General features: G+C 32.6%; 2 protein-coding genes across 2 annotated transcripts; one reads left to right on the top strand and one right to left on the bottom strand.

Annotated features, from left to right (window-relative positions):
- Window positions 1-14,117: 14,117 nt before the first annotated feature.
- On the bottom strand, window positions 14,118-30,547 carry LOC129234482 (PAT complex subunit Asterix-like). Its single transcript, XM_054868483.1, has 4 exons — window positions 30,358-30,547; window positions 22,217-22,325; window positions 19,564-19,661; window positions 14,118-14,435 (listed from the first exon to the last, which is right to left on the bottom strand). The coding sequence occupies exons 1-4, from the start codon at window positions 30,414-30,416 to the stop codon at window positions 14,363-14,365; spliced, it is 339 nt and encodes a 112-aa protein (XP_054724458.1). The 5' UTR covers window positions 30,417-30,547; the 3' UTR covers window positions 14,118-14,362.
- A 209-nt stretch (window positions 30,548-30,756) lies between these two features.
- On the top strand, window positions 30,757-62,452 carry LOC129234481 (ubiquitin-conjugating enzyme E2 T-like). The gene is made up of 7 exons (XM_054868482.1): window positions 30,757-30,858; window positions 35,582-35,690; window positions 40,955-41,024; window positions 47,526-47,631; window positions 57,511-57,609; window positions 61,809-61,898; window positions 62,268-62,452. The coding sequence occupies exons 2-7, from the start codon at window positions 35,585-35,587 to the stop codon at window positions 62,391-62,393; spliced, it is 597 nt and encodes a 198-aa protein (XP_054724457.1). The 5' UTR covers window positions 30,757-30,858; window positions 35,582-35,584; the 3' UTR covers window positions 62,394-62,452.
- Window positions 62,453-72,089: the final 9,637 nt, after the last annotated feature.

Raw genomic sequence — 72,089 nt, 5'->3', positions numbered from 1 at the left:
GTGACAAAAATAAATGTGAGTACATGGACAGCATGACAAATATAGTTCTTCAAAACACTAGTAAATTTTTCAAAAAAAGGTTGACCTTTGTTATATCATTAATATTGTTCCGTATTGACATGTTTAAACAATGAAAACAAAAATCCCTGCATGAGTTGAAAACTCTTTGTAAAAGCTCAATCGCAATTTGAAATAAATGTCTCAATTGTGAATTTTTCGAATTCAAGGAAAACTAATTTTGTCATTAATTAATCAATGCTTCAAGTGCTGCTCACTTAAATACCCTTCAACATGCTGGAAATATTTAACTTCTCCTCCATTGAGCTTTGACGAAGTGACACGTCATTCACACGACTTATAATCCTCTGCAATTTATCTGGATAAAACTCTTGGATCTTAGATGAAATACAACCTAAGCTTCCCTAAATAGTAGTCTTCCATCTTTGGAATGCATTTGTCATAATTAGTGTCACGTGGACAAAAAAGGACGTTCGCAGAATTGGATTAATCTTGAGCGAGCGTAAATAGCTACCGTTTTAAGCATAATGTAAATGTACCATTTTTTTTATTAAATTAATGGCACAGCGTTCTTTTTCTCCTTCTTCGCTGTTTGTTTAATTTAAAGTTAATATGCTTTCGAATTTATTTATTGTTTTTGCGCAATCGAATCAGATAAGTAACTACTTTCGTCCAAAAAGATTTTCTGCTGCCAAAAGAAGCGAGGCATGTTTATTTTGCATGTTGATTCATTTGCTGTGTTTAGGGACCATTCATAATTTACGCAAAGCAGATCTATTTAATCAGCATTTGGCTCAATTTGTTTTAATTTAAAGATCAAAATTCCGTTGAATTATTTAATTGCCAAATTTTCCATTAAAGTGCAATTTCAACAAGAAGTTCCTTCTAGAACTAAACTAGGTTAACTTTTCATGTACCAGCATTGATTTACTAACAGCCGGAAAAATATATGGCTCAGTATACAAATTATTCCAAAGAAATTCAAACGTGACTGCTGCCGAAATTCTATTTATTTCATTTGCAAACAATCATAACTCATGTGCTTGAACTATCTAAACTTGATGCAAGATGTTGCGACCGTAGTACTATATTTAATATTGCCCCCCCCCCCCTAATGTTAACACTATCCTTCTCAATATGATTCTTTGCATAATTCATACATGCGAATAGACTATTAATCAGAACAGTATTGAAAATCAATTTTATAAACTAGCTCACAGCTTCCAATGCTACTTCTTCCACAGCCTTCTGCTGTCTTTACCAAGGACGGATACAAGGGAGGGGCGATCCCCCCTCCTATGAACTGTTTCCGAATTGAAATCCTAAAAACGAAAGTATGGGCCATCTTTGATATGACGTTAAGGAAAGGAATCGGGTTCGAATATCCCTTCCGGAAACGTTTGGAACTGAAGCTTCAAAAAGGCAATTTTAGACGATCTTTGATGATGTTAGAAGATGTTTGGAGGCCTTACCCCAGGCATTTTTCAAAATTTAAGTCTTTAATATGCAGATTGCAGACATCTCAGGTAGTTTTAGAGGAAGGAATGAGTTCAATGCCCTTTTATCCCCTCTGGTAATTTTTGGAAACTGAAGTTCCAATAGCTCAATTTTAGACAATTTTCCACGATAGGGGGAGGGGGGTTGAAACATTCCCCCGGAAATATTACAAAGTTGAATTTCTGAAGCGCAACTTTAAAACACCGCTATCAATGAAAAAACAAAAACAATAGATTCGAGGAGCTCCTTGGCCAAATCTCTATGTATAATTTAGTTGTTTTAAATAAAATTGATGTGCCCCCCCCCCCAGTAGATGTTAGTCAGATACGTAGTAAGAGATCAGGTTAAAAAAAAAACAATTGCCCCTTCCTTGAAAAATTTCTGGATCCGTCCTTGGTCTTAACTGTTTTTTTTTTTTTTTTTTTTTTTTCAGAGCAGTATCATCTTGGGACTAGCATTAACGAAAAGATAATGCTTCCTTATCTCTTTAAATGCAAAATGCTTTTATCTTAAAACATTAATAGTAGAATTCTAATCTAAATCACAAAAAGTTTCTTCTGTTCTTAAAATATTACCCGCTTGAAACAAAATCGAAGTAAAGATATTTTAAATCTTAAAAACTTGCTAGAATTTGATTATTTGTGCAATTAAATCGAAAAGAAAAAAACACTATCTCCGAAATTCTCTCAAAATTTTTCTAAAAATTTATCGCAAGAAATATTTAAACAACGTTTTGATTAGATTAAAGATTCCATTTTATCTGTGAATTAGTTTAATATACCAAAAATCTCTGAAAATAACTGTTTCATTTTCAACACATGGCCAAAAATTTTATATGAGAATCATAATATAGATTTATACTGAATGTCAGAGGAGAGAGAAATCACAGTGGTGTACAATTAAAACAAGAAACATTTCTAAATATTCTTACAACTTCTTTTGACGAAGTTACCAGTACCACAAACGGTTGACAGATAACAAAACATTGAATAATAGATGCCTTTTCTTTTAATATTTTGAACAATAAGTGCTGTTTTCTACATTTCTGCTACTCTTTAAACCCTTAAATAATGTTTTATAAAATAAAAATAAAAAATTGAAAATGGAACTTAGGCTTTTATTTATTACTTCAATCATAAAAAAAAAAGACTTTTAAAAAACATATTTCAGTTTCAATAGCTTACGACTAAAAACCTTTTGGCAACACTGGTCTTATTAACTGTCACCAGTCTAGACTACACTCCCAGGAATTCCCAAAGTAGTGCTGTGGCACCCTGGGGTGCCACCAGGTGAGGCGAGAGAAGTGCCGCGAAATGTCCACAGTATCAATATACATGATGTAACAGAGAAAGGATAGGGCAGTGGTTCCCAACTTTTTTGCATATCGACCCTTCTTTGACAACAAAATAACCTGCGACCCCATATGTGCACCCGTGTAAATATTACATTGTGCATGTTTTGCATCATAACTCAAGGTGCTTGAGACATTTTTCGTCATGTAAAAAGCAATGCCAGGGGTGATAGTGGACTCAAGTAAAATTTTCTGAAGACAGTGTGAAATGTTCTGAAATTATAAGGAAGCTCGACCCCCCCCCCCCCCACCTCCACGTAAAAACTTTTTAAATATGCATAAAAAAATCATCGAAATCATTATTAAAAATCATTTTAAAAGTTTTTTTTTTCTTTAAATAATTTTTCAGTTTTGGAATGTGTTGTCAGCTCAAAGTTTTCGGAAACGGCAACTTTAAAATTTTCGAATCACAAACACCCCTGAGCAACGCATGTAACACACAATGACAGCAGAAACCAGTAATAAAATATAGTTACTATGATTTTTGACAAATACAGTGAAGCACCGTTTATACGTTTTTAAAGGGACTGTATGAAAAAAGCGTAAATGAAAAAACGTATAATAGGTATACGTTAATGTGTATTAGACTTTGCAGGGACCAATTTAAAAAACGTATAATTGATAAAAACATATAAAATAAACGTATGAACGGTGCTTCATTGTATTTCAGCTTTCAAAATTCCTGCACTCAATCATTTATTTCGCACTAGCTGTACTCGAACGGCTCTGCTCGTGCTATAAAGTTAAATAAAAAGCTCTCAGAGCAAATGTCAACTTCCTTTTTCACTCTGAAATAAAAAGAAAGATTGTATTTCGCTATTTAAAATGTGCGCAAACTATTTTGCCTAAGCTCCAAGCATATTCCATAAAATCCCCTGATATAACGACGATAACTGTCCGTCAAAACTCGCTCTTTCAAAGAAAATAACATCTAATTTAAATACTCTTACAATCATTCAAAATCACCGTAGAAAAGCTTTTAAAGTTAAATAATATGAAAATAACTTGTAACTCTGGAATCCAAAAGAAACTGCCACAATAAAAAAAAAAGCGAAGAAATAAAAAAATATCACTAAACTTAAATTTATCGTCTTAAAATATTAGTAATAAACAAAACGATTTTTTTTTTAAATTAAACAGAAAATTTGTACATACAAAAAAAAAGATGATAATATTTAATTCGAGGGAATGAATTTCATTAGACACGCAGCAAAAATCTCGTTACGCGCTATCTACCAACCGCTAAGGGTGTAGATTTTGACAAACGTAACACACTGGGCAATGTGTCCACATTAAGAAATTTTCTTTGCTGAATCAGAATCGAGTAAAAACCCAAATCCCAGTATCGAGTATCCCAACCCAAAGAATAAAAAAAATATTGAAATACTTAGTAGGGGAAGGTAGTGTACTTTGGGCACTCTTTTTTCAATGATAAATTTTAACATGTTAACGCAATGTAAAAGAAATGGTTTTTGACTCTACAAGTTCTCCTGCTTGTTAGCTTTCTATTTATTTCTGAAATTTTGACGCATTTTGGTTAGGTGATTTTTGGTGAATTTTTTTCAAAAAAGTGATTTTCTGAACAAGGTACAATCAAGGGTTGTACCTTGTGCAACAAACCAGTCAATCACATTTTGTGATTTTATCTCATATTGCAGCTAATAAAAAGTGATCCCATCAAAAGTAGTGTTGAATTGGGTCTCACCACGCCTTTGGACCAAAAGTTGGGGTAATACTTTTATAACATCTGCAACTCTGACTCTACAAACGTCTTCAATGGAATACCATATAAGAACCTTTTTTTTCCTTTCGTAAAAATTTCAGTCGTTTGGTCATTGTGGTTAGCTTCAAGCATCCTTTTATTTGATCTTTTCTTGTCACATCTAAGCCTTTTTTTCGCTACTTATACTTTTTATTTCTTCTTCAAACTGCATTTTCTGGCTTGTGAAGCTTTCATCAAATCATTTTTTCAAGTGCATCAGTAAGAATTTTTGATTTTTCCAATCTTTCTAGTCTCTTTTCCCACTTGTACCGCACGATTGTACCTAGGACATCCATTTACTCACCTGGCAATAATAACATCACATTTTATTTTCCACTAGCCGCCTGCGGCGACCAGCTGGTCCGCCTTTTTGCGCCAGAGTTGCCGCCTTCGGCGGCTGCTTAGACAATTTAGCAACGGTATTAATCAATGTTTTTCTCTTTTTTCTCAATATTATCATTCGCCTTTTTACACCGATGTTGCCGCCTTCGGCGGCTGCTTAAACAAATTTCGTGGCGATATCAATCAATCTATATCTATGTATATCATTAGTAGTTTGAATAAAATATTTTCTAGATCTATCTCGAGTTCCGTCGTTTGGAATATTTTTAAAGGAGGGGGAGACACAAACGACGTACTCTTCATGCAAATTTTGTCGAAAAATAACAAAGAGCACTTTCACTTTTATGTGAAAGCATTGTTTTTTCAAAGTCATGGTGTGTGGGGGGGGGCACTGACACCCCGTTGAAATTCCTTAAATGACGGGCATGCCTCTTTCTTGCTGTCCATCTGCTATATCGAATATATTTGTCTATCTATCAATCTTTTTTTATTTATATAAGTATTAATTCGAAAACAAAAGCATTTTTTGTCCTCTCAACCTCTATCTATCTCTGTATCTACCTAACCTAACCGCCAATTCGTAACAGAAACGAAGATCATGCAAAAAATCGCGGGCTTTATTTATTTAATCAAAGTAGCCCTCAAAAATAAAGGCACGATGTTCCCCGTAGTGTTCAAAAAGTAGCTCTTGCAAAAAAAAAAAAAAAAAAGGTGAAGAGAAGGCAAACGATTTCAGTTGGATCACGTGATGAGGTAAGCTCGGAATCAGCCGGCAAGCGAACAGCTCGCGTTGTGTTCTGCCATTAAAAAAATTGTAAAAATAAAACTATTGCGTATTTTTCAAAACTTTTTTCTTCTGAAGGGGACGGAATGTTCTTACTATTACCGACTAAAATTTTAGAATTGAGGGTTCAATACTTGTCGCAGGATGGGTTTCGAAAAAACTAAACCCAGAAAAAAACTGTAAAATAAAAGTTTTTTCAAAAATCTATAAAAAATACAAAAATTGCTCTATCTTCAAAATTTTTTCATTCATCATATTTAAAATTTTAATTTCCTACACAAAAAATATTCGTCTGGCGCGATTGGTTCGGGATCTGTGAGGTCAAAAGTACTAAAAAGTGCTAAAAATAACATAAAACATTAAATAACTTTTTTTCTAATTAAAATATCAAAAATCGAAGCCCGAGGTGCACATTTTCAGCAAAAACTGCACCTGTGTACCAAATTTCATCTTTCTAGGCCTTACCGTTTTCCCAGGATGCGCGCCACAAACATCTTGTTTTATTATATGTATAGAAGATGATACAAGGGAGCCCCTTATTCATTTTCAGCCATAAAGAAGTTGTGAGATTTTTGTCCAAAAACAAAAAGATAGATTTTGCTTCAAAAACTTAGTATGGTTATTCTGAATTCTCATTTTGAACTTGAATTTCAGGGATGTAAATTAATGTAAAAGAAGATGTGAACAAGTTTTTGTATGCTTAACACGTGCAGATTGTAGCAACGAAGAAAAAAAAATTCCCTGAAAAATGTACAGGGTTCGTACTTAATTTCAGAAATAAAATGAAGGAGTTTTGGAGGAGTTTTGAAGGAGTAAAATGAGATTTTGAAGGAGTACTAATGGGCTGTCCTTAAATGATGTTGCTCTTTTTTTCAACATATTTGACACCCTTGCTCCTTTGTCAAAGTCACTTCTCCTCACTCCTCCTCTTGTCACATGTCATTTTTTTACAAACATACTGTTACAATAACTATGTGATGTCACCATCTCTCCTCCCCGAGCCAAATTTCATGAACCCATCTCCCCCTCAAGGCGTGACATCACTTGTGGATGACCCTTTTTACAATATCATAACTGCGATAAACTAAACAATTGTTTTCTAACACAATCACTTAATATAGTTCATCTACTTATGCATTTTTAAACATTTAAATAATAATTAGACAACCTGACTTTTGCTGCTGAGAGTGGTAGAGGGAAGAGCAATCTTAAAACTTGAAAAAATAGCCAAGCGCCATTTAAGCAAGTTTTATACTTCACTTATGGAATGTATGAATCATCTAATAATATTTTCACCTTCAATTTTTCTGGCTTCAATTTTTTAAATCACATCTTAATGAAAAAAATAAATATTACTACATTAAAAACGCCTTTGAGACAAATTTCAGTTTTCGATAAAAGTACTTTTACTGTCACAGAGAAAGATTCTGTACTCTTGAACTAAAAAAGAAGGAGTTTTGAAGGAGTTAAAACCAAAATGAAGGAGTTTGAAGGGCCCTTCTAAAAAATTTCGAAAATGAAGGAGTATTGGAGGAGTTTTGAAGGAGCGTACGAACCCTGATGTATCTATTAGGCCTATATTAATGGAAAATTCCTCACCTCCAGTGGCGTACTGGGCCGCCGGGATACCGGGAAAATTCCCGATGCGCCGGTGCCATACTCTTTTCTTTTTTTTAAGGACTTTGTACTGGATATTGCGGCGCCAGAATAAGACGACTTGACATCATAAAACTACGTAATAGGATTTTTTAAAATCAAAGTAACCCCCATTTATTGGTTTATTCAAAAACATTAATGTAAAATGTTTTTCTCGTTCCCATCCAAATCTACTTCCTTCACCCAAAAAAAAAAAAAAAAATGGTGTCGGAATTTTCCCCTCTTTTTTCAAAATAAAAGTGATATACTTCATAGGATTTTTTTTTTTAACTATCAATTCACGAATCGTCAAAACAACAATAAGTAAACATTCAGCGCCGACTTGAATTCAATTGAAACTAATAAACCTTTAGATTAAAATTTTTGGGTAATTCCCGTGGTTCCAATATTTTTTAGAATCAAGGCGCCTACATCACATTTTGGATATCTAACCCTCCTACGGCGCCCTTCTCTTTATAACTCAGTAGCAAAGTAAATGTTTTAGTCCGGGGAGGGGGGATGGGCTGAGGTCGAAACTTTTTTAATTTCATGTTGATATCGCTTCCAGCGAAGCAAAAGAAAAGCAAAAACTTCGGTTTCACTATAGTTTACGGGCGGGGAGTGCGGCTGCAGCCTTACACACACACACACACACACGTATAGTTCCTTCCCTATATTTGCCATTAATGTAAATAATCATAACTAACAGGAAAAAAATGAACAAATTTGGTAAACAGCATTGCATAGTCCTTTAGTGTTATTCATGATTCAGGAGCTCTGCGGAATATTACAACAGTTTCATATTTCGTTAATTATTGTGAAGTAATTAAAAATTTCGTGGCGCCGGCGCTGTGCTCCCATGAAGACTTGATTTACCCCCCCCCCCCTAAACAGTTTGGGAATCAAAATTACAGGTCTAATACTTGTGTTATAGAAGATACTATATATACAGCGCCGATCCGAGTTTAGCATGCGACTGTGTAGGGCGCCGAGCACGAGGGGGGGGGGAGTGCCAAAGAAGGGCGAATTGAAATTTTTTAAATGTTCTTGAAACAATTTTTTTTTCGAAGCTTGTTCGCATTGCACTTCCCTTCCCCCCAAAAAAAATCTGGAAATATTTAAATATGCTTCATATTCTGAATTCAGGAACCGTACGTGATTAAAATGTGCTTTGTTTGAGGATTGTATTGAGTGGCTTAAGTTGGTGGTGCTACCAGAATTTTCTTCTGAGCAGGATTTTTTTATCATACAGTCATCCGTTAAGCATTGATAGTAATAAGAGGGTTGTCGATCGCCTCGGGCCCCAAGATATGAAGGGCTTGCTGAATTTTATTTCATTTTTTTCTTTAAATATGATTCTTTTTTTTTAACCAACACAATTGATTTACTTTCTTACTATTATGACAGACATAAATTTCAAACTACATGTTCAACTTTGTAAAAATTAATATAAATATTAGGTATTTTTCCATTATACGCTCCTTATTCTGTTAGAGTCTGGGAGGGTTGGGGCGCCAGAAAATATTCGCCCTGGGCGCCGTCATCTCTTAAGACGGTCCATCACCATGCATTGTTACCATTGTATAAAAATGTCCAAGAATGCCTGAGCACAAATCCACTACCGCATCTTTAAAGTTTCTCATTAGAGTCGCAAACGCTTGCATTTCAAACAAATAAAAATTATCAGGCTGGTAATTTAAAATTTCCTCATTGAAAAACCAAAGCACTCAAATGGTTTGAGTGTAAAAAAGGAAAACTAAGGGAGCGTTTTCAACACCACCGTCATCAAAGATGGCCTAAAATTACGAACGTACTTAGGATTTAAATTTTAAAAAGCTTCCAGAAGAGCGCCCCCACTCAAACATTCGAGAAATGCCCCCACTCCATCATTGAAGATCGCCTAAAATTTCGGTTTTAGGACTTGAATTTCTAAAAGTTCCAGAGGTTCCCGACCCTCCCTTCCCTCTAATACACCAATGGTGGTCGTCCTTTGGATTTCTGATTTTTTTTGAGACTTCTGAAGCTTTCTGAGAGGAGCCTCCGAACTGCCTAATATCATCGTCAGACATAATCTACAATTCTTTTCTGGAATTTCAATTTTGGAAAATTTCCGAAGGAGAGCCTTTAAACGTCGTCGCCTGCTAACAGTTCCAATGATCGTCTAAAAGCTGCGGTGAGCTAATCTCGAAAATTTTCTTGGGGAACGATCCTCTCCCTCGCTCCAACATAATTAACGATTGTCTTAAATTTTGTTTTAAGGATTTGAATTTCAAAACGTTTCAGGGTAGAGCTTCCTCTCCCTAACATCATTGAAAGTCAACTAAAATTGCGTTTTTAGAGCTTCCAATTCGGACAAAAATGCCCGTCCTCTTAACGTTACCAAAGACGGCCTACAATCGTGTTTTTAAGATTTCAATGTCAAAACATTGCCGGCCCTTCTAATGTTACCAAAGATAGACTACAGATACGTTTTTACGAAAAATACGTGTTACGTTTAAAAAATCCCGAGGGCGGGCCCCCGAAACTCTCCTCCCATAACATCACCGCAGATAGACTAACTGCGTTTTTACAGATACAATTTCGGGGAAGAGCTCAATCCCCTCTTTCTAAAAAAATCACATATAATCAACAATTGCGTTTTTAAAGTTTCAATTTCGAAATATGGTCGTGGAGCATCAACGAACATCTTCAGCCCGTAACATTACCAAAGCTAATCTAGAATGCACTTTTAAAACCCCAAATTAGAAAATTTTCCGGGGTGGACCCTCGAATATCTCCTTTCCATAATACAACTAAAATCGTCTAAAACTGTGTTTCAAGAGCCAAAGTTTCGAAAAAAATTCCCGGGGAGAGCCTCAGAACCCCCTTTTTTTTTAATTTTAACGTTTCAATCCCGAAAATGGACGAGGGAGCCCCGCCTTTCCTCTTCTCCTCCTAACATGACCAAAAATCGTTTAAAATGCATTTTGAAAACTACAAAATCATAAAAGTTCCGGGGAACAAGCCCTCGCACCCCACACCTATTTTTGAATGAATATTATTCTCATGATTAGGTTCATATTGTCAATATTTAGATGTAGTAATGACCAGACTCTTAAACCAGAAGCTGAAGACATTCTCTTTCCCTTAATTTTAAATACGTTTGAAACAATTAATGGGCCACCAATTTCATAGGGGGGGAGGCTTTTTACTGTCGTTAACCCCTGAAAAAAGTAGCAACAGTAACAGTCCCACATTTAATAACATCTAAAACAGCGTTTCATGTCATCAATTTAAAGAAAAACTTTGTGGGAAAGCTTCCCCCTCCCACGTCCACGAGAATCCTGTCACAAATTTAGAGAACTTCGTCTAAAGTTTAATTTTTAGATGTTCGAACTTTTGATTTCGAAAAATTGGCGGAGAGGAGTAACCCGATCTCCATTTTTTCATTTTCAGGTTTTATCAAAGATAGCCAAAAGTCTGGAATTACGTTTTTAAGACTTCAATATCAAAAAATTTTCGGGGACAACCCCTCAAACGCCCCGTTTTCCCTTATTAAAGATCGTCTAAAATTTCGTATTTAAGACCTCAATTTTGAAAAAAATTCCCAGGGAAAGTCCCCAAAACCCATGTTTTCACCTGAAGTTATCAAAGATGACAGACGAAGGCGTATTTAGGATTTCAATTTTGAATAATTTCAGTGAGTGTGTCCCCGACTCTATCCCTCCCCAAAATTATTAAAAAATAGTCATTCTTTTATTTTTTTAGGACTCGAACTTCTAAATATTTTCATAGGAGAATGCCCAATCTTCATCCTTGAAGTCAACAAAGATAGTCTACAGTTACGTTAGGGCTTTAATTTAAAAAAAATCCGGAGGAAAAGATCGGAACAATTCACCTCCCCACATCATTAATTTCGTTTTTAGAACCTAGTATTCAAAAACACTCCGATGGAGAACCTCCGACCTCAGCATTGCTACAAAATTCTTAAAAACAGTCTGAGTTTTCGTTTTTAGGACTGCAATATCGGAAAACTTCCGAGGAGTTTTTCCGAACCCCAACCCTCCTAACTTCACCTACGATGGCTTACTATATTGCGCATTTGAGACTTATTTCGAAAAATTTCCATGAAGAGTCCCAAATCTCATTCCTTCTACGTTCACTAACGTTATCTAAGATTTTCCCGCAATCGCGTTTTGGACTTCAGTTTCGAAAAACTTCGGGTTGAGCATACCCTCTCCCCCACAAATACCCAGAATACCCCTTTTTCTAATATCACCCAAGGAAGATAAAAAAGAAAAGAAATCTCTCATTTCGACGAACTGGAGGGAGCGCAAAAGCTTCAGTCCTCATAAAGGGCTGAGGATTATATACTCCTCTAATAGGAAGTTCGTCAAGTTTAATTTGTTAGTTGAGCTTGGCGGATGGGGGGGGGGGGGGGTTACGAAAATAGGAGAAGGCGCCGGTCAAGTGTTTTTTCCCGGCACACATTATCGACCCAGTACGCCACTGCTCACCTCCATGACAGACCTTATAAATGTCATTATTTCTGAGGTGAAAATAAATGATGGAGAGGAAATGCATCAATAATAGGCATTCTACCAAAATTATCATTTGACAGTATATCCTCAAATTTACTAAATACTATTTTTTAACATACATTTGAAACTACTAATTAATCTGTATTTTAACTAAGAGAGCTTAATATTATATTCCGACTAATCATTAAAACAGCTGATTGTTTGCATAACTAACAAAATGACTACTTTGATATTAAATTGGCTTCAATTTTTAAACATTAAAAAGTTTTTCTTTTTTTTCTATGAACATGGCATTTTTATTTTATTCTATTTTTTTAATTTATGAGTAATATAATTGGATTTTAGCTGGGCCATTGTTTATAGGAACTTCTAGTAGGTAACACTTTCATGTAAGAATGAAAAAAAAAGAAAACAAAAGTTTTCGAAATTGAAAAGTATTTGCTTTCAAAAGTTGCGTTTTCTGGAGAATAACCCTTAAGGGCCACAGCAACATCGATTTTACCCACCGAAGAGGCTTATTATTCACATCCAAACTTACGACTGTGGTGCTGGACTGTTGTCTGTTACTAGTGACCTTACCCTAATTATAATTTTCTTATGGGAAAAATATAATTTTCATGTGAAAAGTGATCAAAAACTAAGTGTACCTCTTAACCTCTCCTTAGTTACCCACTGATTAAACACGAATATTTCTTTAGGGAGGAAAAGGAGATTTCTATATTTCTACCTTCTTAACTCATCTCTACAGTAGAGATACAGGGTTTTACCAAACACATTTGTTGAGAAATTTTTATGAGGAACAAAAGTCATCATTTGGAATAGTTTTGAAAGGGGTTTTAAACCTATAAATCTCCCCCTTTCAGACTGCCCTGTGGATAAACATTGTGGGCTGCTAGCTTAAAATTGCCCAAAATGGGTGCTGTGGCACCCTGAGGATGGCAAAGTGAGGCAAAGATTGCTGCAAAGTGCCCACGGTATCAATATATGCTAACCGTAAAAGACCAAAAACGTCGACTTTCATCTCGAAAATATTCACTCTTTTCCCGTTGTCTTTGGCAACTGAATCTTTATAAAAAAACAGTTATCATCAACATTTACCAGATTTCGGGTTTTCCCAATAACATTCGCACATAATAGAGATGAACTCGAGTACCGTGAGAAAATTCTAATCCTTCCTTGTGTGCCTTAATTTGCAAAAGTTATGGAAAGCCTAGATTAACAAGTTATCTATGGTAAAAAACATAATGGTAAATGCACACAGTATATAGTTCAAAACTTGAATAAAAATGAAGAATTTTAGCTATTTTCTCAAACCTTTAGGTAAGAAAGTAGGCCTCAAACCTTTCCTAACTTTGATTTTCTTTTACTCTATACTAATTATTTCCTTAAACACTAACATTGGAATTTTATATTATATCACTTGCCCTTGGTTGTCGTAACACTTGTATTTCAGTACACAAAATAGGGCGGTATAAACCCCAGCCAAAGAATTAGATCTACTTATTATAGTTTGTGTTGAGTAGCACTCAACACAACCACGTAAGTCTGTTGCTATATTTACATTTTTTTTTTTTTTCAGTGTTGGAAAAGTTTTCCACATCTAGGCAAACTGCCAGATTCTATGTGCATGACGATCATCCTAAATGTATTTTGAGAGAGAAAGAAGGTTGAACACAATATAAAAAATATACAGAGAGAATGTAGATTCTCTGAAAGAGATCTACTTTTCAGGCAAAAGATAAGATTATATCCACACCTCAAACATGTTACTTGATGTTGTTATTACTGTTAAAGTTTTTCTTTAAGTCCTTTTTTACTTGTAAGATCACTGATAAATCAATTATTTATCAAAATGATGTTTCACTTTATTGAGAGAAATAAAAAGTGAAATGGCACAATTTTTGCCCTTTTTTTTAAAAAAAATCACGCATTATTTTAATAACTAATATCAACCCCACACAGTGCAGTTAATATTCAATTGCATAAACAGCAATCCTTTAACAAACTTTAATTGCACAAATGTGTAATTAAACATTGTTATAATTTATTTCATTACAAAAGGATTTTTGTTCAACTATAATATGATAATTGTTGAACAGAAATGAATTCTAAATGAGAGTCTTTGCCAAACTTTTAAATTTATTCTACAACCTTCAACAGCAAATTGAAATTTAGCACAAATTCAAATAGCCATAAATTTCATTAACCTCAAAGAAAACAAATCAATAACTTTTATTAAAATTTAGAGTATCACATTTTTTTTTTCAACAAAGACATCTTGAAATCATGATTTTACAAAATGTTGCATTTTATTTAATAACATACAATGTCAGAGAAATAATTATTCCTTTTATCAGTTTTATAGTAATGAGACATTTGACAATATTTCATTCCTTGAATTAAATAAACATTATGAAAATTAAGAATAAGGTGTTTGCATTTGAGGTCCTGTGTTATGATGTTCCAGGTAACGTCATTGGCTGAGGATTCTGCAAGTATGACATTACTACTGCTGATATGGACAGCCTGTAAAAATTTAAGTCACAATGAATTTTTGAGGCTAGATTAAACATGCTAATGTATATTATTCATAAACTTCTTCAAATTATTAAAAACTTGGTGGAGAAATCCATTTTTTCTAACTTTTATCTATTTCTTTTTAAATATATTTTTGTTAATCCAAGTATCAGAATAAATGTAAAACCATTTTGAAATTCTCAATAATCAAAAGAAAATACACATAAAATTTAAATTAAAAAAGTTTTTGTTGCAGGCACAATGAAGCTAAGTAAAATGAGAGATAAAAAGGCACATTAAAGCAGTGTTTTGTGGTTTAATGAAGTTTTTTGTTTTATGTGGTTTTATCTTTTACAGTGAAGTTAGTAAAATAATAATAGACCAAAACAAAATAAAGGATAGCAAACAAAACAAAATAAAGGATGGCCATTAATTGTTTTAGAAAATCACAAAAGCATTTGGAAATGAAATTTACAAAGGAACTAAATAATTAACTTATAAATAACTAACTGAACTTTATTTTATCTATTCATGTTCTTCACATTTTTTAAATAAAGATTTATTAACCACAACCGGGGTTGATATAAAAACATTTTTTTTTTGAAAAAAAAACAACAAAAAACTGTTTTTTTTTTTTTGGTTTAAACCAGTTTTTTTTCTTAAACTGGGTTTATTTGGTTTTTTATTACTATTTGCAAAAAAAAAAAAAAAAATTATTTTAGAAAAAGCATGAAAATTTTATAAATTAATTGTTAAGGAAAATGTTATATATTCATATTTGCACCTCATTTCTTTGTAATTAATTAAATGAAAAAAAAAATTCCTAGCATATTTTGCATTACTTTCATTAGTTTGCAGCTAAAGAAAACATCCAATTTTGCTTTGTTTTTGGAAACTTAGGCTTCTAAGCATCGTGTCTACCTCCATCTTGTAAATGACCAAAAACGGCGCTCTCCTTTCACAAGTTACTAAAAAAACTTTCCGATAAAAAAAAAACGATTTTCCCGATCCATTCTCCCATCCTTAGGCTTGTGATTCCAAAGCAGTAAACCGTCTTGTCCCCCTTTTGTGCATAATTCTTGTTCACAAGAGAAAATTTTTTCTTGGGAACTATTGAGGGCCAAAAATGGCGACTGTGGAAGTTTTTATGGGTCGCCACTTTTTTATTGCCAGCGTCATTTTACCTCAAAAATTTAAATTTTTTTCTGGAAACATCAATAAAAACGAAGATCAGATCTCATGGCACAAAATTCTTTGGGAAAAATATTGAATTTTTTTGGGGGGGAGGGGGGGATTGGAAAATTCACCGACTTTTCCGACATTTTTAACTATATCATTTTCCCTGACAATTCCAAGTTTTCCCGGAGCGTATGAACCCTGCAGCTCATATTTCTGGGTTTTCCTCTTTATATGCAACAAGACACTGAAAAAGTTCCAAATCATTTCTTGGTGCTCACACAGGTAGGGGTACTGCAAACCAAGCTCTCAGGTATTCCTTCACAATAGAGATCTTATTAATACCTTCCCTTTCTTCTATTTCAAGTTTGAACTGGTTTCAAAACATCCACAACTTGAAGCTATACAGAATCTTCAACATACGTCTGGCATGATGAATTGCTCTTGGGACATGGAAGAGTACGCCACAAGAATTAGTTCCCCCCAGGAAAATGACAGCAAGCTCCAACATCTCCCTATAATCTTCTCTTGCTTGTGGCATCAGAAGTTAGTTTTGTGCAAATTCCATTACTGATTGAAATCTTACCCAAACAACATAATATATTTAGCAGTGTTAATTTGAGTTCGTGAATCAATGCGACTGAAGACAAGAAGTATAATTAACAACAATTAGTTTATTAAAACATAAATGGCTTCAATGAAAGTAAATTAAAAAAATTATGACGATATTGAAACTACCTTATCGATCTGTTTAATAAAGTTCGTTTAAATCCAAAATGACCCAACTTTTGTTCATGAATGAACAAAGTCTTCAATGGGTAACTAACATCCTTCTTAAAAAGCAAAAAGGCAAACAGCCAAAGCTCGCGGAACAAACAGCAAGTTGGCTTGCCTGAACCCAAGACAATGCATCGAGGCTGTGTAAGAAGTGAGCTATCAACTGATAACAGCCACGCTTATATCCACGAATCACATTAGCATACCAACGCTACCTAATCAGTGAACCTCAGTGGTCAAGCCCGAAGCGTGTGCAAGCACCATCATTTGTTCTAGGAAAATCGACGTCAGGTGTTTTCCCGAAGTATGTGTTTTCCCATCATGGGCAACGCCCACCACACGTGCCGTTTGCTTTTCCAAGATTACTCATGTAATCAAATCTAGTGTTCGTTAAGGAACAATAACATAATACAAATAAAATCTAAAGGTTACATTATATGAGAAAATAATGATAATATATCTTTACTTAGGTAGACATCCTATGTCTATCAAATAGTTACCAACACCTGAGCGTTTCTTACTCCAGGTTCAAAATTAGAATGATCCATTGTTGACTATGACTGCTAAAATCACTTGAAAAGCAGCACTGTAGATCCACTGGACGTGAATGGACCCATGCATTGTATGAATACCGCAGAAATCATCATTTCCTGAGTGTGGTGTTGGCAAGCAAAATACAGAAGTTGCTGACCCAGCTTTTGTTCCAAATTCCAACATGTTCCAATTTTAGAACCTTTGAAAAGAGGGCAGATGACCTTAAACAAAAAACATCATTTGTAATAGGTTGTTTGTTATTATTTTGGAATAGATAGGATTAGTGAGACAATGCCTCTAACTATTTGGTGCTTTCTAGCGGATTCTACCTATTACAAATGATGTTTTGCTTCAAGGTCATCTGCCTTCTTTTCATGGTCAAGCTTTACCAGTATTACTGGCATGTCGTACCTCATATGAGTTCAGTAAGCTCCCATTTGTCTAACAGTTCTCCAAGGGCATTTGCCATAGGGCTAATGCCTTTGGAAACTGGCTAACATAACGCAACTCTTCAAGAAAGGGTCTAAAGGTAGAGCTGGGAATTATAGACCTGTAAGTCTAACTTCAGTGGTTTGTAATATTTTCGAAATTTTGATCAAAATTAAGATGATGAATTTCTTAGACTAATAGTCTGTTGACTAGTTTGCAGCAAGGAAACCCCATATGGGGGAGGTAATAGGGGGCTCAACCCCTCCCCCTTTGAAATCAGAACTTCCTTGCTTTTAGTACTTTTTTCTTTGCAAAAGTGTAAAAACATTTCTTCTCCAGCAAATAATGAATAAGTTATTAAAAATGTCAAATTGTAATAACTCTAAATCTGTACTGAAATAGGTTTATATGGGGAGAATATCCTGCTAAACCATAGGGAAAATATGAGCACCCCCCCCCTTAATATTTTGCATATGGGCACCCTTGGTTTGCAGTATGGGTTAAGGAAAGGTGAATCGTGTGCTACTAATTTATTGCATGTTATGTTGATGATGTAAAAGTTATGGGGATTGCAGAAAATGAAGAACAAGTAAAACAGCTTCAAGAGGATTTAGATCATATTAGTAAGTGGACGGATAAGTGGGGTATGGCAGTTAATGTAGGGAAATGTCAAGTGCTACACTTAGTTCATGGAAATAAGCGTACGAGTTATCTTTTACAGGGTTCAATCATTAGTTCGGCAGAAAATGTTACTGATCTGGGTACCTTAATAAATCAGGACTTCAAGTTTAGCCAACAGTGCAGCATTGCAAGTAACAAAGCCAACAGAATACTTGGGTTTATCAATAGATCTATTTTAAACAAATCTAAGAAGGTTATTCTGCCTTTATATAGGAGTTTAGTAAGACCCCATTTGGAGTATGATGTGCAGTTTTGGTCGCTTTATCCGAGGAAAAATATTTGCCTATTGGAAAGGGTTCAAAGAATAACATACTTGTAAGGGAACTTTCAGATTTCGCCTATGATAGCAGACTTAATAGTCTTAATATGTATAGCCTGGAGCGGAGGAAAGTCAGAGGGGACATGATTCAGTTGTTTAAATTTATCAAAATGAATGACGTTAATGGATAAAAATTTTGCAGGAAAAGCATTACGAGGGATCATTGTTTTAAGCTATTCAAACCTCAGGCTAACCTGGAAATTAGGGAAAACTACTACTTTAGTAGGGTTGTGGGCACTTGGAGCAGCTTATTGGAAGAGGTGGTAATGAGCAAAGGGGTAGACAGCTTTAAGAGGGCCATTGATTTTCATTGAAGACTAATACATTGACTAGGACCAGACTAACTAAGCCAAGAGAATGAAGTGCCCTTCCAAAATTTTTTCTCAGTAAAAATCACTTTCAGACTACCTTTGGTGAAGTTTAGGGGGTCTGGAGCTCCTCCGAGAAACTACCTGAAACAGAAGTTTTAAAGATCCAGTTTTAGTCCATTTTGAGAGACGTTAGATGAGATAGCAGATGGAAGGTAATGAAAGCTCCTTAGGAAAAATTTCGAAATTAAAATTTTAAAGACGCAATTTCGGGCTATCTTTGGTAGTAACGTTAAGGAATGTGTGGAGGTTTGGGGAACTTTCCTTGTGAATTTATTGTAAGTGACGTTCTAAAATCGCCTTTTACTTTATATTTTATGACATTTGGTAGAAAGTCAGGGTTTGGGACATGTTTCTAGAAGTTTTTTAAAAATTGAAGTTTTAAAAATGCAGTTTTAGGCAATATGCTAAAACAGTTGACTAGGGAGCAAGTGCTCTCCCTCGGCAAATTTTCAAAATTGAAGGTGTAAAAATGCATTCTTAGGCTATGCTTGGTGACATGCCACAAATTTTAAGAGTTAAAAAAGAGAGAGAGAGGAAAAAGAATCCAGTTTTTGAAATGAAATGAAAACAAAAAAAAAAGTTACTAAACATAATTTCCACATGAATAAACATTACATCATCAGTAACGAACATTTCAGGACAGGCTTGCGCCTGGTGCCCCCCCCCCCCTTGATATGCTACTGTAACCAACAGTCATTTCAAAATGTTTATCATGAATGCTTAGGCAAAGATCTGTACAATATGAAATATTTATAATTAAATTAAATTTGTTAACACATAACATTTGACAAAACTTTCATTTACTCAGCAGCCAAACTTATTTAAAGAATATAATACAATCGTTACTTACATGAAACTACTCAAAATTTGTTTAGTATCATCATTCACCCGAGAGTTAGCAAAACTAATGCTTGAACAATAAAGAGCAATCCAAGCACACCATTTCATCTAGAAATTTAAAATCAATTAAAGACAGACTATGCAAAGCAACATAAATAAATGAAGATAGCAACCAATTTGGATCAAGCATTAAAAGCATTTTTTACAAGATGACAAATAATTGTACAACAAAAGGAACATAATAACTTCACCAAAATTGCACAAATAAAGCAAGAGCATTGAAAGGGAGTTAAGTTACAAAAACAAATTTTTACACTAGGGGAGAAAAATTTAGGAGTCATTAAAATAACTGATAAACCATTCAAATGAAGTAACTGTGAACTGCACACAATAGTCATGCACATATTGTTGGTCTCAAAATTACTAAAGTAAAATGGTTTAAAATATATATATTGTGTTGCTGTGTTTAAGTTTGGCTAATACTTTTAATATGAGTTTTTTTTTTTTTTTTTTTTTTTGCTCTTTTAAATCAACGTTTGATTTTCATCAAGGAAATTTAAGAAATGCTGGAAATCCTTTTACGGATAATTTAAAGAAATGCTGAAGATTCTATTATGGATAAATTGAAGAAAAGATGCAGAAGATCCTACTGAGGAAAAATTAAATGAAATGCTGAAGATCCTAATGTGGATAAATTAAGTTTAAGAAGGAAGCAACCACAATTAAAAATGGATGTGTTTCGTGCTCCTGGGGATTTTAATTTCTTGTCAGGAAATTTAAAAGAATCATGGGAAAAGCTGAAACAAAAGTTAGAAAATTACTTGGTAACGACAGAAAAAGATGCCAAATCAGACAAAATAAAAATCGCAATCTTGTTGAATTTACTGGGAAATCAAGGTTTAGAAATGTTTAATACTTTTGATTTTGACTTGAAAAAGTATTAATTATGAACACCTTATTACAAAATTTGAGGACTATTGTTCCCCAAAGCAGAACATTGTTTTTAACTTTATTAGATTTTCTCCTGCAGCGAAAAAAAAGTGGACCGATATCAAGGCAAATGTAACTTAATTTTGCTTATATTTCATATTTAGAAATCAAAAAAAAAATGTATTATCTAAAAGCGGGGGGGGGGGTGTTAGATGTAACTGTGAACTGCATGCACTAGTAATGCACATATTGTTGTTCTCAAAATTTTTAAATGAGATAGTTGGTTTAAAATAAATAAATTTTGCTGTTGTGTTTAAGTTTGGCTCCTAATTTTAATATTGCCCTCTAAATAAATAAACAACCTGACAGCCAGTAAATAGTCTGATTTGAAGGTAAAATGATTCAGTAAGTTTTAGCAGTTACTTGAATGATTTCTAATCATTTTTACATACTCTAGTCAAGGGCAGACCCAGCTTCTGGGTTTGATAATAAAAGGTCATTTTCAGAAGAAAGGGGAGGGGGAGTCATAAGTTCACATGTAAGAACTGTCATAACCAGAGCCTTCTGGGTACAATATGATGACTTTTTACCATTCCTCTCTGCCCCTCCCCCTCCCCAAACTGAGCCCAAAATGTCTGTGATAATGAGGAGTGTAAATCAACTTTTTAGCCAACTGTCATGAGTAATTTTCATTTTACTAGTACCATTCATCCCCCCCCCCCCATACTCAACTGAATACCAAGAAACGTTACGCAATATTTTTTTTTATTTACATTTATTCATACTTCCTAATTCTATGGAATCTGAAAAATTCAACACACTGCAAAGTTAAGATTTTGAATAGTTATTGCATTTGCCTTAAACTTAGAAAACAAATTCAAAATACTGCCATGCTAACTACAAAAGGAGTATCTGCACTTTTTTTTAATCAAAATTAAGTTACGGTCACCAGGCGGTCCTTTGTCACATATTTTACCTAAATACAATGTTTTATGGTCATTTGTCAGTGGGAAATTTTTTTTTTTTTTTTTAATCCGAAAAAGTTGCATTTGAATGAAATACATGGAGGCGTAAAACTTTAACTAGCATATTCTCATTTTGAGCTCAGTTGCAGATAGTAAAACCTGTGAAGTTGACCACCCTTGTAAGTTGACCACCTGTCTAAGTTGACCACTTTTATCAGGCACGGAATTAGCCATTATCATATATAAATCAACCTCTGTAAGTTAACCACCTGTTTAAGTTGACCACTAAAGTAGTGCACCGCAAGTGGTCAACTTACACAGGTTTCACTTTTCCGCTTAGCACGGCAGAATAGTAGATGGGGGGGGGGGATATCTAAGACGAAATTTTATGGTTTTTAACAGCTCTGTGCATTAGACGGAATTTGTTGTATCTTTGTTTAGTTGTTATCAGTTGATCAGTGCGACCAATGAAATAACTAATGAGTTTTTAATTCAGCAATTAAAAATGGTTTAGACTTGTGTGTTAAGTTTTGTAAATGCTTTTTACATTTCTCAATTCCACTTTTATTTACCTATTCATTCTTCCAATTTGCTAGATAGTTTTTTTTTCTTCATGATAGAAAATAAACACCTCATATGAAGCGATGAATAGCACAAAAAACAGATTAGATACAAGAGGAAATACAAAAGAACTGGACAATAAACATCACTAAAATTAATTTTAAGGCAACATTAACATAATTTCATTTTTGAAAAGCTCACTTTTACCTTCATCATGAGCCCAAACATACTGCAAAACATGCTGAGGACATTCATGTAGTCAGGAATAGGATCATCTCCAGGACTACCAGTTGCATTCAGTGATGGCAGTTTATATCTGAGAAACATAAAATGATATTAAAACCACAATATTTTAAGACATGACATTAAAAGAAAATGTTTAATTTCTTTATCTTTCTTACTTAAACTACAGTTGTGAATTCAGGTTTTTATTTTTAGGTCCCCGTTTTGTGAAAGAAATTTTTTTTTTGAAAATTTTTATTTTATTGCGAGGGGAAAAATGTCGCCTCAAAGCAACAGATGTACATAGGCATCCTTTGTATAACACGGTACTTCTACAACACGGTTTCGATAATACACGGTAAGAAATTTGAGACTATTACTACAAGGTTTCGATATTACAGTACCAAATTTGATTATTATTACACGGTTTCGATACTACACTGTATCAAAAAATTTGCGATTATTATTACACAGTTTCGATATTACACGGTACGAAACTTGAACTTAATACTTCATGGTTTTGGTAGAACACAAAAGTCATGTTTAAAAAGATGGAATTTCATTTTTCTTTAATACATTCTATTGATGTTTGATAATGACTCAAATAAGTTTTTACGAAACTTGGTTTTGATGTAACACAGTACACATCCCTTGATTCACATTATTTCTAAGTCTCGGATAACATGGTTTTGACAACAGGAAACACGGTTTTGATAAAACATGATACATATTGACATGATTTTTACTATTACTTGATTAATTAGTGTAAAAAATAAGTTGAAAAGTTATTTTTGAAGAAGTCTCTTATAACACAGTTTCTCGATGCTACACGGAAAGCATTAACCGTATTATCCGAGGGACGCATGTATATATATATATATATTGGGCATTTTTATTTTACAAATTTTTTGGTGAAAAATTCCTGTCAAAGAGCATGTTTAATGATACAAAGGGATTCTTTTATTAACTTTTGCTTTCAGACAAAGTGATTGAGCTTATAAGGGACTAGCGCCCAGCCCTGAACTTGTTTGGATGGAAAAATTCTTGAATAAATATTATGCATGCAGTTAATTTTAAAATAATGGTACACAATATATTTTGTTTTGTTTTATGCAGGGGAAAGCTTAGAGTTTTAGCGGCCCTGAGGGAAATTTGTTTTAATAGTCGGTAAATAATCATTTTTGTTACTTATTCATTCTCTCCCAAAACACAACCTGCAGTAGTGTGTCACCCAGCTGTATAAGTTAGTTCGAGATTTTTATAAGTAATGACAAAATTAATTTGAAAAATGATGACAAAAAATATGGTTACAAAGAAAATTTTTGGAATCCGAAAAAGATGTAATTGATGAAATAAAGGCTGGTATCGAAATTGCGTTGTTTTGAGCTCCGGTAGGGGGGGGGGATGAAATATGAAATTGAAATCTAATTTCAAAACAACATTCGGAAAAAGAATGAAAAATTTTGCCCCTTTTCTGTCTTTTTACGAATTTTTACTACCAGCAAATATAGAAGAATCAAGTGACCTAGGGGTCCCCGTTAGAACATCTCCTATTTGGAAGAAATTTTAAAAAGGTGTAGAGATGCCTTTGAAATTAACCTGGTGCAAATTTTCAGCTTCCTATATACAAATCCTGAAGATCTAGGATCTCATAAAAATGTGATCCAAAATGGTGGACCAGCTTTTTGTGCCAAACTGCCAAGTTTAGGCTAACTTTACAGAAAATTTTATCAGACTGGAAGCCTGAAATTTTAGGTGCTTAAAGTACAATTAACTGTTAATACATTGAAGTATTTGTTGAAAATTTGGGGCCATTAGATTATTTATAGCACGCGTGTAAACTCGTGAAAAGTGAGGTGGGGAAATTTTTTCCTGGATTTTAGGTTGTCATAAAATCTGAACAAAAATCATTCAAAGGCTTGTACTTCGTGATCACATTGTAAAAATACTTGTTTTTAATGAGTTACAGTTTCAGAGCTTAAATATCTATTTTCTAAAAGTTACTGTCATCCAAAATGGCTATCAAAACTGTTCAAGTAAAAAGTAGCTTATTTTCAAAGCACTGTAGCACAAGTTGGTCACCTCGCATCTTCTTTTCGTTAATACAGTAAAACCCCTCTAATGCACACACTAACAGGACAAATTTTTTTGTCTGCAATAGAGGGGTGTCCGCAGGACAGGAGTTTAATAATGCTATTTGCCTTGGAATCGGGAAATTAAAAATTATCCGCATAAGAGGGGTGTCCGCATTTGAGGAGTGTCGGTTCAGAGTGGTTTTACTGTATGATTAGAAAGAACATATTTTTTCCTTTCAAAATAAGTTTTTTCTTCGATGTTGTTCTTTCCGATAAGGAGAGAAAAACGAGTTTGAAATTCTGTCTGTCGAAACGAATTGCCAAGTTTAAGTTCAGATTACAATAAATTTTATCACACTAGAAGCCTGAAATTTTAGGAGCTCAAAGTACTTTTGGTTGTCAATACTTTCTAGTATTTTTTTGAATATGAGTTCATTAACTTTTGTGTAGCACATGGGCAAAGTCGCAAGAAAAATACAGTTGGGAACTTTTTCCTAGATTTTAGAATGTCATAAATTCTGAACAAAAATTATTCAAAAGTTCTTACTTTGTATATAATTCTATTGTCAATAAACTTGCTTTTAATGGGTGATAGATGCAGAGCATAAATATTGATTTTCTAAAAGATACTGGCATCCAAAGAGGCTGTCAATATCGTTCACATGAAAAATAGCCCATTTTTAATGCGCAGTGTACCTCAAGTTTGTCCCATAGCATCTTCTTTTTGTTGGTACCATTAGAAAGAAGATATTTTTTCACACAGTAATATTTTATTCTCTTGTAATATTTTCACAGCCCTTTAACTTCAGAATATTTTAGCGGCCCTTTGCGGCCGCACAGTTTGCCACCCCCTAAGCACGGCCCTGGTTTTATGAGATTTTAAAATAGATTGATTCACCTCATTTCCTAATCAAGAAAGAAGAACATGTAACTTGCCGATAAGTAAAAAGTAATGTTCCTATAGGTAATGTTGTATTGAGTAAAGTTGCCTTTGACCTTTGGATTTGATGATGGTGATGGCAAAAGAAAATTCTGAAACTGGTTTGTTAACATTCAAAGTCAATCTCAGTAAACATAGAACAGTAGATTTTAAAGGAATAATAGAAAAAAAAATGTTATAGTTACATGTATGGATAATGTAGCCTATACCACTCTGTAATTATAAAGATTTCAAATAGTGAAGGAATTTTTCAAATATGTGCAGTGGTTCCGAAGATTACCCATGACACATATAAACACACAATTGACAAATAAAAATCTGTGAAAAGTCAAACTTTAAGATACAGTGAAACCTGTGAAAGTTGACTACTTGCATTGCACTACTTTAGTGGTCAACTTAAACAGGTATCAATTTATAGAGGTTGAATTATGTGGTATAGGTCTAATTCTGTGCCTAAAAACAGCGGTCAACTTTGGTGGTCAACTTACAAGGGTGGTCAACTTTACAGGTTTTACTGTATGAAATTTTGTAAAGGAACTGCTTTTACAGGGGAGAATTTTATGAAAGGGAAGCAAAGCAGACCCAATCTGCAAATTGCATCTGAATCGACCCCTGAATAACCATTTTGAGCATGATAAATCACATCTGTGTTTTTTCTGACATGTGTAATACAAAATAGAAGCTAGAGGTATTTTTTCTTTTTTACTCATGTTTTGCTTTCGGGCCGTTCCACGATCATTGTAAACATTTGTAAAAAAAATTCAACAAAATAAATTTTTTAAATGGGGACTGAAACTAAATATTTTCATGAATTTTTTTTTAATTATTTGTTAAGAGTATCCTACTACATTTATATACAAATTTTTTCATACACATTGCATGAATTAATTAGATGCAAGATAATTAAATTGTATCTATCATGTATGTGACAATTTTTGGAAATCTCTTTCCATTTTGAAACTTTCAATTAATTTCAGCAAATGTACAAATAATTCAATGTTGATATTTTTTGTTTATTTAACATCTAAGCTGAAGTTGATAAAAATAGTTTTTTTTTCACTTCTTTAGGTCCAGGTACATTTTAAAAAAAGTAAAAACCAGGTATCATGTTTGTGACATGGCAATCATGTGTGTGACAGGGTACAGAATTAATGCAATATTTTAGGCATAGCTTTGCTTATATAAGTTCTTTATCTGTAAGAACTACAAAATTATTTTAGACATACATGATTTTAAGATAAAACATAATAAATTTGCGTTAATTAAGGTTAATTTTAGTTTCGTGTCTACCCAAATTGTGCATCGACAGGTTCATTGAACATTACAAATCTATCAGAAAATGTAGGCATTGGCAAGACTTTCACAATATCACTTCTAGACACTTGATATTGTTCAGCATTCTCTACATAAGAAAAGCTTGTTGCTGATACTTTCTTTAGATAAGAGACAGTTAAGTCATGATTTTCATCTTCGGGAATCGAAACTTAACATACAAAATTTTGCCATCTTTTATTTTCCCTGCAACTTTTACTAAAAGGATTGAACCTGTAACAATTACTTTTGACATTTGTTTGTTATCTACTTTTAAATATTTCAAAATGAATGTGGTTTCTTTACAGTCACAATTAGTGTAGAAATGCAATTCAGAGTTTTCAAAAATAATCGCATGAATACTTTGTATTCCTTTCACCTCCTGTGCTTTTGACCACTCTATAGCTTCAGATTCTTCATCGATTTGATGTTGCATTATTGATAAAACTGTAATATTAGGCATAACTTTAGCAGCTACTCTCGAAAAATCTAAAGCTGTTTGGACTGTTTCTCGTCTGGCCGCACTCGTGCTTTTGCTGACCCACTAATACCATCTACAACTCCTTTGCCACGAGAAGTGGCAGTATATTTCCAGCTTATGTTATGAAATTTTTCTTGGAATTTTAATTTAGTTCATGTAGTAAATATGCCATGTACCGATTCTTAAATTCACTCGATGGGCCATTAGTCCAAATTATTAATTTTGATCTATTATTAACTGGAATTACATTTAGGAGGTTGGTTAAAAACACTGCAACAGTGCTTTTACGTTTATCATTACTGTCTGATACAATAAGAAAACACAGAGTATTTTGTGGATCAAACAATGCTGCAATAAACAAAGTAACAAAGCTCCGACTCCATAATGCTGACTGCACCTCTCCTTGCCCCTCACACCCATAATTCATCGCAAAATCCAACTGAAAAACTAAAACATGCTTTTTGTCATTCTCGAATGCCGATGCTTGGATTCGCTTAATGCAGACATGTTCTTGAAAATGTGGAAGAGCAGTTTTAATATCATTCAGTAACTCGGCAGCACAGCTTTCATGATGTTTTATTTCTAGCCGCTTTATTTCAGGGTGTTTCTTCCAAAGCTTAAATTGAACATGGGACTCTGATGTAAACTTAGTAGTTTTCATTGTAAGACAGGCTCCATTTTGAGTCTTCACAGTTATTTTACCAACAATCAGATTGCAAGTTTTTGCATGTAATCTGTGAACACAATAGTCCCTCCCGAAATTGATGATTATATTGCAGTCCTAGACCACGCAACATCATAAGGAAATTCTCGTGCAAAAAGCACTTGCACTGGTCAGCTGGCGTGTGCTCAAGAAACAAAACATTCTGTGGACGTAGGCTACTGAATTTGGAATATCCAATTGGATTATTTGGATATTCTTCTAAAATTAAGAAATGTGCTTCCTTTACATGCAATGTTAAGCAATATTTCCGCACTCGCTTTCTTTCCCCGTTTACTCCAATTGTCATTTCGTCCTGGTGCTGTGTACACAATATCAGGATGGAAAAAAATATTGGTGACTAAAGCTTCAGTCTCATTGCTTTGTTTTACTTCATATTTCATCTCCTGTGATAATTTTAGTCCAACATGCTTAGCCAATCCTGTCACAACAGCTTTAATTTTTCTGGTGACTTTGGAAGAGCTCGTGCGGATAGCTTTTCTGTATGTCTGAGGCACTCTGTAAAGGCTAGAAGACTGCTCAAAACATCACTTGAGCTCTGTCCTTGTTCTGCCTCCGTTCATTATGTACAATGTCACATACATGATGTCACCAAACGTGATTAGCTTTGTCACATACATGATAGCTTGTATCTCTGTAAACTAATCTTCTGAAAAATTTCTAAAAATTTATTTGACATAATATGACCAATTGTGCTTTGCATAGAGTAATAAAAGAAATTGCTTTACAAATAACATACTTATAATAATAAGAACAAGTCTTGATCATGTATTTGACATGTAAATTTGATGTCTTCCACGGACATTGATTTAGAAAAAAACAATTCAATGAATGTCAATTTTTAAAGTGTTATTTAATATGCAACAACATGCTAATATAAGTTTACAGAATTAAAAATAATCATTCTTAAGTTCAAATTATTTTTTAAAGATGAACCAAAAGGTTACCCATTAAAAAAAAAGAAACGGCGCTTACCAGACGAATTGGTTGAGCTTATAAGTGATGAAAAAACTGTTTTTACATTAGAAATTTTGTGAAAAGTCTAATTTTAAGAAGCGAAATTTGGAAACTTGAATGCTTTTACTTGAGAAAATTTTGTGAAGAGGTCGCAAGCAGATCCAATTTGCATCTAAATCAAACCCTGAATGATCATTTTAAGCACGATACGTCACAATGTTATTTGTGACATGAAAAGGCAATTTAATACAATTATTAGGGCACTGTTTGATAGAAATTTTGTAGTAGAAAATACGTAGTAGTGTTAGTAGAAAATACGTTAGAAAATGTGCTTTAAAGCTTTTTTGAGATACTATATCCTATGCATATAAAAAACCAAGTATATTTCAATAGTGATTATTTTTTCAAACAATGAAAAGGTTTTTAATGTTTAGTTTTAAAAGATTTGCTAAAACCCTTCAGATTTATTCTGAAATCAACTTCTAGTGGACAAGCGGAAAAGTGAGAAAAAAAAAGTTACGTTTCAGGGTCAGGCTTGGGTGAATCTTCACCTTTCTGAAAAAAAGTTTGCTTCTGTGATGAAGTTTTGTTAACCCAGGAGAACTTGCGGTACTTTTCGTCACACGAAAGCTCGCGGGGACTCCGTAGGCGCGGAGTGGCTATTTCAGTAAAATGAGTTTGAAAAATAGAAAAAATTGTGTTTTACACACTGGATTATACATAGATAAACCGCCTCCAAAATATGTTTTAAAAAGTAAGGTTTTAGAAAGTTTTATGACACATGAATCTAAATCTTCTTCTGAGCATTACTGATGATCACTATATTGTTCTGTGTCAACTTCTTCTTCATCAACTTCTTCATTAATGGAGTTCTCATCAGTTGAAACCTCAACTAACAAGGTCTGCAACCTCTTCATTTCATCTTTGTAACTTAAACAGCGATGCATTTCCCAACCTCTTTCTTTACATTCACAATCTGAAATGAAAAGCATGAGTGCTCGCTCTGGGCCTCTGAGGCCCGAACCAGAATTTTCTAGGGAAAAGGGGGAATGTACATTCCTGAAAAGCATATAGTCAGTATGTAGGTCACTTTGAACGCAGCTACTGTGAACCTCATTCATTTCCGTTGAAGGAGTGATTTTTGGCAGCGTAGTTTTGTAATGATGGGGCTTGAGAGAACCGATGGGAGTTCTCCCTTGTTAAATTTCTTTCAGACAAGGCGGGCGGGCGCATGAAAATCTTACTCGAAAGGGGCAGGGCGCACGCTCCTCCCCCCAAAAAGGGGGGGGGCGAAACATTAAAAAATTTATTTAAAATTGCTCCTTCCTCATTAGTATAATTTCTTTCATTGATTATCGAATGTCAAAAGTATCACTCGTACAATAACTCCTAGTCTGTCATTGTTTTCGGCGAATACCAATGATCTTCACTACCAAAGGAAATGATTCAAATAGGTGAGCTGGGCTCTTAGGATGAAATTACCTTAAAACAATTTCTACACTTGTATGAGGTTCTTTTATTGAGAGATATTATAAAAATTATAAACTAATATGTGCTAAATTATTTTTAATTATCTGTTTACTACGGTATCTTAAATTTAAAACTTTTTCACAGTTACGAAAACAGAGAAGTATTTTCAACCTTTGGATTCTTTCAGGCCTGCGAGGATCATTATTATTGTTTACTACTGTAGATGACATTTCTGACGCAACTTAAATCCAGAGAAAAAAGCTTCAGAAGATTCGTGAAATACAGAAGGAAATACAAGAAAAGCGAGGAAAATTACGAAATTTAATTAAATAAAAAAAAAAGGCTGCAGCTATTGCCATTTGAAAGGGTTAAAATGACATGTTTTATTTTTGAAGGGAGACGAGTTCTGTTAAGAAATATAAATTTTTGTAAAATTGAATTTCACATGAATTGATCAAGGTGATTTTATTTTGCAGGTGCTGGTATTCCCATTCAAATATCTAAAGATTTTCTCATTTTTTATTTTAAAACGCACTAGTACAGTTATTTGCGTTTTAACTGTTAACTGCTACATGAAAGAATTTGATTGTTTAAATTTTCAGTTCTGCATTTGCATGTGTTAATTTCAGTTCACAGAATTTATATATAGTTCTGTTTTATTGTGCCTTATTAGTGAGTAAACATATATCAAGAGAAATGACATGCTCAATTAGTTTTTCTCTTACTTTTGTGTGTTTTATCACATTAATTTGTTTGCAACTTAGCCCATCTAAGAAATATGTACCAAGAATATGATTTGATGAAGAGTCTTCATTTGTTTATAATCTGATTTTTGTCAGAATTATTGTTTTTTAAGGCTAATCGGTGCTCTGTTTTTAAAACTAGTTCTTAATGAACTTCAGAACAATATGGGAAAAAATTTCGTGATGGCCATAGCATACTAGTTTTTTATTAAGAATAAAAATATAACGCAGTAAACCCCCGTTATATCGCTCTTTTCAGCGGGAAAAGAAAAATCGCGCATGCATAAAAATGAACTTATGCAATTAGATCCGTAATAAAATACAAACAAGATTGAAAATTAAGCACATTTTTAGCTTCAGAAAAGTACACACATCAAATGGTGAATAAAGATTATCTTTCTTAGCTACCGCAAGATAAGAGTGAGCTGAAGATCAATACCCACTTATTCCCAGTAGACACTCTAATCCCTTTGATTTGCTGTAGAAAGGAAGCGAAAAGTAAGAGTAACCAGATTGTTTCCAAAAAAACAATTTCGCCCTTCCATATCATTCTTCCTCTCTTTGATGCAAATCCTGATTTGTGCAAGCAAGCAAACCTTTTCTGTACTAAAAGGCAGTCCGAGAAGGGCAAATGGTTTCCTCTACTTGGATCAATATCACACTTGCCTGCTGTCTCTCCCTCATTGTAAAGGCCTTAGTATCAATACAAAAGAAAATGTCAAGTAGATTCCTAACTATCTTAAACTAAAATATTCTGCAGGTATGTACATTTGGATGACAGGAATTGCCGTTGCTTTCTCAGCAACGTCAGAAAAATAGAAGCATCTTTGAAGAATGAAGCGATGGACGCCCAGCAGCAAATCCCCAACCAAAATGAAGAGAGCCAAATTTCAGCCAACTAGAAACAAGGATGTACGTTCATCAGCCAATTCTGGCCCTGAACGAAGAGAGCTAGCTCCTCCCACATAAATAATGACCACTTCAAAATCTGCATCAGTTGCTAGGAAGTCGCTTCCCTGGAAGCTTTGATCGTTTTAACACTGAAGACTGCCGCAGAAGCGGCCGAAATGTTTGGAGTAACAACACTCAGACCAAGGCACAACAGCCCGGAATCTTACAACATTATTTTAGAAACATCTTCGTATTGTTTTTAATTCATTGTCAAAATAAAGAAGAAAGAGACCTTTTCTGAGTAATATCAAGTGTTTTCATTAAATGGTTTCAAACTTAAAGCAAGGTGTTTTTTTTTTGTCTCTAACTTTTCGGGAGACAGGAGAAAAGAGCGATGTATCCGAATGAGCGATATAATGAGGGGCTACTGTACCTACTATTAATTTATTCTAACAAAATTAAGCCATTTATTAAGATTAATAAGAACTCGTGATATTTTTGAAATTAATCACTGTAATTGATTGTATTAAATGTAATATATTTCTCTAACGTTGTTTTCTCTGACATGCCAGAAAGGAGCATTCAGAGGGGTTTGAAAACCAGCTAAACCAGGGGTCTGGCCAGAGGATATTTGGGTCCGTTAACGGACCCTTCACAAAAATCCGATCAACCAAAACGGACCTTTCACAAAATCCCGATCAAACAAAACTGACCTTTCACAAAATCCCGATCAAACAAAACGGACCCTTCACAAAATTCTGATAAACAAGATCGGATCTGTCAAATTGTTTATTGAAAGAGCAAATCTGAAAGCAAAATAACGCATATTTCTGTGTATAAACCGATAATTTTTGGAACCTTTTTTTAAGACAAATAAGAGGGATCAGCTTATACAAAATCGGCTAATTTTGAAGAAAAAAAAAATCGGCACTCTTGGAATGCTCCTGCAAGCGATAAATAATGGCTACTGCCAAATAAATATAATGGTTGTTTTATCACAGCTAATTAGCAGCGGTGTTTTTGTAAACTTTTCTGAAAAAGCATTGGTAAGCACTTTTCTCCTCTCATGATTTAATAAACAATAATAATATATATATCTGCGAAATGAACTTAGAACTGCAAAGGGATAGTAAGGGTGAGGAAAAAATATGATCGCTTCAGATAGTGTTACCAACTTCAAAATTATCACCGGTGCGATGTTTAATTGTTATTTTGGGAGAAAATTATATGGGTTTTGATTTTTCGATGCTAACAAGGATGATTAACTTTAAATAAACTCTTTTAATTACCGTTTTTTTTCTTTAGACGTCTACATTTTGAAAAATGCAATCTTTTAACATCCGATATGAGAATCACATTTTGTTCTTTTTTCAAGCTAACTTCGCTTTATTAATATTCAAATAAATGAAAAGTCTCTTTATTTCTGTTAGAACTCTCATTTCAAGTTTTTAAAGCAAAATTCCATTTTCTGTTATGAGTCAAAACTTAAAATGCTAAATAGTTGGTTTATTTTATTTTATTTTTCGGGTCAACTGTCCACAGATATTAATGATATGTTTATTATAGGACTCTAAAATGCAATTTAAAAATAATTTTATAAAAAATATTTCTTTTACAAGCTGTTTTTATACTTTTGATGCCTTCACTTTGAGAATTGCGATCTCTTTGCATCCGCTATGGGAATCCGATTTTTCGAATTTTTAATGATTATTACGCTTTGTTAAGAGGTAAACAATTGAAATATCTTTTTATTTTTGTTAAAATCACGGAATTTAGGAGTTTTAAACCAAATTCTGTGCTTTTTAAGAGTGTCTTGGGTCAAAAAGTTGAATGCTGAACCCTATTCTGAATTTTATTTTATTTATTTATATTTTTGTTACAATTATTTTAAGTACTGTACAGAAATATATCTAGTATAATTTAACATAATGTAGAATGGTAGATAAATATTGATACTTGAAAGAGCGATGCCCCCCCCCCCGGCCAAATATCAGAAAAAAAATCCAGAATGATTTTCTCGACATAGAAGAGGAAAACACTCAACTTTAAGTTTAATTGATGCAGTTTGTGCCATCTCTAAATTCTAAAATTTCGTTTTAACAAAAAAAAAAAAAAAAATTTTTTTTTTGCGAAATCTTTTGATTTTTCACAAAATTAATTCATTTTTCACAAAATTATTTGATTTTTCCCAAAAAAAGGACCCTGTGAAAAATCCTGGACAGACCCCTGTAAACCCTATAGGGCATTCAGGTAGAGTTGATAGCGGAAGTAAATAAAGAGGGTTGCCCTTTGATGCCAACCTTTGCCACTTTCATGAATAAATCATTGGATTAGCGATTCTCCTCAGGAACATTTGGTTCATCTTAGAGACGTACCGAGTAGCACTTTGGCCGAGTACCGAGTACTCGGCCTTTTACTACTCGGCCGAGTACCGAGTTACCGAGTAACTCGGCCTTTCACTACTTGGCCGAGTTTCCCAGTATCAATTATGTTGAAAGAAGGACCACCGACACACACCGATGAATTTTGAACTTATTGCAATAGTAGTATAGACCTCCTTGTCCATATAATAGTTTTTAAACTAAATTCCTGCTGAAATTTAACTACAAAATTTTGCAAAAATAATATTTTTTAAATTAAAAATGAATAAATAAAAGGTATGACTTATCAAGTTGGAATTAAAACAAATTATACAAATTTATTCATTATAGGTCTAGTTCGCTAAACATGAATAATTTTTAAAACAAAAAAACAAATGTGCAGGAACACTGCAGACACGTTTTTCTGTGTTACAAGGATCGTCTTTTCAGTGCATAACATGTGAACTAAAGAATGTAAAGGCATACGACAAAAAATTCGACTTTTGCCGGATGCCTTTAAATCAACGAGATCACATTTTGTGCATTGAAAAAGAAATTCCTCGTAACGCCAAAACACGTATCTGCAGTGATCCAGCACTGTGCTTCTAACGTTGTTTTATTTCCTTTTATTTTTAAAGCTAAGGTATTTTTATATATCTTATAACTAATTTTAGTTTGTAGCAAAAATTCCATATTTGCACAATTTTTAACAAAAAAGTTTTATTAACTTTCGAGACATTCGAACCAAGATTTATTCCATTGAAGTATTTCAAACTTCATTATTCTCAAAATTTAAATTTGAATTGTAAATGGTTGCAGAAAATTATATATGCTTGAGCTTTTTTGTTAATTTTAATATATTCAATTTTTTGCAACTACTCGGTATTGGCCGAGTATCTGATCAAAATTTGGCCGAGTACCGAGTACTCGGCATATTGGCCGAGTAGGCCGAGTACCGAGTAGTTACCGAGTACTCGGTACGTCTCTAGTTCATCTGATTGGCCTTGTTTTCGCCCTCCCACGCCAATCAGATAACTGTATCGCCAAGCTTTGTTTACTTCCACTATCAGTTCTGCCTGAATTAACGATAAATTTACTATATGCCAGCTAATGCAGAATAGAATACATTGTTGATATCAGTGTTGGAAAAGTTAGTCTAAAAATAGTTTAATAAGAAGGCTGTATCACTGCCAGCTCAGCCATTGCCTCATTCAGTTGGTAGGAAATGTATAGTAGTCCATGGGACAAGTAAAATATTTTCGAATTTTCCTCTGTGCCCAGCGTCAAAATGATCTATGTTGCGATAATAAAGAACAATGATACAAATGATATCTTATTTGGTATATTTATTTTAATGAAAATGTTGAATGAATCAATAATTTGCATTTCTTATTCCTATAGACTATGCAGCGAATGGTAAGATTAAAAAAAGAAATGGAAAGGTTTACCCAGCATAATGAAGAAGGCATTGCTTGCTGGCAAGCTGATGAGCTTGATGAACTTAAAGCTAGTAAGTTCTTGAGGAATAAATAAGTATATTTTTGTGCAACTACACTTTTGCCATGCCACAGGGAAACCTAAAGAAACAAGGGAGTTTAAAAATCAACAAAGAAACCGGGAAAATCCAGGGAATTTTGAAAATTTCTTCTAAAACCTAATCCAGAGAACTTTTAAATTGTAATTTCAAAATCAATGTTCGAATGTATAAACTACCAAAACAAATTAATAAATAATAATAATAATATTAATAAGTTCATAAAGTAAAATAAAAAATGCTATTTTTGCTTAAAGTTTTTATTTTTGTTTTCATAAATATTGAAATGTCAATCATAAGAGCAAAATTGTCAATATTCATTGTTCTATTTAACGATCTTTTAAAGTCCAAGTAATGAATGTTAGAAGAATTTTTTTGTTTCAAAAAGTTAACTATAATCAAACTTTCCTTATTTTTATTTAGTATATTTTACCACTGTGATGAAAATATTAATATATTAACGTTCTTTTTTAAATAATCAGTGTACGCTTATTTGTATATAATGTTACACTCAGGGATTTTTTTTTTCCAAAACTGAGTGTTAACCCTAATAGGGTTGCCATGCCCAGGGCTGTGGAGTCGGAGTCAGGCTGATTTTTGGGCAAAGGAGTCGGAGTCGTTGGAAAACATACCGACTCTCCGACTCTGGGCATCTTTTTGCATTCCAATTTTAACTGACTCTCCTTACATTAAAAAAAACTGACTGCAAATTGGCTCGATTTATGTATAAACACCTACTAATTAGAAAATATTTGCTGTCAGCAACTTTTTCATCTTAATTTCATTATTTATTTTGTGATTATATATCAAACATTAAAAAATAAAAGTAATTATGTTGCCTTTGCTTGATCTTCAGATTTATTAATCAAGTAGTTCAGTTTATTAAGATAAACATACTGTATTTTCCTGCATATAATCTGCATATTATCTGTTTAAAAAGGCAAAGTTTATGAGGTGCGGATGTACGCTGCGGCGGATTATCTGTGATTTTTTTTTGGAACTGTGAACATCAACGCATTGAACCTCAATATTTGTACAGTAAAACCTGTAAAGTTGACCACCTTTGTAAGTTGACCACCTTTGTAAGTTGACCGCTTTTGTCAGGAACGGAATTAGTCCTATCTTATATAATGAAAGAAAACCTCTGTAACTTGACCACCTCTCTATCTTGACCACCTGTCTATCTTGACCACTAATATACACCAGCTTTGGTTTGGAGTATTGTAAAAAACCCTTTGTACGTTGACCACTTGGCAAAAGCATTAGATTGTACTAAAAGTTTAATCAGTTATGCATCAAATAAGCAACTAGGCATTAAAAAAAAAAAAAAAGAAAACAATGAATATTTATGTTTCTATCGAAAAACATTGGGCTAATGTTAAGTCCCAGAAAATGCGTCAAACTTCATTAAGGAGTTATTTTGTTGAAAAGTAGATTACCATTGTTACAAATGTACAAGAAAAAATCAAATGAAGAATTTAAGTCACTTTTGACTTGTTATGAGTTTTTAGGAATTGTTAATGTCAAGTAAGTAGTTTTTCATAAGCAATGAGACATTTTTTCTTCGGTCGATTTACAGAAATTTTAAATTTATTTGATAATTTACACGTCATTCTGGTAAATAATCTCTGAAAATATTTAAAAACATTTTTACTTTTTGTTTTAAAGTAATTTTAAACAATGAAAGTTAGTTTAAAGTATTCCAATTAGTTAAAAAATGAATGCATAGGGCAAGAAATTAAAAAAAAAAAACAGTTTTCGTTACTACCCTCTATAAGTTGACCACCTGTCTAAGTTGACCACCTAAGTACTGTACCGCAAGTGGTCAACTTACACAGGTTTCACTGTAGTAGGATTCACAGATAGAGACCGTACACCGACTGAAAGTTGCTTATTTTACAAAGCTTGCATTTTCCTTCTCGCTGCCTGCCTGTATGTTGGTTATTTTAGGTTGCTTGAATGTTCCTCTTACGCAATTCAGGTAATGTAAAATAAAAAAGTCAGTGAATTTGGAAGCCATTTGCACAAGATTAGACCGTTTGCTTCTTTGTCTCAACTCTGTTTTTCAAGTAATTAGCATACTAAAATCATGATTTCAGGAAGAAATCATTATATTTTAGATTATATTACAGATTAAATTTTGATTATGCCTTCAAAGTAATTACCTTTTCACGTTTTTAGTTTTAGTTGCTCAAATGGTATGATAAATTCAATTTTTTTTTTTACATCATATTATCTGCAGATTATACAAAGAGCTTTTTTTTTCTTCAGGCCCATTTTAGGACCTGCAGATTATATGCCGCCTGCGGGTAATATGCAGGAAAATACGGTATATGCCAAAATAATAATAATAGTGATAAGGTCAAATATAAGTAAATAACTTGCACATACCAAAAAAAAAAAAGAAAAAAAAGGATTAATTAATAGCTCTTTAAACTCATTTGTAACTTGTTAAAGTAAAGTTTTTAAATTTAACCATTCTTTTTTTGATTTTTTTTTTTAAAAAAAACTTTTTGAATATGTTTTTGAGTTACATGCATATAACTAAATATTTTATCGTTTTCATGTATACATGAACATAAAAGCAAACAAATTTTAAAAATAGGTATCAAAGCACTATAACTTAAATGTGCAACTAAAGCAGTGATGTATAAGTCACAGTTGTTTCTTTGTGTGAAATATATCAGGGTTCAAAAATTATATTGTCTCACATGTCCAGGGCATGTAAAAATTCCGATCAGTAATGAATCTGTTACCCTTACATGCCCGGTTGGGCATGCAATTATCATACTTTTTTAATTGAGTATTGTTAATTTTAGTGACGACTTATTATGTACTATTTATTTAAACCTTTTTTTTATGCTTTATATTGAAATAATTCTTGATTCAGATATAAAATTTTTAAATTAGTTTTTTGTCCGATTAATGCTATATGACGGATTCAAATATTTTTGTTATAATATAACAAAAAAACTGAGCATGTAAATTTTATTCGGGTAAGTATTTTTTAGACAAACATGCTCGACGGGACATGTTGAATTTTAAAGATTTTTCCAGCCCTGAAATATGCATAGTTGCTAAAAATTGATGCAAAATTTAAATTTTTGCTGCTGCAAGCTGCTCCAAATTTTCGATTTTACTGATCCAGGCTGCTCCAAATTTGCAATTTTACTGCTCCAATCTGCTCCAAATTTGCCGTTTTACTGCTCCGAACTCGCCATTTTCTTGCTCCCAAGATTGCTCCAAAAGAGAGTTTTGGTCGGCACATCCCTGTACATGTAAAAAACAAAAGTGTTTCCTAGATAACAAGACACCCCTCAATATTTTTACTTTCTTCTATATCTAATATATAGAAGAAAGTATTGGATTCGTGCAAATTTTCGAATTTCGAATTTTGACGGATTCGAACGTTTTGAGGTGTGCTGAGTCCATTTCGACCATTTTTGGAAAATGTCTGTCTGTCTGTGTGTGTGTGTGTGTGTATGTATGTATGTGTGTGTGTGTGTGTATGTATGTTTGTCACGTCTGTGTGTGACCAGTTTTTTGTGGCCGCTCTACAACAAAAACTACCGCATGAAATCGAACCAAATTTAGTACACATATGTGCCCCTATGTGAACTTGTGCCCATTAGTTTTTGGCGCGAATTCCTCCAAGGGGGGTGGAGCAATGGGACGTTTTTCGAGTTACGCGTGCTTGCTATTCCTCAGGAAGTAACTGGCGGAATCAAACAAAATTTGGTCCATATGTTGGTATTAACAGGAACAGGTGCTGATTCAATTTTGGTGTCAATAACTCAAATGGGGGTTGAGCTATAGAATGTTTTTTGTCGTCAATTGTGACTGCTGTATCTCAAGAAATAATGAACGGAATGAAAGAAAAATTTATCGGCAAGTAACCCTTAGTGGGTATAAGAACTGATTTTATTTTTGTGTCAACAGCTAAAAAGGGGGTAGCGCAATCACCTGTTCTTTTTTTCCATTTTGAGTACCCTATCTCAAGAAGTAATGCTACGTTCTGGTTGAAATTTGGAATATATGTGAATCCATATGTAAACAGGCTTTGGTTCGATTTTGACGCCGATCGCTCCAAGAGGTGTTGATTTTTTTTTTTTTTTTTTTTTGCGAATAAAAATATTTTTATTAATGCAACAATAAGAAAGATAAATCGTAATAGATTGTCGTCTGCGTATTTCTCGCGATTTTAATTGTATGGAAATGATAGGAAATATAATCTCAATGATTTAAAATTTTTAACTGTTGCCATCTTATGTTTGTTAATAAATAAAATATTTGTAATTAATTCAGGTTAAGTTTTTAAAGTAACTTTCAATTTTCGCTCTTATTTTGTTTTTACAATAATTCAGACATTGGGATGGTCGTCAAGTTTTTGCATGTGTAATTTTGTTTTTGTTAGGAATATTGCTTCTTCGTCAAGCATGGGGAGGGATCAGAAAAAGGAAAAATATAGAAGAAAGTTTCGTGATGGCCACAACATACTAGTTAGACTTGTGGATATATGTGTGTAATATACTGGAAGAATTTTAGACTCCTATTTCAACTAAAAGAGGGTCATCAACCCCCTCCCCCAAACTTCACAAGTATGGGGAGTGGGGTTAAAAAATACATTGAACTAAAAAAACAATGCTACATATTATAATATACACTAGTAATATGCATCAAGTACATTGCAATAAAATAATTATTTACAAAAAAACAGCTTGGAAAATTAAATGTTTCTAAATTTGTGACATTTTCTATGCTAGGATGGCTAATGTTAAATTGAGGGGTCATTTAGCACCCTCTTAAAATTTGAGTAAAAAGCTAAAACTTTTACAGCATAATACTATTAGTAAGTCTTTAAAAAAAATAAGGAGCATCCTAGACTCTAGCTGGAAAAAAATTGAACCCCTGTAGGGCAAATCCCCCCCCCCCCCCAGAAATGTTTCTGAACTCTTAAGTTTAAAAAATGCAATTTTAGGCAATTATTGGCTATGTTAGAGCAAGAAGTTTATGGCAAAATTTTCTAAATTTAGGTCATCAAAACATGACTGTAGACCATCTTTGGTTACATGATGGGGAAAAATTGGTTAGAGATATCAAGTTTTCTTTTCATTTATCTGAACTCATAATTAATAAATTGCCACATTTTTGCATCACACTATAAATGTATCAAAGTTAAATAGTTTGTGCTAAAAATTTTGGTGTATTTATATTGCATTTTTTATACTTCTTTATTTCAGGTGTTGTTGGACCAGAAAATTCTCCTTACCAATATGGTATATTTGAACTTGATATTATAATACCAGATAGGTATGTGAATAATTTTATCATTTTTCCAAGCTGTTTTATTTTAGAATTTCTAGCTAAGTTTTTTGAATAATAATAGACATGCATTAAGTTCCAACATTCATGTTATGGAAACATCTAATTTTAAGTTTATTTCTTAAAACATTTCAACTTATTTATGAGTAAAAAAATTCATGAAATTATCTGCAAAAAAGAAAGACAAAGGAGTTTTTTTTTTCCAGAATAATAGTTTAAAATATTCTTTTTTTTTTTCTGGATTTAAAGAGGCATTAAATTTTTAATATCCTGTTCAAAGTTAGCAAATCAGAGGTAAGTGCCAAACAAGAGTTTTGGTACTTCACATTGTATCATTTTCAGTTTTTGTCTTTAGTGCATTCAGTAATAAAGGAATACTGCTTGACAGAGATGTATTATTTCTTGGTATTTTTGGAAAAAAACATTCTTAAAATATTTTATTTTTTGTCTTTGAATTAAATATTCAATTTGACTGATACTATATTTTAAATATTTCTAATTATCCACTTAAAAAAAAAAAAGGTCAGACTTTTATATTTTTGAGTTACTTAGGCTCATATAAAAAAATACCAGTAAATTGTTTTACATTTTAGACACAGAGTATAAAGAACAATCATTTTCATCTGTGATTAGGCAATACTTAGGTGGTAAACAGGAAATTCTGCCATCACCAGGGTTTGAAAATATCATGATATTTTCAAAAATATCCAATGTTTTGATATGTATCCAGTATTTTCAATCTGCACAAACTAAAGTTTTGTAATAGTAAATGCAGCATCAAATCACTCTTTATTTTCTTATATTATTATTACAATATGTTTCTTTCATTATTTATATCTAATGTTTCATTTTACATTTTTATACATTTTAATGCAGTTTAGCATAAACTTTCACTCATTTTTCTTCTGTTACCTACTTTTGCTCAGTTACATGATTCAGAAATAAAAAATGTGCATTAGGTGTTGCACAGTCATAAGATATTTTCTTTTTTTCTCACCAATGTATTTAACAGGGTTCTGTTCAGGATTTTTTACAGGGTCCGTTTTTGTGAAAAATCAAATAATTTTGTAAAAAATCAAATAATTTTGCAAAAAAAAAAAAAAAAATGCTGCATCATTGACACTTAAAGTTGAGTGTTTTCTCTCTTTTCTGTTGAGAATATCATTCTTGAATGTTTTTCTAGTATTTGGGGAAAGGGGGGGGAGGCACCGCTCCCTGGGAGATGAGCACCCCACAAGTATCAATATTTATCTACCATTTTACATCATGTTATTTTATACTAGAAATGTTATTTGTATAGTATTTAAAATAACTGTAAGAAAAAAAAATCAGGCAGGGGTTCAGCATTTAACTTTTTAATCTAAGACACTGTTTAAGAGCACGGAGTTTCGTTTAAAACATATAAACTCCGTGATTTTTAAGAAAATAAAAATATATTTTATTTTTTTACCTCTTAACTAAGCATACTAAACATCGAAAATTCGGAAAATCAGATTTCCACAGCGGATGCAAAGAGATTGCAATCCTCAAAGCGAAGGCATCAAAAGTATAAAAACGGCTTGTAAAGTAAATATTTTTGATAAAATTATTTTTGAATTGCATTTTAAAGTCCTATGATAAACATGTCATTAATATCTGGACACAGTTTGGAGCAAAAATAAATAAAATAAATAAACCATCGATTCAGCATTTTAATTACTGACTCATAAAAGAAAATGGAATTCTGCTTTAAAAACTTGAAATAAGCTTTGTTACAAAATAAAGAGACTTTTCATTTATTGCATCCTAATAAAGCAAAGTTAGCTTGAAAAAAAAATAGGATTCTCATATTGGATGTAAAAAGATTGCGTTTTTAAAAACGTAGGCATCTATAGAAAAAAAAACGAAAATAAAAGAGTTTATTTAAAGTTAATTATCCTTTTTAGCATCGAAAAACCAAACCCATATAATTTTCTCCCAAAATAACAGTTTAACATCGCACCGCCAGATGCTAAGTGGGGATAAGTTTGAATTTTGTAACCCTATCTGAAGCATCACATCCCCCCCCCCTACTATCCTTTGCAGTTCTAAGTTCATCTCGCTGTATATTATTTATGATTGAATCATGAGTGGGGGAGAAAAGTGCTTACTAGGCCTATTCAGAGAATGTTGACGCTTTTTCAAAGAAGTTTACAACAACACCGCTGCATAAACCAAACTGACTTTCAGCTGTTAATTTCTTTCAAAGAAACCAACAACAGGCATTATATTTATTTGGCTGTAGTAATTATTTATGGCTTACATGAGCATCACAAGAGTGCCATTTTTTATTTTGCAAAACTAGCTGATTTTGTATAAGTTGATTCCTCTAATTTAACTTTAAAAAATATACCAAACATTATTGTTTTTGTACAGGAAATATGCTGTATTATTTTAATTTGAGATTTGCTCTTTCAATAAACAATTTGTGAAAGATCCATTTTTGTTTATCAGAATTTTGTGAAGGATCCGTTTTGGTTGATAGGAATTTTGTGAAATGTCCGCTTTGGTTGATCGGATTTTTGTGAAAGGTCCGTTTGGGTTGATCGGATTTTTGTAAAGGGTCCGTTAACGAACCCAAATTTGCTCTGGCCAGACCCCTGTTTAATTAAGCATTTTTAATATGAATAATATGAATTAAAATTGTTACATTACTAATAATTTTATGAATATAAAATAAAAAAGGAATATTACATTACTTTCTTACATTAATGATGTACTAATACATCATAAAAATATAGTACATAACTTGTTATTTTTAATATTAAATGAACAGTATTACTACGATTAAAATATTTTTTGTATTGAAAAAGCTGTAGTTGAAAAAATAAATATAGAAAATATCATGATATTTTCAAAATAAATATTGGATATATATCGTGATACATATCAAGATATATATCGGAAAACACTGGCCATCATCCAAGTATTTATCAGACTCAAGTGTTTTGAAACTTTCTAAATTGATAAAAATTTTAACAGCGTTTTTAAAAATTTATTTACACTTCAGAAAGCTTTTAAAAAAATTTAAATTCTAATATTTCTTTGGAGCGCATACTATAACATTTACTGCGATCGGCGATTCAACTTGTCAGTTTATTTCCTTTTATATCACTGTGTGACACAAGTTTTCTAACATGAATACTACCACATATATCGAGTTACTTATTTAATTGTAACCAAAATTGCCGAATGATATGAGTGTCTATCATGTTACGTTTCTTTGTTATAGCCTCTATAACATTTTCATGCACTCTCGCATATAATGTCAAGATTCCATATATATTTCAATAACTATAAGGTTGCTCAAATGACAAGTTGAATAAAAATAACAATTTTAGTGTAAATCAAAAGAAATCGTCATTGGCGTTAAAGCACAAGTCCCAGCGTTGCAGCAGCAGGTCGATGCCTTTGCTGTAGAAAAATCGGGGCTGATTCCTGAGACAGTCCTGCATTGCTTCCTTCACTTCATAGTCCGAATGGAAACATTTCTCTTGTAATGCTCTCTTAAGTGACCCAAAGATGTGGAAGTCACAGGTTGACAAGTTCGGACTATATGGGGGTGCTCCAAAACTTCCCAACAGAAAATTTGTTTAGGACCGTCTGGGATTCCTGGGATGATCTGTGTGGATGATAGTGTGAACTGTTCCTTTACTCATGTTGAGTTCGTCACTAATTTCATGGATCTCTTAATCTTTCGATTAGCTTGGATCATTTCATTAACGAAGGGCATGGAATCATTAGTGATCGCGATGTTTGCTTGGCCCGGTCTGGGCAGATCTGATCTTGTTTGCCGCCCTTAAACCTGCTACCCCTCTTTCCAATCTGGATGCATCAATGGGTAGCGCAACTTCCCTTTTGTATGCCACTTGTGTGCTTCTAAACAAGACTATGACGGCTAATGACACGTTAGTGTTGTTCTACTGCCTCATGTTCACGTGTTCTGTTGTGCTGTGGGTGATAAATTCGTTTTCATGGATGGTAATGTAACATGTCATTAACAATCACTGTCCAGGAGTGTCTAGCTTACTCAAAATATTCAACCCATCGAATGGGCAGCATGTTCTACAGTGGTGGTAAAAAAAATTGCATCACCCACGAAGGATTGCTGTCATGTTCCATAGCAAAAAGAATAAACTGTTCACAATTGACTGTTGTTCGACTACTGAATAAGCTAAAGAGCACCAGAAGCACATTGAAAAAAGTGGCAGTGGTCATCCATGAATATCCCACACAGGGCAGGACAGGTATTTGATACAACTCAGTCTTCGGAACCGATAATCATCTTCTACAGACCTTAGAACCACATGGGAAAACGAATCGGGTGTTAACGCATCCATGTCTACTGTATGAAAACGACTGTGAGTCAATCCATTTGAAATCACCTAAAAAGAATAAAATTTGTTGCTCGACATTTTTTGATTTTCCTAATTTTTTTACTAGTTATTTCTGACTACAAGTGAGTTCAAAAGTGTTGAAAGAGAATTTTTTAGGCTCATACTTTTTTTTAATGCGCCATTTTAAGTTTGCTTAATAGCCGTTTTTGGACCAAAAACAAGTTTTATGTAAATGCATCTAACTCAGTTAATTTTACAGCTATCAAGACAAAACAAAATCTTACATCACCAGAATGATGCCCTAAATATGATTTGCTTGCGAAATATTATTTAAATGGTGAGAAAGATGAAGAAAAAAATTAACAACTAAAAACTGAAAATTTGCATAAAATACGAGTTTTAGTGCTGCAACATTCGTTAAAGGAGGAGAGTCTCAGCTCTTAATTTTTTTTCTTGTGTAGATATAATATAGGACTACTTCTTGTAGAAATTTTAAGCATGAGAGCTTTGTTATTTTTTTTTTTTTTGCAAAATTTTTCAAAAATGGCAAAAATCAAATTTTGGCAAAGTTTAATGTCGCCGTTCGTTTAATTCAAAAGGGACTGAGTGAAAAATTGAAATTGATACTGGTAACACCTTTTTATGACAAAAAAATGTGATAACAATTTAATGACTGAGACTCAACTGGTACTGGAGTTATAGGGTATTAAAGTTGGCCAAATATTGCATTTTCGCAAAGTTTAAAGTGAAATATTTCAAGAGGGACTGAGTGAAAAAAAAATCATACAGGTTGCACTTTTTCATGATATGAACCTCTGATTACAATTTGGTGACTAAGTTTCAACTGGTATCAGAGTTATAGTGTATCAAAGTTGGCCAAATATTGCATTACACATGCACGAAGTTAAAAATTAATTCAAAGAATAGTTTCACTCTCCAAACTTGAATAAATGAAATCAAATGGACAAGCATTGTAAAGAAGTCCAGAATCACAGAACTCCACCGCCAACCCACTGAGGAAGCTTTTCACCCTTTATGACTTCGTCGTCGCCCTGGAAACGTCGGCAATAAAAGTGTTCCTTAGGCTTACAGGTAGGAAACAAGTGGTAATCACTAGACTTGAGCTCCGGACTGCAAGGATAGTGGGACATGACAGTCAACAAGCCACTCTGTTCTTGATTGCAGTGACACTTCCTCAACCGGTTGGCAGTGAAATTCTGTGACACTCGATAAGGAAGTTAGGGCACTGTCAACAAGAATGCACAGAAAAAGATAGCAATTATGTATAAAAATAGAGAAACGTTTTTTTTTCTTTCCAATTTAAATTCCATTAATATTTTCAAAAGACTTTTAAATCCCGTAATTTGCCCCCCCCCCCTCAAATTAAACTGAATTTCTAGTTGAATTCCGAAGTATGTTTTGCGTATTCAAGCACTTGTACAAACTCTAAATTATATTTTTTTTCCCATTAAAGCTGTATATTTTATGGCACCGAAACAGATATTAAAACTTTAAAAAAAAGAGTTTCAATTTCAAAATTTGCCGCCCTAAAACCTGCCACCCAGGCGCCCGCCTAGGTCGCCTACCCCTAGAGCCGGGCCTGGGTATTACCTTCACGTTTGAATCCATTGGGAAACCTGAAATCCTATTTTTTCAAATATAAATCTTGAAGTGGCCACTACTGAAGCACTATTATGCACTGGCCACTACTGGTGTGCTTACCTTATGTGCAAAGCAAATAAACATTTTGAATACTTATTACTTATAAATATATTAATATAGTACATGTACTTTTGTACAATTATTATTATTATTTTTTTTTTGGATTCATTTTACAAAAAATGGTACAAAAAAGTATTTAAAGCAAAGTGACATATTTTAAGTTTTATTAACTTAGATGTTCTAGTCTTAAAAATAAAAACAAACTTTAGAAAGTGTTTTTTTGTCACAGAATACAGGAAAAAATTTAGCTAATGTGCTAGAATTTTATTCATTTATTTTCTCTTTATCTTAACTTTTTAAAAATCTTTTGTCAAATTTTGAAGGAAACTTTTTACTAGTATGATCCTGTAAAAAAATTGTAATTGCAGATGCTGTAAAACTCATATGTTTTCCTTAAAATCTCATTTTTCAGGTATCCCTTTGTACCACCTAATGTTCGTTTTGTCACTCCTGTATACCATCCAAATATTGACAGCTCAGGAAGAATCTGTTTAGATATTTTGAAAGTTCCTCCTCAGGTATCTTTTTTAAGAATAATATCTTGTTTGTCCTAACAAGGGGATGGTACAAACTTGTTTTTTTTAGAAAAAAATTGAAACTTATTTGTTATGTACAGGGTAATTAAAAATGAATATTGCGATTACAAACGGCTATAACTATTTAATGAAAAACAATTGATTGGTAAGATTTTTCTGAACATAGACTTCGAAATTTTGTATACATACGTCAGAGATTTTCTATGTGACTCCCTTTGGTTACACAGACAACATCTAAGCGGTAGTCCATTTCACGCCATACACTCTGAAGCATTCGTTAAGTAACCTATGCAAGAGCATTAAAAATGCATACTTTCAGTTCTTCAATTGTGCTGAGCAAGGGAAACTCAACGCCTTCTCGTAAATCAATTTTGAAGTTCCGTCTACATTCTGTGAGAATTTTATCGATAAATTTTTTTCTCATTAAATAGTTGTAGCTATTTGTATCCGCTATATTCATTTTGACTCACCCTGTATATTGAGAGTGCTGAATCCATTGGTGCGGGTCTAATTTTTCCTAACTGTATATGTATATGATTGAAATACAGTCAAGTCCCGACTTACGCGAGGGATGTGTTCCTAGACTCCTCGCGTAAGTCGAAATTTCGCGTTGTGGAAAAATATATGCATACACATTTTTTAAAGCATAAGAAATACTTATAAACACCCCTCAAACTGCTCTAAAGAATTCCTTAACTCCAGTTTCTTGCATAAAGAACTGAACCTTTACTGTATTTAAAAAATAAAAAAACTGTTATTCAACATGATATATTAAGATGAACAAAATGAATGACCAATGGGAATGAAAGATGTAAAATTAAAATGAAAAACTATAATAGTACAGTAGGTACAGTAACAATATTTAAGAGTTAAAAATGAAGATAGTGATGATTTATGCTCCATGATCAGATCGTTATTCTTATCTAATTCTACATTTTTAAATACGTTTGCTTCGCCTTTATAACGTTTCAACAGGGTTCGTACTTCCTTAAAAAACCCTTAAGAAACCCTTAATTTCATCAAGCAAAATTAAGGTCCTTAAAAAACCCTTAAAAAGTCCTTATTTTTCTGAAAATTTCCTTAATATTTTAACCACTGTATCAAGTTTGGTCCCCTTTTTCTTAGTTTTTTCTTTTTTACCCCTTCAAATCTTTATAATCCGCGATATCTGCCGAAAACGTATGTTTTGGAGACATGCCAACCACGTTAAACACGTGCTTCGCCGAAAATTGCTTGCCTTGTTTGAGATTGCAATCTTTTTGCATCCTGCAAATATTTCAATCTTTTTAAATATTGGAAGGTTTTTTACAATATGCTACTTTATATCTGTTTATTTTTTTCATTATTTCAATAATATTTTTATTTCTTAAATTTATTTTAGAAAAAATGCAAAAGACTATCGAAAAAATATGGTCCAACTCCCACAGTCTCTGATTGTATTTAAACTTGTCATGGTTACTATTTTTATGTATTTAAAAAAGATTTCAATACATTTATGGTGAATCTCTAAAGGTTTTGGTTAGGCTTTACTGCCTGTAAAATTTTTTGGAATTTGAAGATTAAATAAAGCAACTTCAGTTTTTTTTTTTTTAAATCGTGAAATAATATTATGAAGTTTTTAAAACCAAACTATGAGTTCCATTGCAAGGAAAAAGGATAATTAATTATATATATATATTTATTTATTTTCAAATGTTTTTTCGTAAAAGAAATATTCACCCCCCCTCAAAAAAAAATATATATATATATATATATATATATATATATATATATATATATATATATATATATATATATAAAATATTGATATTATTGAGTGATACAGCCAAGATTGAACTCTGGCTCCATCAATCGCTTTATTCAATGACTCAAGAGTTAGAAATTGCTTTCTCTCTTTCAAAATTTAAATTTATATAGAAATAAAAAAACTTGCGAGAAATAGTACGATATAGCAAATTTGTTCGAAATAGGATTTTAGTAACAATAACAGATCAAAAGCAATAATAACAAAACAATAGTTTAAATATCTTGAAGAAAAGAGATTTTAGTTATTTTCCTTCAATTTGCCTCTCACTCCAATCATGTATGCTAAATAATAATGCTTTAATATACAACTAATTTTCAACAGCTATCCCTATTTTCCTAATCTTTTTTTATGACTGAAATTTGAGAATTAAATGTTATGTTTTAAGAACAATATGTGCCATCTTTTGTATTAATTACTACCCAATCATTTCAAGCATAATAAATTAATAGGGAAAAACTTTCGTATTATGTTTGAAACTGGTTAATTCGCCATTTTTTGTTGAATTTTGGAATGTCATGGACTCAAAGGGCACTTTGATCTCATCTCTTTTCTGCTTGATTTTAAGAACTCATTGTTTGGGGGGGGGGGGTCCCTCCTTTTTGCTCTTTGATCACTCTCATCCCTATGATGTGAAATTTTAAAATTTTATTCACTGATAATGGGACATCCCGGTCGATTGCGCCTCTCCCTGATTTTTGGAAACTGATGCATTTGTGCATGTGTATATATATAATATGTATCATGTACTTTGCCCCCGGCCCCCCCCCCCCCCCCCCCCGGAAAACTTTAAAATGGTATACGTAAAGCTATCTAATCATTTTCCCGATAAGTCCTTTTTTTTGAGAGAGTCCTTAAAAAGTCCTTAATTTTTACTTTTAAAAATGAGTATGAACCCTGTTCAACTTTTTGCAAGAGCAGCTTCCATTTTCATAATATTTACTTTGCTAGACTGCTCTGCAAGCTTCAATATTGAAACTAAGCTCTGAACTTTTACGGATATCTTTTAGTTTTGACTCTTAATTGTAGGTACGGAAGATTCACTCATACATATTGTCGCGCTACTGTCGAAAATTTGTAGTTGTTCAAGCATAGTGTTTTTTATATTTTTTATTAGAAACTTTCTTTTTCTTCCGATCTTCACAAACTTTAGATGAAAGTGACACTAAGGTGCCATTATATTTCAACAACTTTTATATTTAAAATGAAAAAAATAAATGAAAGATGCTGAGTGGTTATTTGATGCACTAGACTAGTTTGGTGTGGGAACTTTGGCTGTCAGTGATGCTGAAAGGGATGCAACAACATTCACGAAATCAATATTTACTCTCCAATGACGTAGCACATACTTCCTTCCAAAAAAATTTGTGTTGAGGGCGAAAAATTTGCGTTAGCTCTAAAATTCATTACTCGTGAAAAATTCGCGTTATAGCCATTTCGCATAAGTCGAGTCGCATTGTAGCGGTAGTCGACTGTATAACGTATCATGGTATATTCCAACGGCGGAAGTCTCGATGTATTGGACAGGATTAGTGATGTAAAATACCCGGGTATTTATTTTTAGGGGTAAATACCCCAAATGGGTATTTACCCAGGTATTTATTTCAAAATTTTATATTCAACTAAAATACTTTTCTGTATGTATTCCACTATGTATATTTATAACCAACAACATACAAACAATAAATTTTTGCAAAAAATTGTATTTTGATCACATATTTAAAGAATTATTGTGTGAAACAACTTAGCAATCTAATATGATATTCACATTAAATGTGTTGGATATGCCTAATCAATGTTAATAGCCAAATTTCAGATATAAAAAATCCATTCTACCAAAAGTAAAAAGCTTAACTGGTTACAAAAAAAGCAAACATCAATTTTTTAAGGTCCTAGTTTTTTAGAACCCAGTAATGTGTCCCTGCATGACATCAAAATGTAACAAAATGTAATTCAATTTATTATTACTATTTATCTTATACATATAAAATCTGAGTATCTATCTATCTATCTATGTCCAAGCTTCTTCTCCCGAACGACAGTGAACTGACCATCGAACCAGGTATCGATGGATTCGTAATCTTCCCGTCTTCATGTTTGGCTATTTAACATAATCCCCCGATAATAATTAGCGGAGATATCAATTAAAAATTATTAATTATGACTCTTAGATTTCAAAATAAAATCCATATTTTTCGAAGGCTTTCCTCCATTCAAATTATTATTCAGTGCTTCATCTCAACTTTCCGCAACAACGCTTTTATTAAAATGTTTAGGGGTGAAGAAAATCATTGAGATGAAAGATCTGTTGCCATTTTTTTCTCGAACATGAAGAAATAAAATTTGGCTTTTGTTTTAAGGCTTTTCCTGTAATCGGAAGATTTAAAATATTTAATTTTTAGTTATTTTTCCGCAATTTACCGCAAAATTTTACTGATATTTTTTTTTTTTTTTTTTTTGTTCAAGCCTGATTGTTGAACACGCGTCACTTCACATAACTTTTATTTCCGAGGTAGACCGTGCAAAGCCGGGCGACGCAGCTAGTTTACTTATATCTTTTGCAGAAATTTTCTCCAAACCTAGTTCAAGTGTTCAGGCATATTCTGCATACTTTTTCAGTAAAATGTGTTTGAAGATACTTAAAAAATTTTTAAATTAATTCTAAAGGAATTAAACTGCTGAGGTTTGTTTCAAAATGTTAAAGAACTGATAATGGGAAAGAAAGATTAAAAGATAACTAAACTTGCAGCAGGGACGAATTTGGATACTGTCTCAGAAATCCTGTGTTACTGATGGAATGACTCATAAAATAAAATCTCAAAATAGTATTTTAAAAAGAAGCAAAGTTGAGCCTAAAATAGTTCATTTTAAATTCTGACAATTTTTTGATAAGATTTCACTAAGTCTTTAATTAAAAAAATTATAATATATAACTTTTTATATTTTTAATCTTTCATTTTACGGTTTATGCTTTAAAAAGAAAATCATCACTTTTTGATACCACCTAATTTTTTTTTTGCAAAGCGCGCAGTTACTAGGGGATTTACCCTGCCTTTTTATAAATACCCAAAAAAATATTTACCTTCCCATCCTATATCACTAATTGCGTGTATTAAAAATAGTTTGAATAAATTTTCATCATGAGGAATTGGGGAGCAAAAACGAATGAGCAAGGCAACAGAAAACAATATTTTGATTTTTTTTTGCTCATTAATGTGAAAACTGTTTCTATATTTGCCAGGTTATCACTTAAACAGCAATAAAATAAATAACATCATAGTCTTAATAGCTTCTCAGTTTATTCTTTCAAACATCCCTCACGCTTCCTTTTTTTTTTCCATTTTGGATATGACTTACCTAGATTGTGATTTTGAAATCCTGAAATTCATCATTGAATTGATCATACTTCTCTAGATATGACATTGAAAAGAAATATTCTTTGGTTCACACGATATGTTTCTTTCATAATTTCATCAAGTCTTGCAATAAAAATATTATAAACTGTGTAGTACATATATATGTGTCAGTTTTATCAACTATTTCATATTTAGATTTTTAAAAAAAAATTCCCATTCACTTTTTGCACTTTTTTGTAAAATACCCAGTTTCTGCGTATTTGTGCAGGCCTTGGGTAAATACCCAAAAAATATTTACCTACCCGCTTGGTATTTACCCGATCCACATCACTAGGGATACAGAAAATTTCTTGCTCCTTTTAAATACTAGAACTAAATTGTGACTACTTCATTCATGGACATTGAATTTAATGTTAGAATTCAAAATTAATATGCTATTTAAGAATTGCTACACTCAAACCTGTGCGTCCTTTTGAATATTGCCCGCATGAAAAAAAAATTGCGTAAAAAAATCATTCAAAACTGTCGTGTAGTTGTAAAAATAGTTTTTGCAGCAAATGTTACTGCTGACTCGCGGAAAGAAAGGCTGCACAAAAACAATATTTAGAGTAGCAGGGTGGTGACAGTTTAGAGAAAAGTTGAGGAACTTTATTAATCAGGGAATTTTGAAAAAATAACCAAAGGTCAGGAAAAATTGATTAAATGAAGGAAAAAAAACTTTTCGGTTTGCAAAATTAAGTACTCGAATTCTCTACTCATTTTCCCTCAATTATCTGTTTAAAAAAATGTTAAATTAATGAATTGCGATTATACCGTGCTATATATTTGTGCATATTTTTTTACTCAACACCAAAATATTGAATTTTAACTTATTAACCGCAGGATGAACTTTCTAAGATTGCTTCTGTTTCTGTAGAGTTGATTATTTTACGGAGCTTGAATTTTCCACAACGTGTTCCAAGCTACGTAAAATAAACAACCTTACCGGCAAAGAGAAAGCTGTCATTAATGACTTAGCTCCCTTGCCTTTACTCATTGTCTTGAAGTAATTAGCGTACTGTAATCACAATTTCAAGAAAAAATCTTTGTTTTATAAATAAATACTAATAAAAGTTTAAAAGTTATTACTTCTTTACGTTTTTAACTTAATTGCTAAAATTGAATGAAAATCAAAATTAACTTTGTTCTTTGCCATCGTATTATTCGCTGTCGCCTCAGATTATGATTTTTTTTCCAGACTTTAAAAAATCTTTTATTTAAAAACCAAGTTAAATACATATACATTTTGAAACTAATAAATTGTTTTTTGCATTTCAGTTTTGTTTGTTACAAAAGTAACCTTTTTTTTCGACAAATAATGAAATCATTTGAAATTGAGTTACCTTATGTACCTAAGTAAATATTTTTATTTTTCAACAGGGTGCGCCGATATATATTAGTCGCTATGTATCATGATATATATCCGATATTTATTTTGAAAATATCTTGATATTTTGATGTTTTCGATATTTATTTTTTCAGCTGTGGTATTTTCAATATAAAAAGTTTATTAATCATAGTAAAATTGTTCATTTATTATTAAAAATAACCAAAAAGTTATGTACTATATTTTTATGATGTATTAAAACATCATTAATGTCTTATGAATGTGCACCGACCAATGTATATATTTTATTTCCGAAACATACCTATAACTGTAAAAGTAGCTAACAGAAGAAAAATGATAATGAATAAAACAGCTATTGCTAAATAAATTTTTATCAATATCCATTAAAATTGATAAAAATTTAAAATGAAATATTAGATAAAAATAATGAAAGAAGCCTTATTTTTAAGTATACATATTGTTATTATAATAAAAGAGAAAAAAGAGTGATTTGAGGATGCATTTACTATTTTGAAGGCTTTAGCTACTGCTAATTGAAAATATCAGATATATATCAAAATATCGGATATTTTCGAACCCTGTTTTTCAATAGTTAAAATGCTGTATTCATTCATTAAAACCCAAATTCTCGATTAAAGAATAGCTCAATATTCAAAGATTAAAACGAGATAATCCATTTTCCAGACTATACTTGATGAAACTATTAAATCCAGACATCAATAAACACTATTTAAAGACTGATCGGTCCCTCTCTGGGGTGTACCTGAAGTGCATTTTCAAACGCAACTTGATGCACAGACCAACAAACTACATGATATCCCTGACTACCTTTATCAACTCGCCCTTGAAATCATAAATCAAATACCAGCCTCGGCAGTTCAGGCTTATACCGACGACAGTAGAAACAATCAAAATGCTTCTGGTAGTAGTGCTAATATTAAATTACCGTCTAATTTGGTTAAGATCAAGATACATTATCCAGACTACTGCTCAGTATTTAAAGCAGAACTCATTGCTATTAACGAGGTGCTAAAGGTTTTGCTTCATGGAAATGTCTTTTAAGAAGTTTGGATTTTAACCAATAGCCACAGTGTCATTCAACACCTGAGCAATTGGACAAGGGTTGGAGATGATACTTCAGTGACAATTCTGGGAAATTTAAAACCTCTCACAAGATCACAGGATTTTTTTTCCATGGATTCCCTCACATATTGGTATCCTGGGCAATGAGACAGCCGATATTCTTGCCGTAGAAGGCTCTTCTTGGCCTTTAATCCCTTCTGAGAGTCTCTTACCACCTCTTACGTCATCTGAGATCTGTTCAAAGTTTAAGACGTCATATAGGAATCTGTTTAAGACACCTCCACTTAACTCTTGGTATTCGGAAAAATTCCCAGGCAATTCCCTTGCTCTTGGTATGGATAGAACCATCGAGGTCAAGATCAGTAGACTCAAGAGTGGACATACTAAGAACCTTATTTTTACCAGCGGAGAGAAAAGCTTCTAGACTTGCCCAAAATGTGTTAGGGATGAGGCCTCTCCTTCCCACCTACTTGCGTGTTTGAGACTGACATATGAAGATCTATCGACCAATCCGCTTTAAGTGTACAGCTTCTTATCGATTCATGAACTCTTGGACCTGGTCTAGCATCGACTAGATCATGGGGAATAAGCCACAATAACAAAATAGCTGAATATGACTGATTGTTTAAAGGTTTCAATTTGTTTTTCATAAATAGGTCTATTTTTTGCGTAAGTAAAATTACATTACTTCTATACTTTCATTATCACTTGTTATCCTTGCAGCAATAATTATACTGCTTGAAAATTTAGTTAAAAATTATTTCCATATAAACATTTTAGTTTTATCATGATTAGATATGTCTTTAAGAGTGGTTTTAATAATTTCTTAGAATTCTTATCCTATCTGGTTACTGGAAGTAAATTATTTGTTTTAGATTTCTTATAATTTCCATGTAGATAATTTAATATGCTATTTTTACTTAAAAAAAGGATCATCTTTTCAAAATATATTTTTAATTACCAGCTCAAAACGTTTTAAACTCTGCATTTTGTTTAATATGCAATGGTTTTCAAGTAGGGCAAAGAAAAGAAGTCATTATCATTGATAACGTAAATCGGATTTAATGAACTTAATCAGGGAAATTGTTTTTAGCTGGTTGAACAGTCAAGAACTTCTCATTCATGAAAAGGAATCTCTGCCAACCCTGACTAGCGGCCTGTCTCAAAAGTTTTTAACATCTTTGGAGCCACACGGATGTGGTTTCATCGGTGAAAGGTTGGACTTGTAAGCACTGTTTTAACTGTTAGCTGCACTGACCGGTCACATAATTCCATTTCCCAAGTGACCTTTCTAAGGGAAACCCACAAGTTTCGTTACATTTGCTTTTTGGTAGGCATAGAATTTTTATCACGAGTAACATGATACATATTGTTGTAAAACATAAATTACTCGGGGAACCTTTAATATTGAAATGGTTCTTATTAAAGTAGTTAACAAATAAATCCCAGAGAGGGTCAAAGCTTGGTTTTCCCAATCACTTAAACTTTTTGACGAGTTAATATATATATATATATATATATATATAGTTTTTTTTATATGAAATTTTTATATTATTTTTTTTATTTTTATGAAAAAATAAGTGGAGATTTTGTAATGGTAACATCATACTAATTTTTAAAGACATTTGTAATGAAAAGAATGAAATAAAAATATTGTTGGAAAAAAAAAAGAACCAACTTAAAACTACAGCTGCGAATGGTTCTAAAAAATAATTTTATCCTTTAAACACCATCAATACTACTTTTAAGTATAAGTTTTGAAGTTGGCACAAAAACTAGATAAAATCACACGCAACCATAATTCAGTTACAAATATAAATTTTCGTGCTTCTAGGTTCTTCAATTGCACTCATTGATAACAAGATATTTATGTATCAGTACAAATGTTTCATTCTTAATTTTGACAGGTTTGCATGGAAAATATAAATGATCATTTTTTACACATCCTTTTACCTATCATTTTTTCTCACTGTCCCTATCCCCCCCCCCCTACAGTGTTCAGTTTCAACAACCCCTGTAAAATGAATATGATTTTTTTTAATGAATTTTACCTTAATCAGATATGCAATGAAAAAATTTCTGGAACTTTTTTTTTGTGCTAAATGCTAGTAACGTAACGTTTTATTTCTTACTTTTAGTAGAGTGTGCATGTGTAAAGTTTAAATAGAAAATTTATTATTTTATTTGTATTTTTTCAATCTTACCTCTTTTTTTTTTTTTTTTTTTTCTAGGGAACATGGAAGCCATCACTGAATTTAGTTGATGTGCTTTCCTCCATTAGATTTTTGATGTCTTATCCTAATTTTAACGATCCTCTCATGACTGAAATAGTAAGTATAAATTATTTAATCTTTTATCTATTTTTTTTAAATATTCTTTTCATATTTTCTTTTACTCGAGTTCATTTAATAGTAAATTATCCAGTCTAGTGCCTCACAACTTATTGTTTTCTGACCCTTTTTACTGCTTAAGTACTTTTGTGCAGAAAAATAAAAGAAAATATCACTACATTAAATCACACAAATTTGCTGAGAACTGCCAAAAGTGATAAACAATGGAAATGCACTGCCTTCATTTTTTATCACTTCTTGATATAGTGGTAACCAAAGGGGAGGTGTGCATCCAGAAATATAAATATACATCAATTGTATATTACACTCAAACCTCGATTTTAAGTTTTTCAAGGGACTGGGTTTAAAAAACATAAAATATCAGTGGTCAAATTTGAATTCAGGGGGTCATTTTACATAAAAATCATCAAGTGTTGTCAGAGGCACATTGAGTTTTTTCTTTTTTTGATGCACAGTGGTATTTTGGGCATTTTCTTTTAACCAGCATCAAATTTTGTGCAGTGAAAGAAACGACTTATTTAAGACTTCAACTTACCTCGCATTAGGCGGCATACCACAACATTTGGGAGTCACTAGTTTTTCAGTAACCCTGGTCTGGTCCTTTCTAGCAACCCGGAAAAAACGAGGTGTTAAAAATATATTTTATTTAATGTAGTAAAAACATGTCTAACCTGAAACATAATGTGAGTCCTACATATTTAATAATATTACTAGAAATTGTTGACTTAATTTTGTTAAAATATTAATTAACTAGCAGTACCCGCACAGCGATGCCTGTGCTAAAAATTTAATGGAAGTCCATTGAATAAAAAAAAATAACGCCCCCTCCCCCTCTGATGTGAAATGATCGCTTTTCTTTGTATGAAATGCTTATACATCTTTTCCAAAAAAAACTTAAGTTCTTTGGAATTCAAAACTTTTCGTCAAATCATTAAATTAGATTTACAGTTGCTTTAAAACTCTATTTAGCGAGTGAAGTAGTTTTTACTGCAATTTAAAATATTTCGCTAAATAAACAAAAAAAGACATCAAATAATATCTTTCAAATGTAAAAATAATTCTACAGCTCCATTGTTTATCGCCAAACTTGTCCAGCAACCATGCTATCATAATCCATCCGTCTAACGAAGAAGAAAAACATCCCGTGGAACATTCAAAAATCATCGTCAGGAAAAAAGAAGAAAATGTCGTACATTTCACTCGGATAAAAACAAATCAAAAGTTTCTTTTCTTTCAAAACAAATCGCCAAAACAATGAATTACATTAATGGTTGCCTTAAAACAATAATCCTAGACTGAATTTTTCATCGCCTAACGTGCCGAGCGACCTCGCTACCGGAACCCAGCCCTTTTGCGAGTGAAGCGGATGTTTTTTCTTTGGCAATAATAAATGTTTCGCCAAACAAACAAAAATGTATAAAATCACATTAACAGTAGCTTTCAAACCTTTATGTATTAAGAGCTGCTTTGCCCGGTCTACCTTGAGAACAAAAATTGTGTCAAGTGATATATTAAACAATTAATTAAAAGAATAACTTAATAACTTAAAGAATAACTTAAATAAAAGAAAAAAAAACACCATGCAAAATTACCCTTCCAAACAATGACGCCAGATATTAAGCCTTTTAAGAAATTAAAATGCGAAAGATGGATTTTAAAAGCGTAACCATGGAAACGTGAAAATAAAATGGTGGACAACCTGAATCAAAATGACATATTTCGAAATTGATTTTAAAACGCTTGTAACTTTTTTTCCTTTGAAGATAGAGGCTAATTTTTTCGACCATTGGTCGAGAGAGATCTGGAGTAAAAAATCTTCCTTTTTCCAATGCTGTCAAAAAGAAAACTGTGGGATAATTCCTTCACTTTTTATTGATACATTTATTGAAGAAAGTAGTGCCTAAATTTCAGTTAAGCCTAAAAAAGTTCGAGCTAAAAACGCAAATTATTAATTAGTCGCCGTAATTAAGTTAGAGCATTGAAATAAATTGTTTAAAATGCAAAAAATTCTACCCTTTTTAACGATATATAATATTAATATGTGCAAGTAATTTTTCACCCCTTTAATAGCCAATAATAAGCATATTTACGTGAAATTTGGGCCTGAATTTGAATAAAAAAAGAACTATTTATCGGATTTTTTCGAATTATAGCCTATGTTACTCAGTAAGAAAGCACCTTTCATGTAGTGAAATAATTTTTCAAATAGGTGCAGTGGTTCTGGATTTTTGTGTATTTATATGTTCTGGACCTCGAACATATAAATACACAAAAATCCGCCCTCTCTCTTTATAATATTAGTAAAGATAATACTATTTTTGTGATTATGACAAAAAAAATTTACAATTACAAATAATTCTATAAAAAATTGAGTTAAAATGAAGCAAACATTTCCAATCCTAAAATTAAAATTTCTTTCAATTTCGTAAAGAATTTAATATAGTTACTCAATGTATAAAAATACAGTCACCTTTTAAAAAGAAACAATTTATAAATCAAATTATAAACAAATCACAATTGCTCTGAATGCTTTGAAATCAATCCTTTTATTGGAAGACTGAAAGAAGAATGTTGTAGAGAATAAACTAATTAATAGCACATGTGTATAAATTTTAACTTGCTTGTTTGAATATTTTGATTCTTGACTAAAAATCAAATTTTTCAATCTTAAATAGGCTGATTTTTTTCTAAAATTTAAAACATTTTCAGTCTTAACAAAATCTTTTAAAATGATTCCTCTGATTCGCTTTCTATATCAGTCAAATCCAATTTTTTTTTTTTTTATGCAAGTAGGAAGCCGTTATTAATGACTTGGCTCCCTTGCTTCTCGTTGTCTTGAAGTAATTAGCGTACTGTAACAACAATTTCAAGAAGAAATCCAATTAATATTGATTAAAGCTGAAAAATTACTTGGTGTTTTTGATTTAGTTGTTAAAATTGAATGTTAAGTGAAAATCAACTTAGTTTTTTGCTATTGTATTATTCCCTGTCGCCTGAAATTATCCGAAGATTTTTTTTTTTTTTTGTGACTTTAAAATTCTTTTATTTTAAAACCAAGTTATATACATATATATATTGAAATTAATATTTGTTTTTTGCATTTCAATGTTGTTTGTTACAAAAGTAATCTAAGATTTTTTTTTTTTTGACAAGTAATGAAAATTGTCATTCAAAGCAATGACATTTGAAATTGAGTTGCATAAATAACTATAATAATATTTTTAATATTTTTTGATTAATTAAAATGCAATATTCATTTATTAAAACCGAAGTTCTTGATTAGAGGTGGTACTCACTATAACTGGTTGTTAAAAGGTTTTAATTTGTTTTACATAAATATGTCTATTATGTACGTAAGTAAAACAACATTACTTCTCTATACGTTCACCATTACTTGTTATTCTTGCAGCAACAATTATACTTCTTGAAAATTTAGTTCAAAATTATTTCTATGCAAACTTTCGTTTTATTATGATTAGATATGTCTTTAAGAGTGGTTTTAATATTTTTTAAAAATTCTTATGTTACTTGGTTACTGGAAGTAAAATGTTTTTTTTTTTTAAGATTTCCTATTATATTTCCTAGTAGATAATTTAATATACTATTTTTACTAAAAAAGGGAGTATCTTTTCAAAATATATTTTTAATTAACAGCTTAAAACGTTTTAAGAACTGCAGGTAGAGCAAAGAAAGGAAACCATTATCATTGGTTATGTAAATCAGGGAAGTCGGGGAAAATTTTTCACAGTTCCTGTAGCCCCCCTGTTTGTGCTTTTATTATTATTTTAAGTCAATGGTAGATAATCTTATCTTTACTGCGCACACACTATTAAGGATTGTTTTTGAAGTTTAAAAGTTTTTGTCTTATGCTGAAATTTTTACATAAACTGAATCTGAACCAGGACTTAATATTTTGTTATTACAAAAAAGTTAACGCTCTCAAATATACGTAACAAATACTTGAAAGAACTCATTTTATCATTTAAAAGATCCTGAATATACCGTGAAAATACTGCCTATTTTGTGTTCATGCCATGTATCTTTCAAAGACTGCTTGAAAGGATTTATGAAAAGTTCTTCTGCTGAGATAGTCTGAATTGTTTTTGCTAAACTACTCTGTTAAAGACTTTCAGTTATAAGACTGTTTCAAAGTATTTAAATTTTAAACTTTTTTCCAGTCTGATCAGTATCAGAGAAACTACAATGAATTCTATAGGCATGCTGAAGAGCACACAAGGAAACATGCTAAAGAAAATGTTAAAGATAAGGTATTTTTTTAGTTTAAACGTTAAGTGTTCCATTGATTTAGTAATTGGATGCCTCAATTGCCAAATTGATTAACTCCACTTTTCAAAAAAATCCTTATTTCTGCTTAAATAGTGCTTTAGCAAAGCTTAGCATGTGAATTTTTTATTAAATTTCTGGTTCAGTACATTTCTGACCGTGTAATGACAGAAAATGTAACACGAGCGCCTATTTACTCCTATAGATTACACCATCTTCTTCATAAGTATTCTCTACTTTTTGTTTTATGGAGTTAGTTGATTTGGCAAGTGAGATATCCAATTGTTAGTAATTTTCTTCTCTGCTCATTCCGCTGAACAGCTAATCAAATATAATATTCTTGATATTCACAGAAGCGAAGCTTTGATTTAGCATTTCCTGCGCCTAAAAATGTGGTTGAACCTTGCTCATCTTCACAAGCAAACTCAGTTGAAAATCTGATCGAAAACAGTACTAAAAAAAACAAAATGTCTTTGTAAAGATTATGTATTTTATATTATAAACTTTATTGTACAAATGTATATATATATATATATATTGTAATTTGATAATTTTACAAATATACTTCTTGATAGTAAATTTTTTATTTAATTAATACGTATCCATTGTTTTCTCCTAGACTTCTTTTCACTAACTAGTATAAACTTGCCATAATATTTGAATTAATGAAGCACACTATCTTCCTAATTCGTTGATATTTGTCAAAAAGTTTTTACATACAGTAAAACCTCCGTACAGGGTCGGCTCCAGGGTCCTGCTGCTATGGGGCCCCTCGCCGACTAGTGTTTTTCTGATTTTTCTTTTCTTTTTTTTTTAAACATGTTTTTAGATTAAGTTTAACCCAGTTCAATGCTCTATTGAACATGGGCAGGGGCGTGAAAAGGGGGGGGGGGTGAGAAGAGACACCTGTTGGCCCGAGCCTGAATGCAGCACGATATTTTTTAAATGAAGGGTTAATATATGTAGGGATGTAGGGAAAACAAGGTGAGCCTGTAAAAAACATTTGCGACAGGCCCAAAAATTTCTGTGCATGTCCCTCCTATAGAGAGATGGCGCGCTCATCTTGTGAAGACCAATGAAATGAGACTTCTTCGGCGCTCAAAAACTGGAGGGACACCAAATATCTAGTTTCTTGTCATGTTGACGGGTTCCATACAGTACAGCTTGCTGTCATGGCAATGGTAATTGAAAACTGGTTTTAGAGAGAAAAAATTGTTGCGGATTTTGTGTGAATTACACTGAAAGTGTTTCTCCATTCTTCGCTTTTGCGTGTCTGTCTCTTGAGCTTTTACGTCTCCCTTCATCTAAAGTTGGGGCTGGTAGCATTAGGAAGGCTACACAAGTCCTAATTGCAGCATTACAATGCTACCAGGTCAGGTTTCAGGTAAAAGATCGCTGCTTTCAATACTCAGCATCCATCATAATTCTCTTTTTCTGATGAAAAAAACAAAGAAACACACTAAAGCAGGGTTGGGTTTTGAACTATCTAAAGCTAGTTTAGGACAGGAAAAGTGGTTTTTACTATCCAAAACAGTCTAAAACTGTCAAAAAGTGTCTGAAACTGTCCAAAAGTATGCTAATGCTAAAGGGGTGTAATCTAATCAATTTGTATTTGCTGCAATATTTGTAATGCATAAATAGATATTAATGAGGTTTAATTAATGAGTATTTGATAATATTTTTCTCCAAAATGTTCATCTAAAAAATATTTTACTTTAAAAAATTGCCAATAACTCCATTACATAAAAACTTCCTTATACAGGGTGTTCCATTTTAACCTGCAAGATTCTATTCTCGCAACCGTTAGTCCTAGATGCATACTTCCAACTGCAAAAATGTTCAAAATCAGATGTAGAATTAAGATAGTGAAAGTGTGAAGTAAAAATAAAAATGATTCAAAAAATACAACTTTTAACTTTTTATACGAGCCGTAGACCCCCTAACTTATATTTAGAGAAATAATCTATATTGAAAACTATTATTGACACAAAAAACGTACATTTGTGAGACCAAAACTCAAGTAGATATTCCAGTTCAATATTTTAAGGGACTATACAGAAAATAAGATTGGAACTTATTGCCCTTTCAGAAGAATGACAGGTCATCAAAGTTCAAAGTTAAAAAAAAAAGAAGATAAATTAATTTGAATTTTGGCTTCTTGAATTCAAATTATGTTTTTCGCAATCAGCAGTGCATGTGTGTATGGAGGCGTGTGTATTTGTGTTCAGGCATGAGTGTATGGGTATGTGTGTGTGTGTATAGGTATGTGTATGTATGCATATGTGTTTGTGTCTGCGTGCAGGCATGAGTGTGTTGTGTTTAGGATATGGAATGTCAATGTTTTTTAAGATCAGATGAGAGAACTGCAGTTTGTTTTATTATGGGAAAATAATTGTAGAAGATTCATTGATTACAAACCAGCATAGTTTTTACAAGTATAATTTGATGTTTTGTTTGTATTTGTTCTTTTAAAATTTATTTCTTTTATCAACTTTTCTTATTTTACACATTAACCCGTTTGTGACGGCAGCTCGCCGAAACCAGTGCTCCCTCAGGATGGCAGCTGTTACATGCAGACTGTGCGTACAAGCTGGGGCAGTTTCTTCCGCTAAGCCTAATTCGCAGTTTCGGAAAGTATGCATTACATAACAATGAATAAAATGTACACTTCGCGTAGAAACAAAACTATTTTTTAATATATGATAAAATACGTATGTCATAATTTCAATCATAACAAAAAAATTTAATGAACAATAAAAAAATACATAATATATTGTTTTTTTCTGTAACTAAGATTATTAAAATTAGACAATATATTTTGCACAAAACTGGAAAAATATTTGTGCTTAATTTTTGAAAAATACTTGAAGAATGTTGTAACCATTCATATTTTAAAGCCCCATGAAAAATTTCAAAGCACTTAGCAATGCGCATTTTACACTCATAGGTAGTGTTAAGTCTTTGATCCTGCTTAGAGCAAAGGACACATCTCTGTCTAAATTCTTTGCTTTCTTTTTCAGCATATAATTTTAGAAAGTATGTACTGTATGAAGAACTAAAATAAAAATAATTATAGTTTTTCAATGTCGTGTCCGAAAGATCCATAAATGGATCAGTCATAAATTTAGATAATTCCTCCTCATAAAGATGACGTGTTCACCATGGCTACACAAATGAATCTAAAAGTAAAACTCCTTTCTAGAATATCTCTCATGAAATCCCATTATGAATGGAATCGAAACTAGAAACATCCATTTCGAAATGAGTATGCGTTTCCCTTTTTATTTGCTAGCACATGTTTATATTTTTTTCACGAAATCCAATAAATCACAGACACTTGATGGATCCCATTCTGACGTCAGAGAGAGAAATACTAATGTTCTAGACCAATCATCTGGATGGAACATGGATAAGTAACGCCATCTGATAGTAAACATTTCGTTCGGAAATTGAGCCGCACACTGGCGTCGCTCGGATACGGGACGAGCAGCCGCCGCTGAAACAAACGTGTGTCGTTCGGCATTATTGATAAATAAATGCTCTTCAGATAATTGCTTTCTGTATTTGAGATAGATGTAAATTCTTTTGCATCTTGAAGTTTTTTTCTCATCTTATTAATTGATATTGTCAGCACCTACGTTTTCTTGTGGGAACTATAAAAGTATGAAAGGATAATATAATTGGGAAATATAAATTGCTGTGCATTTGTCTTAAAATATATATTTAAATCCTTTAAATGGAGAATGTAATTGTAGACAAAACCAGTAACTAGCTGTGTTTCAGATTTTGATCTTTCTTCAGGACATAAAGTTTTCAATTCTTTTGAAACATGGGAATAATTTTATTGTATTGGGTAGTTTAAAGTTGGGTTTTAACTTTTTTTTTTTTTTTGATTTTCCTACTTAACAAATAAATAATTCGCAGTTGCATCACATTTTATCATTTCAAAAAGTTTTTTTAACTGATAATATAGAGCACTCAAGACTAAAGTGATGCTTTTATTTTGTTTCAATACTAAAACTTCATTCACTTCAAGCAACTTCACGAGTTTGCACTTGTCTTTCACTGATGCTTCTGAGTCGTGTGGGGTAAGGGGGAATAACTTATTGGGCATGAAAAAGCATCAGCTTGAAAAAAGCTTGCATGCACATGTTTCCGTTTCTTTAATGATTTAGTAGGATGTAACCGTATTTTTTTCCTTCATTTTATATTTGATATTGCACTTATTTTTGGACGGACGTTAGAAGTCCTCTCGATCTATGCCTCACGCCCATATGTCTCGGTAGTTTCCTCTTACCTTGTAGAAATTGAAAAGGGAATCTACTATAAAAATTGAAAAATCCAGGATTTGAACATACTGAAGTCCCGAGGGTTCCCCCATCTATTTGTAAAAATGCCTTTTTTTTTTGAGAAATTCCTATATTTTTGTAAAAATTGTTACAATGTTTCGAAACATTCCAAAATTTTCCTATATTTTTTTTGTCGAATGTCACTTTTATACCTGAAGAGTTTTAGTTCAATTTTTTTTGGCCCATTCTTTAATTAAAATAACTCAAATACAGAATATTATTGTTTATTTATTATTATTTTTTAATTGCATAGGCATGAAATTTAACTATTCTTGTTTGCGTATCATTTATTTTCGCATGCGTAACTTCTAATAATGTCATATTCCTGATGTCTTTTGAAGTACATTAGTTGTTCATTATCTCTTTTTATATTTAAAAAAAAGTAAGATCAAAGAAAATTTTGGAAGGAAGTTTGTGGCGGGCTTGCGTCCATTAGACCCCATAGCACCTACAACCTTGAAATTTTGTACAAAAGTACTTCCAGTCCCGGTGGTTTGCACTTGGGATTTTGATTTTTTAAATTCAAATTAGTTTTTTTTAATTAATTTTTTAAGCTCAAATTTCGCGTAAATGGCCTATTAAAGATGTGAAAAATTGCTTGCATATATTAATATTATATATTGTTGGAAAAGGTAGAAGTTTCACCGTTCTACACAATTTGTTTTAATGCTCTACCTTAAATATGATGGAAGTTATTTGCATTTTTTGCTCCATCTTTTTTTTTGGATAAGCTAAAATTTAGGCACTACTTTCTTCATTAAATCTGTCAGTAAAAAGTGAAGGAATTGTCTCACAGTTTTTTTTTTTTTTTTTTTTTTGACACCACTGGAAAGAGCCAGGGTCTTTAGAAGAGGAGACTAGGGTTGGACCATCTCCCGAAACAGGTTGTGGGGGGATGAAATTGGTGACGTAGCTCCGGAAGCACTCGCGGAGCACTTTAAGACGATTTCAATAGGAAATGGCATTGCTTCGCTCCTATTTTTGGACATAAAAGCATAATTTGGAAAAAAAAAATTAACTCTTCGTGTCTTAATTTACCTTCTTTGATACTAGTGTCTCACCCATATTTTACGAGAATTATTTTGAACTCGAATAAAATGGAAGAACAAAACTTGATCATGAGTGATTTCAAACGATAATTATTATGAAACTAAACCAAGTTTTGACTACAACTTAAAATAATTTTATTAGAAGAAAATGGTAATCTATTTGAGTCATTAAATTCGTAAACTGCTACAAAAAACCTTTTCCTGATTTGGAAGAGAAAGTACTGTTATTCATTTACTTTAAAGTTTATCTTCAAAAAATTGTAGAAGAGAGAAAGAATCATTATTAATATTAATAATATAATAAATTAATATTAATTCTAAGAAGTAAAAAACGAATTTTTCAATGAATAATGACTGAATTTAATAATATATAGCAACTATATTAGTTCAAAATAGTTATATATTTACATTTATAAAATATATACAACAACATAGAGGGAAAAATACAAATACTCAGAAACTGATTACCACATGGTAATATTCATTTATACGTCTTTTATGAAAGTAATTAAATATCTCATGAAGCATTTTTAAAGCATTTACTGTTATTACAAGCAGATATTTCCCAAGTACTGTTACTCGTGTATAATGGAAAGATTTTGTAACTACTATGTTGATTCAAAATGCAAATAGCTGTGTACATAAATGACTACAATGAATACATATATTAAAATATTATTTTTGCAGAATATTAAAATAACTATAGAGGAATAAGTACGGAATATCAGAAGCTGGTTGGTACATAACGTTTCTTTAATAAACCCTCAAAAAAATTATCCTATGAAACATTTTTAAGATCAAACCTTTACTTTAAACTGATATTTCCAAGAACTATTGGCTGTGACTTTTCAAATGGATACCACTGATGAACATTCAAAGTATGATCAACTATGTAATTACTGTTGTTTATGATTCAAATAAATGAAATAAGCTATAATAAATACATATACTGAAATAATTGCATTTTCAGAATATATGCGCAACTCTAGATGGGAAAATATGCGTTATACGAAACTGAACATCAAAGAGATACACCGCCAACCCTTTCATGTTTTCGACTTGATGCTCAATTGAAGAAATTTCGAACTTATGTTAAGCAATTTTTGTTAAATATTTTGCTTCTTTTGTACAGGTAAGTATGTTTCATAAGAAGATTTTAAACTCGAAAAAAAAATAAAGAATAACCATTCAGGTACACAACTATAAAACGGAAATAATTATGAAGCGATACGAATTAATACGAATTGAAATGAAAAGATGCACAAGTCATCAAATATATACATAATTTTTATTAATCTCCTATTAATTTACATTCTTAAATAATTTCAATCAATAAACATCATTGATTATGAAATAACAAAAAAGTGCATAACATTTAAAATTCATAGGTAATTTTTTAAAAACCACTCTGAAATCCATAACTATTCAGGGGCGAACAGGATTCCCCAAGATAGAACCAACCTTGACTCCCAAAGGTTTCAAAAAAAAAAAAAAAAAAACCTTGAAAGCCCACAGGTTTAAGGGGGGGGGGGACACCCCTAAAGCGCACAGGTTTTAGTCCGTAAAAAAATAAGTAAAATAAAATAAATAAACCGAAGGTACACAGGTTCAAGGGATGAAAGAAAAACTGAACTTAGGTTTGAGGAAGCAAGGAAAAAAAAAGAAAAAGAAGAGGCTCAGGATTGAAGGGGTGCAAAAAAAAAAAAAAAAGAAAGAAAAGAAAAGAAAGAAAGAAAAGAATGAATGGGAAAAAAAACGAAGTCACACAAATTTGAGGGTGCAAAAAAGAAAATAATAATAACGAAGGTGCACCGAGGGCGCATCGGCCGGCGGGCCCGTCCGCCCCTATCACTGTCTGACCCCTTTTTTCCAATTATACCAAAACCTATGTTGCAGCTGCTCTTAATTTTCGTCATTAGTTATTTTATTTTTGCTTCTGTGTTTTACATTCATTATAAACTACACCCCCCCCCCCTCACCGAACGAAAAAGGGAAAACAATATAGGAAGGAATACTAAGAATTAAAGAATTTATTTCAAAGCACTGGGATAGTTTTTGAAAAATAATTTAAATGAAGTATGAAAAATTCTCCTGTTTCTTGGAAATGTCATGCCCAGGGCACGGGCAAGGGGAGCCAGTGCGATAAACAGTGCGAGCAGAAAAAGTAAAATTGAAGATGCAAACCAGTATTGAGCTATGGAAATACGCAAGTCACTGCTTCCAGGATGACGTCAGAGACGGCCGTTTCCCCCCTCCTTTAGCCACGGAGCGGCGAAACTGGAAGATCAAAGACACGGTCCCACCCTCCTTTTCCAACACCCTGGGAAAGAGCGGCTTTTTTTACTCCGGATCTAACTCGACCTACAGTTGAAAAACTTAGCTTCTATCTCCAAAGAAAAAAATGTTACAAGCAGTTTTAATCAAGTGTGAAAAATCTCATTTCTTTTCAAATTATTGATGTTTTACTTGGTGTTGCCATAGTTACGTCTTTTCGATTCGTTTGTTTCTTCTTTCATATTCACAAATTTTAAGGGTTTCGATTTTAACGAAAAATCTTAGGCTCAACTGAATTCAAGCTCCGAGCTAAAGAACAAAATATATTACTAGAGACCACGAATAAGATAACAACTTTTCAAACGTACACAACTGCAGTTTTGCAACGCTCAGGAGTCTCTTAGCCCTTATTGCTCTGCAATAAGTTGGTACAATTATTTTGAAACCCGGGGAAAGAGTGCTTTTTGTTCCAAAGGGAGTTCATAATGCGTTTTTAATCTGTTTCTTTTTAATTGAGGATTTAAATCTTTGCGAACCAAATAAGATTGAGAAGCAATCTTTGGGGATTGGTTAGCGTTAGCAAGCAGGGGGGCGGAGCCCCCTAGTTTGCTTAAAATTTTTGAATCATAAAATTGAGTTGCTGATTTTATATGATATTTTTAAAACTGCTGAAACTGCTTGAGCTGGGAACAGTCTATTTTGGAACTTTGGGTCATGGGGCTGTGCTCCATTTTCCGTGCGCTGACCCTCAAAAGGGGTTAACTGATTACCAAGTTTCTCTGAAAAGCAGATTTTATTCAGTTTTCAAATCATCCGAAAGTGTCACTCAGTAGTGTACATTCGACTATACAGTAGGGTGGTTCAAAAAAACTTTTTTCCAACTAGAGTCCAGGACACCCCCCCCCCCCTTTTTTTTACACTTACTAATAGTATTACACTGTAAAATCTTTAGCTTCTGACTCAAATTTTAAGACTATGCTCAATGACCCCTAAATTTAACATTAGCCGTATCATAGAAAATGCCACAAATTGAGAAATATTCAATTTCCCCAACTGTTTTTTTTTTTTTTTTTTTGTAAATTATTATTTTATTGCAATTTATATGCATATTTCAAGTGTATATTATAATATGTAGCATTGTTTTTTCAGTTCAATGTATTTTTTAACCCACCTCCCCATACTATTGAAGCTGGTGGGAGAGGATGGAGCATCCTCTTTCAGTTGAAATAAGAAGCTAAAATTCTACCAGTATATTGCTATCTATAAGTCTGAAAATAATGAGGGGTGTCCCGTTGTCTAGGAGAATTTTTTTTTACATGTATTTTTGAACCACCCTTTTTTGTACAGGGGTGCCTACAAGAGGGTGGGAGGGTCCAGGGCGGTCTATGCCGCAGACCAAGCGATTGAAGTTTTGATGAGGAGGGGGGGGGGTAACTTGAGAGGGTTTTGAACTTACTTTAGGAGAGGCTTTCGTTCTGGGGGTTCTGCGTTGCATTTAAGGGCTGGTGTCACTCTCTTAGGAAGATGGGTACCTCTGCATTATAAACACATTGCGTTTAAAAGTTACGTAAACGTTTTAACATGGTTGTCACAGTGTTAACAACCGGTTTAAAGCGTTTACTCAACGAAGTGTCTTATCATCTGGCTAACCCAGGGGTTCTCAAACTAGGTGCCACGGCATCCTTTTACATTTGACGAGGGGTGCCATGAAGTTTCTAGGTTTTATGGCAATTCCATCCAGGGCTTGGAAGGCTTATTAAAGAAGCTTATTACCAATACAGCAGCACCGTTGACTTAACTGAAGAAAGAAACTGCACAAGTTTTGTTTCCCAAATGCTCGGTATGTGAACCCTTAGTGATGCGAAAAATAATCATATAGGATTATAGGGGTATCCATTAGTCCCTGTGAGCAATGGCGTCCCCGTTGCGTCAATCCCAACCCCCTCCTTCCAAGAACGATAGTCTCAAGAACAGCCTAAGACTCAAAAATTTCCATTATATCGTTTGTGCCATACCATCTCCCCCCTCGTGGGCACCTCTGCAAATGAATCACGTGAAAAGTAAACAATTTTTCAGTAGTGCTGTAGAGGGGGGACGTACGACATGTGCCCTCAGTTTTTTAGCTAAAGTGTTTCCTTTTTTTCCGTGTTGGATGCCCACCTAGAGGGGGTCATGACGCACACTGCGCCATTGAAATTTTTAGGGGTGTGTGTGTTTTGAGGGGTATTTTCTCATTTGGGATGGGGCTCCTGCCTTTTTGGGGGGGGTTCTCCATATTAAGGGGAGTGCGCTCTTACTCTTAGCGGGGTGGGCACCCCATTTTAGTTTAAATATATCAATTGTTAAATATATCAAGTTCAAACCTGTTAATGTCGCCCGATGACCGCTCATAATATTATCACTATCCCCCACTTTTTAATGAAAAAATAAATGTTTGATCTTAATAACTGTCAAGCTCCAAACAGTATGGTAAGTGTTTTTCTATCTTTTAAGATTTCACTAC

This window comes from Uloborus diversus, chromosome 1 (assembly GCF_026930045.1).
Source record: "Uloborus diversus isolate 005 chromosome 1, Udiv.v.3.1, whole genome shotgun sequence".
Lineage (NCBI taxonomy): Eukaryota > Metazoa > Arthropoda > Arachnida > Araneae > Uloboridae > Uloborus > Uloborus diversus.
This window is presented reverse-complemented; position numbering and strand designations above follow the sequence as displayed.

What these genes read in the sequence shown, in the direction of transcription:
- LOC129234482 (XM_054868483.1), bottom strand. Translation starts at nt 30,416, where the DNA reads ATGTCATCTACAGTAGTAAACAATAATAATGATCCTCGCAGGCCTGAA. An exon ending in TGTTTGGGCTCATGATGAAG is followed by an intron (nt 19,662 to 22,216) that starts GTAAAAGTGAGC and finishes TTAAATTTCTAG; the next exon opens with ATGAAATGGTGTGCTTGGAT. An exon ending in CAAATTTTGAGTAGTTTCAT is followed by an intron (nt 14,436 to 19,563) that starts GTAAGTAACGAT and finishes AAATTTTTACAG; the next exon opens with GCTGTCCATATCAGCAGTAG.
- LOC129234481 (XM_054868482.1), top strand. Translation starts at nt 35,585, where the DNA reads ATGCAGCGAATGGTAAGATTAAAAAAAGAAATGGAAAGGTTTACCCAG. An exon ending in GATATTATAATACCAGATAG is followed by an intron (nt 41,025 to 47,525) that starts GTATGTGAATAA and finishes CTCATTTTTCAG; the next exon opens with GTATCCCTTTGTACCACCTA. An exon ending in ATCCTCTCATGACTGAAATA is followed by an intron (nt 57,610 to 61,808) that starts GTAAGTATAAAT and finishes ACTTTTTTCCAG; the next exon opens with TCTGATCAGTATCAGAGAAA.